Source organism: Entelurus aequoreus, linkage group LG14 (genome assembly GCF_033978785.1).
Source record: "Entelurus aequoreus isolate RoL-2023_Sb linkage group LG14, RoL_Eaeq_v1.1, whole genome shotgun sequence".
In the NCBI taxonomy this organism is placed as follows: domain Eukaryota; kingdom Metazoa; phylum Chordata; class Actinopteri; order Syngnathiformes; family Syngnathidae; genus Entelurus; species Entelurus aequoreus.
This window is the reverse complement of record NC_084744.1, coordinates 46,570,075-46,642,163: the sequence shown is the minus strand read 5'-3', so window position 1 is coordinate 46,642,163 and position 72,089 is coordinate 46,570,075. Positions and strand designations below refer to the sequence as shown.

Below are 72,089 nucleotides of genomic sequence, written 5' to 3'. Positions count from 1 at the left end.
TACTGTTAATATCTGCTTACTTTCTTTTTTAACATGTTATATCTACACTTCTGTTAAAATGTAATAATCACTTATTCTTCTGTTGTTTGATACTTTACATTAGTTTTGGATGATACCACAAATTTGGGTATCAATCCGATACCAAGTAGTTACAGGATCATATTCAAAGTCCTCATGTGTCCAGGGACATACTTCCTGAGTTTATAAACATACAATACATTTTTTTAAAACGAATGAAGAATTTGTGATGCCAAAAAATATCGACATAGTCATAGTAGTATCGACTAGATACGCTCCTGTACTTGGTATCATTACAGTGGATGTCAGGTGTAGATCCATCAATGGCGTTTGTTTACATTTTGACGCCGGTGAGCTACGGTGTGTAGTGAAGCATGTTTAGCTATTCCTCCTCCTGCAGGGATGATACTTTATTTGTTGCCATGGAGACGAGGATTAGTGATTTAGAAGTAGCTAAAACACTGCAGACTGGGGCTGGAATTTAGCCGCTAGCTAGCTAGCCATGTCTTAAAGCACCTCTTCCTGAGGGCGTTTCAGTGTTATAACTTCACCTTTATAGTTAGTTTTTAAGCCAAAATGCGTCCGTTCTCCCTTTTCTGTCTACACACTCTGTCTGCTTGTAAGTACTCCGTGATTGTGCGCTGCCGAACATGCTCCTCTGCTCGTAAACCAGCAATGACACGACGTGACGACGACGAGGGTGCGGGGGGGTGGCTGGACCAGTACTTTTCAGAGGCGGTATAGTACCGAATATGATTCATTAGTATCGCGGTACTATACTAATACCGGTATATAACACCCTAGTCTCCATCCATACACAGTGTGTAGCCGCTCCCCTTAGCTAATAACAATCACCTCTGTTAATAAACTACATTTGTTTGTGCTTTAATTATCATTATCAAGTAGGCTAAACATGTTACACACCGAGAGCACACCACCTAAACCAGCCGCTAAGCTACCTTGAATCAACACCAAGAAATAAGTGCTTTTTTGGGCTCTGGGAATCACTAATAAGACGGAGTTCTTTGAACGCAGATTTCTGTCCGGGACATATGGTACAATACAATCAGCAAGATAGGATGGAGCTAGACCGCCTAGTATTTTATACGTAAGTAATATAACCTTAAAGTGGCATCTTAAGTGCACAGGAAGCCAGTGCAGGTGAGCCAGTATAAATGATAAATGGGTTATACTTGTATAGCGCTTTTCTACCTTCAAGGTACTCAAAGCGCTTTGACAGTATTTCCACATTCACCCATTCACACACTGTGATGGCGGGAGCTGCCATGCAAGGCGCTAACCAGCAGCCATCAGGAGCAAGGGTGAAGTGTCTTGCCCAAGGACACAACGGACGTGACTAGGATGGTAGAAGGTGGGGATTGAACCCCAGTAACCAGCAAACCTCCGATTGCTGGCACGGCCACTCTTCCAACTTCGCCACGCCGTCCCTACCCGTATAGGTATATATATATATATGTATATCAGTGGCGAGCCATGCGTTTCCCATCTAGGCCTTCAATGATGTCCTACTTAGTCCGACTTCAATAAATACCTCTCAAAATACCGTCATTTATGTCTTCACATGACCACAGAAACCCGCTCGCGCACGTCTGGGCATTGAATCAACTCAATTTGTCACTTGTTAACAAAAAGGGCTATTTTTTGACGCATTTAAAAATCAATAGTACAAAATAATAGTAAAAAAAACATATTGAATGTGAAAATATATATTTGAACTGTTAGTTGGTTGATTTGAGTGGAAGTGGCAGGCAAACTGTTATATCTGCCACCGAATCAACGTTTTGCTCTGCTACTTTGTTGGTTAAAAAAGTGAGTACCGCTGATTTCTCCGCTGGCCGGGTATGGCTCCGGTGCCACTTTCTGCTTTCATAAATCACAACTCGTGATTGGATACCTGGGAGTGACGAGTGAGTATCCAATCACAGTCACGTTCAACGTAAGGCTACTGTCAACAACTCCTGATCTGATCGGCTATCGCAACTGTCTGTTACCTGAAACTTGATTGATTGAAACTTTTATTAGTAGATTGCACAGTACAGTACATATTCCGTACAATTGACCACTAAATAGTAACACCCAAATAAGTTTTTCAACTTGTTGTTTAAGTCGGGGTCCACGTTAATCAATTCATGGTAAAAGGGACTGAATGTCCTCCGCTCGTTAAACTGCACAGCCGCCGCTAATGTTGAGTCAGATGGCCTCCGGCAGAATTCATACAGCGCTGGCAACAAGCTCGCTGAATTCTGATTGGATAAAAGCTCTAACTTAAAAACAGCAACACTGTAGCCCAATATGACATGAAGAGAATATGATGAATACTTTTATATATTTACGAAAAGTAAATTAAAAATAAAATGAACTTTTAGTAATTAATGATTTATGTTAGGCCAGCAGAGAAGGCCTTGCTGGCCCTGACAGCACACCACTCATGTATATAGGTACAGTATATAGAGGTATGTACAGTATAGGCGTAATACAGTCGTGGTCAAAAGTTTACATACACTTGTAAAGAACATAATGTCATGGCTGTCTTGAGTTCTACAACTCTTATTTTTGTGTGATAGAGTGATTGGAGCACAAACTTGTTGGTCACAAAAAACATTCATGAAGTTTGGTTCTTTTATGAATTTATTATGGGTCTACTGAAAATGTGACCAAATCTGCTGGGTCAAAAGTATACATACAGCAATGTTAATATTTGCTTACATGTCCCTTGGCAAGTTTCACTGCAATAAGGCGCTTTTGGTAGCCATCCACAAGCTTCTGGTTTACTTTTTGACCACTCCTCTTGACAAAATTGGTGCAGTTCAGCTAAATTTCTTGGTTTTCTGACATGGAATTGTTTCTTCAGCATTGTCCACACATTTAAGTCAGGACTTTGGGAAGGCCATTCTAAAACCTTAAATGTAGCCTGATTTAGCCATTCCTTCACCTCTTTTGACGTGTGTTTTGGGTTCATTGTCCTGTTGGAACACCCAACTGCGCCCAAGACCCAACCTCCGGGCTGATGATTTTAGGTTGTCCTGAAGAATTTGGAGGTAAACCTCCTTTTTCATTGTCCCATTTACCCTCTGTAAAGCACCAGTTCCATTGGCAGCAAAACAGGCCCAGAGCATAATACTACCACCACCATGCTTGACGGTAGGACTGGTGTTCTTGGGATTAAAGGCCTCACCTTTTCTCCTCCAAACATTGCAGGGTATTGTGGCCAAACAGCTCAATTTTTGTTTCATCTGACCACAGAACTTTCCTCCAGAACGTCTTATCTTTGTCCATGTGATGTCAGATGAAACAAAAATGTAGCTTTTAATGCTAGACACCGGGAGACCCGAAAATAATACTGTACAGTAATCGAGACGTGTAGTACTTGATACTTTTTTCTGTGGAAAACTGACTTTTGGATGGTCTCTGATTGCTGAAAAGAGTTCTCATCGTGCATGGTTTGGATGTTTGTGTCTTCCTAGTGCAAAGAAGGCGGCTTCCCTCATGACCTTTGGTTGAGTGTGAGTGCGGAAAACGTGTCCGTGTACAAGAGAGGAGAGCCCAAGCCCCTGGAGACCTTCCCTTATGAGCACATCATATTCTTTGGAGCGCCCCAGCCCTGCACCTACAAGATCACTGTGGACGAGAGGGAGATGTTCTTTGAAACACCGCAGGTGAGCCGCTCGTCTTTTACCGTGTCGACCATAGACATCTTATAAGTAGACGCAGCATTCGCTGCTGTGACGCGAGAAATTCGGCCGCCATCTTGAAGTGGTGATGAGGAGCCGGCGAGCAGCCTAAACTGACAGTTGACAGGTAGAAAACAAAGATGGTGTTCAGCGTTTTCCTGCTCAAATGAGCGGACTGTTGAAAATAGGAATCGGGGGATTACTTTTCACAAGTAAGATTTAACATTAACGTACTATTGGTTGTATTTTGTGAAAAGAATATTACCACAGAGTTGAGAAGGAGCAAAGATCTTCAATAGTACTGAAATCGTAGCCGCTAGCAAACAAGAGTATGACCATAATAGAATTGCTTGTCAATGAAATTAAAGAAATTAAAAACTTTCAGCCCCAACTAAAACAAAATTCACCAGCCGCCACTGATTATGATGCATTCTCATTTTAGGAAAAGTATAAGACAATACTTTCTTAACAGTATAATTGTAACCAGGAATAAGTCTTCAAGTAACAATATTCAAATACTAACATTGTTGGGTAAAACAGAATTTGGTTTTATTCTGAATCCAGTGAAACAGATTGGTGGTTTTAGCTGATATAAAGACTTTCAGGTGTTTATATATGTTTATGTTGAAGTATTTGCTAGACGCTTTTATCCAAAGCGACATACATAAAAAATACATATAAAACAATCACTGTAAACATGATCATTTAAGGGAAGAATGTAATACAACATATCAATAGAAAGTGTCACGACAGAATAAACTCAGTCTATAAGTCCCTAAGATATATAGATATCTAATGTGTTCATACATTGTTTATTTAGGATATACGCATGTTTATATAACCTAATCATATTGTTTCTTCAATTTTAAAAATAGCTGACCGTTTTTATCCCCCTTCTCTGGGATTATATTCCCAGTTTTGATCTCGGGCGTCTGGTCACTTATAGCATATAAGAATATTCTATTACTGTTAGGCAAACTATGAATAATAAAACACGCCAAAACATGTGTCCTTTATCATAGCTACACGTATGACAAAAAAGCGTGTGAAAATCAGTGGTATTCAGTAGGGATGTCCGATAATGGCTTTTTGCCGATATCCGATATTCCGATATTGTCCAACTCTTAATTACCGATACCGATATCACCCGATACCGCTAAATATACAGTCGTGGAATTAACACATTATTATGCCTAATTTGGACAACCAGGTATGGTGAAGATAAGGTCCTTTTTTTTTTTTAATTAATAAAATAAAATAAGATAAATAAATTAAAAACATTTTCTTGAATAAAAAAAGAAAGTAAAACAATATAAAAACAGTTACATAGAAACTAGTAATTAATGAAAATGAGTAAAATTAACTGTTAAAGGTTAGTACTATTAGTGGACCAGCAGCACGCACAATCATGTGTGCTTACGGACTGTATCCCTTGCAGACTGTATTGATATATATTGATATATAATGTAGGAACCAGAATATTAATAACAGAAAGAAACAACCCTTTTGTGTAAATGGGGGAGGGAGGTTTTTTGGGTTGGTGTACTAATTGTAAGTGTATCTTGTGTTTTTTATGTTGATTTAGTAAAAATAAAAAAACGATACCGATAATTAAAAAAACAATACCGATAATTTCCGATATTACATTTTAAAGCATTTATCGGCCGATTAAATCGGCAGGCTGATATTATCGGACATCTCTAGTATTCAGTGAGGTAAGATGAATTAAATGCGCTGACAGTTCACTGCTCCTGCCAAATGAATTGCACTGAGTGGAGCAGATCACCACTCCAAGATGGCGGCCCCGCGTCTCGTCAGCGCCAGTAGGCAGTAGTGCTCGATGCTGCGTACCCTTAGAACAGACCTGGGCATTGTGCGGCCCGCGGGCCGCATCCGGCCCTTTGTACGTCCCTGTCCGGCCCGCGTGAGGCCAATTATAAATTACAAAATAAATTTAAAAAAGCATCTACTTCGAGTGTGCAATACAACGGTGCTGCTTTTGTTTTGAAAAGCGTTATTTGTATTACTTCCGTGTGGACGTATGCTCGTGCGCGCAGCGGCAATCTCAAATTACAAAATAAATTTAAAACAACATATTTGTCGTGCGTGCAATACAACTGTGCTGCTTTTATTTTGAAAAGTGTTATATGTGCGTATGTCCTGTGAGGGAAGGCGCACAGCGACAAGTGATGCCCGGTTATCCCCGAGACGCTAAAAAGAGAAAAGTTGATGACGAATGGCGTGTTTTCCACAAGACATGGACTGCCAAGTAAAGGTAAAGCCGCGTGCTTATTTGTGGTACACACGTTGCTGTGTTTAAAGAATATAGTGTAACCACCTGCTGAAGTAGATGTTGTCTTCTTGAGTTGCGTTAATGAGTGAGGAGACGTGCGTGTGGAAGGAACGAGATATGTTGAGCTGTGTTAGTATAGTATGCTCAATAAAAGTTTAAAAGGAGCGTCAGACTTGATGTGCACTTCTTCTGGACGTTACAATTGGTGGCAGAAGTAAAACTTTGCGCATACTGCACTGTTTGTGTGCTACGTCATCGGGAGGTACGTGCCACGTGAGGAGCTCGCCGCAAAGAGAGAGAGAGAGAGAGAGAGAGAGAGAGAGAGAGCGTTTACAGGTGCAGCCACGCTGCTTGCCACGGGGGGAATTCCGCCCTCAATGAAGACTCCCAGGTTTGATGGCAAGGCGAACTGGGAGGCATTTCATCCCACTTCTGACATCAATTGTAGCGTCCAGAAGAAGTGCACACCAAGTCTGATGCACTTTTTAAACTTTTATTGAGCAAGCTATACTAACACAGCTCAACTTATCTCGTTCTTTCCAAAAGGAAAACCAATCCTCACTCCTCATTTCCGCGACAGCAACGCTTCCTCCTTCTTCGCCAATCACCTTACAGGCGTGCTACGTTCACAACGTTTTCTTATCTGGTTAAATAAAGGTTCTACAACAAAGAGGATGCAGGATAAAGTGACAGAAATTACAATGTTTGTATTGTAATATACATCAGGAAGTGTTGTGTAAGAAAGTGTTAAAAATAAAACCATCAAAAGAAATCTGCTTTTGTATAAAGATAAGTTAGGTTAAATGAAAATATTATTATTATTATTATCTATCTTACGGTACCGTATTTCCTTGAATTGGCGCCGGGAATATAGTATTCGCCTGCCTAGAATTACAGCCGGGTCAAACTCGTTTCGCAAAATAATTAGCGCATGCTTGGCACTTCCGCCGGGTCAAATATGAGTCATTAAATGACTCCCGCCTCCAGGTGGTAGAGGGCGCTAGTGATCCTTCTTGCGACTACCAGTACTGCAGGAGACCGGTGCTGCAGAAGAAGACAACAAGCAGCAAGCATGCAGCAATTGTTTGCTTGCACTTTTAACATGGAGGATTACATATCTAAAATAAAACCGTTTTCTAAACTGGACTTTCAATCGAAGCAGGAGGTAATAATTAGAGGAATATCTCCAGAGACTTTTAAAATTGAAGAAAGATGAGAAAGACTGCCTTTGATCAGAAGCAGCTGCACATGGACCCATCTACAAGTAAAGGTAAGATCATAATAACGTTTTTTTTATTAAATGTGTTTTTAATGATAAGGTATGCGCCGGAGTGAGAAGAGGTTTTAAAATAATTAGAGCATGCTTGCTCATTCCGCATGGTTTAGGTAACCGCAGGAGTGAGAAGAGGTTTTAAATTAATTAGCGCCCCTGCGGCTATTCAAGGAAATACGGTATATCAAAAATAATTGATTATTATTTGGTTCTACGCGTCCGTGTGCAGGTTGGAGAGATCACCAAGATCATGAAAGCCTACATCAACATGATCGTGAAGAAGCGATGCAGCGTGAAGTCGGTGTCCAGCTATGGGAGCAACTGGATAAGGTGATTGTCAGCGCAGAGAACAAACATTCTTTCTGCCATCATAGTGATAACCATCTTCTTTTATGAGTTAAAAAAGCACCATTTTCACATCAGTAAGCATCCATCCATCCATGTTCTACCGCTTGTAAGGCCAAGTCAATTCAGCTCATGTTTTAGTGTCTTTTTTTTTTTTTTAACGAATGTTTCCCAAATAAGAGATTTGCTCAGGTTAATGTGTATGTAACTGTAAACAAGCTTGCCTTACTAAGCTATGTCGGACTAATATTTTGGCTCTTTTGTGCAGATGTGGCCTTTAAAGAGAAGTCATGAGTTAGTATCCAAAAAGAAAGTGCAGCTAACATGATTTGTGTTACAAAGTGATGCTGTCAATAACCACTGCACACTAATCACAGACGTTAGTGTTTCTAGAAAGAACAAAAGTAGCTTCCACCTTTTGTGTATTATTAAGTGTATATATGCCATGTTGCCGGATTTGAGGGTGGGGGTATTTATTTATTTGCAGAAGTTCATTTTGCTGCCGTTTAGGTTGATTTGTGCACATAATTCACAAAAAGCTACTCAATTGTGTGCCTTGTAGTCAAGCAATCGTCCACAATAAAAAAAAAAAATTGTGAGGTCTGTTGCCCCCCAAACCAAACCATATCAAATCTCGCACGCCATGTCAGATCATTTTTCAAACATATCGGTCTTAGTAGCGTATTTTCCGAACTATAAGCCGCACCGGTTTACAAGCCTACTAAATTTTAGAAGAAAATTCATAAAATTCCGGACTATAAGCCGCATGTGCATACCGGTACGTTGTGAAATGAGATATTTACATAAAAAGATTGTGTAAATATTTATTGACATACCCTAATTGTTTTCAAACGGTGCCTGTAAAACGGCTGATTAAGCAAAACAGAAAAGTCACTGATGTCTTTATTCATCTTTTATGAGATGAATGAGATGTTCTCCTTTTTTAATAATGTTCAAGATGTTTGAAAGGATTCTTCTTCCTTGTACTATGTAAACACTTTGAGTTTGAACAGTTTAAGTCAATCGATTTTTTTTTTTGTGCTTAATCCATCCCATAATTTAGCCGCGAGTGAAGAAAAATCCATAGATTAGCCGCACCTGTGCATAAGCCGCAGGGTTCAAAGCTTGGGGAAAAAGTGGCGGCTTATAGTCCGAAAATACGGTATTGACCTCACCTGGCTTCCATTATGGCATTTGCGTGGATCTGGTCAGCTGCCGGCGGCCACACCAGACTCTTGATTGCCATTGACCATGACTGTATCGCCAGATTTCTGATTGTTTTCAAGTCAAGGAAAGAAAATCATCAGAAAATGTTTTCTATCGAAATTTAAAGATGCTTTAATAAATTATTGTATTTCAAAAGCTGATTTGTGTGTTTCTAATTGCTGTTTCACTTATTCACATACCCTAATTGTTTCCAAACAGGTATGTCAGTCTTTTCCATCTTACAGACTTATCCAAAGTTGATTTATTTCAGTTTTTACCTAAAAAAAAATGTTTTTAAATCCTGCACAAAAAAAACGCATACAGACAATCTGAAAACTTGTTTTTTTAATTGTTTGCAGATTTTTTTAAATACTAAAAGCAGTGATCATAACAGTGACCTAGGATTACTACAAAACCCAAAACCAGGGAAGTTGGCACGTTGTGTAAATGGTAAATAAAAACAGAATACAATGATTTGCAAATACTTTTCAACTTATATTCAATTGAATAGACTGCAAAGACAAGATATTTAATGTTCCAACTGAGAAACTTCTTTTTTTTTTTCAAATAATCGTTAACTTAGATTTTAGTGGCAGCAATACATTGCAAAAAAGTTGTCACGGGCATTTTTACCACTGTGTTACATGGCCTTTCCTTTTAACAACACTCAGTAAACGTTTGGGAACTGAGGAGACCAATTTGTGAAGCTTTTCAGGTGGAATTCTTTGCCATTCTTGCTTGATGTACAGCTTAAGTTGTTCAACAGTCCGGGGTCTCCGTTGTGGTATTTTAGGCTTCATAATGCACCACACATTTTGAATGGGAAACAGGTCTGGACTACAGGCAGGCCAGTCTAGTACCCGCACTCTTTTAATGAAGCCACGCTGTTGTAACATGTGGCTTGGCATTGTCTTGCTGAAATAAGCAGGGGCGTCCATGATAACGTTGCTTGGATGGCAGCATATGTTGCTCCAAAACCTGTATGTACCTTTCAGCATTAATGGTGCCTTCACAGATGTGTAAGTTACCCATGCCTTGGGCACTAATACACCCCCATACCATCACACATGCTGGCTTTTCAACTTTGCGCCTATGACAATTCGGATGGTTCTTTTCCTCTTTGGTCCAGAAGACACGACGTCCACAGTCTCCAAAAACAATTTGAAATGTGGACTCGTCAGACCACAGAACACTTTTCCACTTTGCATCAGTCCATCTTAGATGAGCTAGGGCCCAGCGAAGCCAGCGGAGTTTCTGGGTGTTGTTGATAAATGGCTTTCGCTTTGCATAGTAGAGTTTTAACTAGCACTTACAGATTTTGCGATGAACTGTAGTTACTGACAGTGGTTTTCTGAAATGTTCTTGAACCCATGTGGTGATATCCTTTACACACTGATGTTGGTTTTTGATGTAGTACTGCCTGAGGGATCGAAGGTCACGCACGGCCTTGCCACTTACGTGCAGTGATTTCTCCAGATTCTCTGAACCTTTTGATGATATTACAGACCTTAGATGGTGAAATCCCTAAATTCCTTGCAATAGCTGGTTGAGAAATGTTGTTCCTAAACAATTTGCTCAGGCATTTGTTGACAAAGTGGTGACCCTCGCCCCATCCTTGTTTGTGAATGACTGAGCATTTCATGGAAGCTGCTTTTATACCCAATCACAGCACCCACCTGTTCCCAATTAGCCTGTTCACCTGTGGGATGTTCTAAATAAGTGTTTGATGAGCATTCCTCAACTTTCTCAGTCTTTTTTGCCACTTGTGCCATTTTTTTGCAACATGTTGCAGGCATCATATAACAAATGAGCTAATATTTGCAAAAAATAACAAAGTTTACCAGTTGGAACATTAAGTATCTTGTCTTTGCAGTCTATTCAATTGAATATAGGTTGAAAAGGATTTGCAAATCATTGTATTCTGTATTTATTTACCATTTACACAACGTGCCAACTTCACTGCTTTTGGGTTTTGTAAATAAACATTGACTCAAACTCCGTTTGGCACCCGGGCTTCACTTAGTGGTACTGAGGAACACCAGACAATTGTAAAACAAAAATGGGTGATGTGTCAATAAGAAATCAGTACAATTGAATGAACCCAAAATTTGCTGTCAGAGAACTTTAATGAAAATTTTCTTTGATGTACTGATGTTTAACTCAATTTATACGCCACAAGCCAATTACTTGCGAGTACAAGCCACACAGTATTGAGTGGTAGTTTAGTACGGGGACTTATAGGTGGCCCCAGTCAAGATGAGTCACGGTTGCTAAAAAAAACATTCCTTTTGAATAAAATGTTGTGCTTTATGTTCACTCCCACATTTCGCTTTGTGACGTGCAAATTTATAAGTGGATCCAGGGTCCAGCCTGACCTGGTGCTTGACCTGCAGCCCCCCTCCTCATCCATGCTGGACACTGGAAATGAAAGCTGCAGGTCTCCTATAACACGTCACAGATGACGTCACACTAACATCACGTGACACCTCTGAGGAAGGCTGCAGAAGCAAGATAGCCGAAACTTGTCAGGTACAAAACTTTACCTTACTAGCCTATATAAATCAACTATTTATAAATACACATTAGTAGGCTAAATGAACCTCTTTAACATAGGTCTCCTCACATTACAGGTGACACGCAGACCGTGGTCGAGGAAAACCCTACAGAGTGTGCATAATGGGGCCAACATTAGAAGATTAATCCTTAAAGGGGAACTGCACTTTTTGGGGGGAAATTTGCCACAATCATTATGATAGACATGACGACAGATGTTATTTTTACTTTGTGTATTCTAAATATTACATACATTTCATCAAAAGTATGCTTACAATGAAGCCTATGGAAGCCGTTCATTCTGCCTATAGAGCCCCTAAAAAACATCCAAACACCTCCTTTAGGGTTTTATATACATTATGTAAGTATATATGTAATGTAGCAACATTCATAATAACATGTAATATATACATGATGTAAGTATATATGTCATGTAGTAACATTCATAACATGTAATATATACATGATGTAAGTATATATGTAATGTAGTAACATTCATAACATGTAATATATACATGATGTAAGTATATATGTCATGTAGTAACATTCATAACATGTAATATATACATGATGTAAGTATATATGTCATGTAGTAACATTCATAACATGTAATATATACATGATGTAAGTATATATGTCATGTAGTAACATTCATAATAACATGTAATATATACATGATGTAAGTATATATGTAATGTAGCAACATTCATAATAACATGTAATATATACATGATGTAAGTATATATGTCATGTAGTAACATTCATAACATGTAATATATACATGATGTAAGTATATATGTCATGTAGTAACATTCATAACATGTAATATATACATGATGTAAGTATATATGTCATGTAGTAACCTTCATAATAACATGTAATATATACATGATGTAAGTATATATGTAATGTAGCAACATTCATAATAACATGTAATATATACATGATGTAAGTATATATGTCATGTAGTAACATTCATAACATGTAATATATACATGATGTAAGTATATATGTCATGTAGTAACATTCATAATAACATGTAATATATACATGATGTAAGTATATATGTCATGTAGTAACATTCATAACATGTAATATATACATGATGTAAGTATATATGTAATGTAGCAACATTCATAATAACATGTAATATATACATGATGTAAGTATATATGTCATGTAGTAACATTCATAACATGTAATATATACATGATGTAAGTATATATGTCATGTAGTAACATTCATAACATGTAATATATACATGATGTAAGTATATATGTCATGTAGTAACATTCATAACATGTAATATATACATAATGTAAGTATATATGTCATGTAGTAACATTCATAACATGTAATATATACATGATGTAAGTATATATGTAATGTAGTAACATTCATAATATGTAATATATACATGATGTAAGTATATATGTCATGTAGTAACATTCATAATAACATGTAATATATACATGATGTAAGTATATATGTAATGTAGTAACATTCATAATATGTAATATATACATGATGTAAGTATATATGTAATGTAGTAACATTCATAATATGTAATATATACATGATGTAAGTATATATGTGAAGTGAAGTGAAGTGAAGTGAATTATATTTATATAGCGCTTTTCTCTAGTGACTCAAAGCGCTTTACATAGTGAAAACCCAATATCTAAGTTACATTTAAACCAGTGTGGGTGGCACTGAGAGCAGGTGGGTAAAGTGTCTTGCCCAAGGACACAACGGCAGTGACTAGGATGGCGGAAGCGGGAATCGAACCTGCAACCCTCAGGTTGATGGCACGGCCACTCTACCAACCGAGCTATACCGCCCCATATGTAATGTAGTAACATTCATAACATGTAATATATACATGATGTAAGTATATATGTCATGTAGTAACATTCATAATAACATGTAATATATACATGATGTAAGTATATATGTCATGTAGTAACATTCATAATAACATGTAATATATACATGATGTAAGTATATATGTAATGTAGTAACATTCATAATATGTAATATATACATGATGTAAGTATATATGTCATGTAGTAACATTCATAATAACATGTAATATATACATGATGTAAGTATATATGTCATGTAGTAACATTCATAATATGTAATATATACATGATGTAAGTATATATGTCATGTAGTAACATTCATAACATGTAATATATACATGATGTAAGTATATATGTCATGTAGTAACATTCATAACATGTAATATATACATGATGTAAGTATATATGTCATGTAGTAACATTCATAACATGTAATATATACATGATGTAAGTATATATGTCATGTAGTAACATTCATAATATGTAATATATACATGATGTAAGTATATATGTAATGTAGTAACATTCATAACATGTAATATATACATGATGTAAGTATATATGTCATGTAGCAACATTCATAATAACATGTAATATATACATGATGTAAGTATATATGTCATGTAGTAACATTCATAACATGTAATATATACATGATGTAAGTATATATGTAATGTAGTAACATTCATAACATGTAATATATACATGATGTAAGTATATATGTCATGTAGTAACATTCATAATAACATGTAATATATACATGATGTAAGTATATATGTAATGTAGTAACATTCATAACATGTAATATATACATGATGTAAGTATATATGTAATGTAGTAACATTCATAACATGTAATATATACATGATGTAAGTATATATGTCATGTATTAACATTCATAATAACATGTAATATATACATGATGTAAGTATATATGTCATGTAGTAACATTCATAATAACATGTAATATATACATGATGTAAGTATATATGTCATGTAGTAACATTCATAATAACATGTAATATATACATGATGTAAGTATATATGTCATGTAGTAACATTCATAACATGTAATATATACATGATGTAAGTATATATGTAATGTAGTAACATTCATAACATGTAATATATACATGATGTAAGTATATATGTAATGTAGTAACATTCATAATAACATGTAATATATACATGATGTAAGTATATATGTAATGTAGTAACATTCATAACATGTAATACATACATGATGTAAGTATATATGTCATGTAGTAACATTCATAATAACATGTAATATATACATGATGTAAGTATATATGTCATGTAGTAACATTCATAACATGTAATATATACATGATGCAAGTATATATGTCATGTAGTAACATTCATAATAACATGTAATATATACATGATGTAAGTATATATGTAATGTAGTAACAATCATAACATGTAATATATACATGATGTAAGTATATATGTAATGTAGTAACATTCATAATATGTAATATATACATGATGTAAGTATATATGTCATGTAGTAACATTCATAATAACATGTAATATATACATGATGTAAGTTTGTATGTAATGTATTAACATTCATAATATGTAATATATACATGATGTAAGTATATATGTAATGTAGTAACATTCATAATAACATGTAATATATACATGATGTAAGTATATATGTCATGTAGTAACATTCATAATAACATGTAATATATACATGATGTAAGTATATATGTAATGTAGTAACATTCATAATATGTAATATATACATGATGTAAGTATATATGTAATGTAGTAACATTCATAATATGTAATATATACATGATGTAAGTATATATGTCATGTAGTAACATTCATAATAACATGTAATATATACATGATGTAAGTATATATGTCATGTAGTAACATTCATAATAACATGTAATATATACATGATGTAAGTTTGTATGTAATGTATTAACATTCATAATATGTAATATATACATGATGTAAGTATATATGTCATGTAGTAACATTCATAATAACATGTAATATATACATGATGTAAGTATATATGTCATGTAGTAACATTCATAATATGTAATATATACATGATGTAAGTATATATGTCATGTAGTAACATTCATAATAACATGTAATATATACATGATGTAAGTATATATGTCATGTAGTAACATTCATAATAACATGTAATATATACATGATGTAAGTTTGTATGTAATGTATTAACATTCATAATATGTAATATATACATGATGTAAGTATATATGTCATGTATTAACATTCATAATAACATGTAGGGCTGCAACAACTCATCGATTAAATCGATTAAAATTGATTAGAAAAATAGTTGGCGAATAATTTAGTCATCGATTTGTTGGATCTATGCTATGTGCATGCGCAGAGGCATTTTATTTAAAAAATTTTGTAATTTTTTTCAAATATTATTTCTTTTTTTTTCAAACCTTTATTTATAAACTGCAACATGTACAAACAGCTGAGAAACAATAATCAAAATAAGTATGGTGCCAGTATGCAGGTTTTTTTTCCAATAAAATACTGGAAAGGATAGAAATTTAGTTTGTCTCTTTTATCCGATTATTAATCGATTAATCAAAGTAATAATCAACAGATTAATCGATTATCAAATTAATCGTTAGTTGTAGCCCTAATAACATGTCATATATACATGATATAAGTATATACACTACCGTTCAAAAGTTTGGGGTCACATTGAAATGTCCTTATTTTTGAGAGAAAAGCACTTTAAACTAGTCTTAACTTTAAAGAAGTACACTCTATACATTGCTAATGTGGTAAATGACTATCCTAGCTGCAAATGTCTGGTTTTTGGTGCAATATCTACATAGGTGTATAGAGGCCCATTTCCAGCAACTATCACTCCAGTGTTCTAATGGTACAATGTGTTTGCTCATTGGCTCAGAAGGCTAATTGATGATTAGAAAACCCTTGTGCAATCATGTTCACACATCTGAAAACAGTTTAGCTCGTTACAGAAGCTACAAAACTGACCTTCCTTTGAGCAGATTGAGTTTCTGGAGCATCACATTTGTGGGGTCAATTAAACGCTCAAAATGGCCAGAAAAAGAGAACTTTCCTCTGAAACTCGACAGTCTATTCTTGTTCTTAGAAATGAAGGCTATTGCACAAAATTGTTTGGGTGACCCCAAACTTTTGAACGGTAGTGTATGTAGTATCTAGTAACATTCATAATAACATGTAATATATACATGATGTAAGTATATATGTCATGTAGTAACATGCACATTTATAATAACATTCAATATGGTCCGTGTACCTTCCGTTCATTCTCTTTCCAATTTTTAAATAAATAGATAGATAGTATGCAAATCAAAAAACAAAATTAGGGCCGTTTTTCGATTTTTATTATATATGGCAGATTTTGAAACAAACAAAAAAGGGTTGATTTTCTTTAAAATATTGCCATAAAATAGGATTTTGTGCTGTTTTCCTTTTATGGATTTTTTTGTTTTCCAGATAAACACAAAAATTTAATATATGTTCATCCAAAATGCAAAAATGCGTGTTTATCTGTGTGATGACAAATTGAACCGGAAGCCGTATTTTAACTTTTCCTTTGCGCTTAGCGTGTTTTTAGCATAACGGTAACATCTTTGTTCAGCGGGAGTCCTTTTGTCGTTTTAAAAAAGTGTCATTAAATAAGTTATCCAACTTTTGTTTCAGAAATGAAAATAGAAAACATGGCCGGAAATAAATTGCATTTAAGAATTCGAAATAGGATGAACAGAAGGTACACGGAACAAATTTAATTTTTTGATCATTTTAAGCATACACGGCGCATTAATTTAAAAAACCAATCACTACGTTCGCTTTTTTTTTTCAACTCCATTGCTGATTATTACTCACTGCAGACTTTATTAAGGGGGTCAACAAACACAACAAAACATCACTTACTGTACAATGTCTGCCGTCATTAGGATAGCGATTGCTAGGATGTTTATGTATTCCCATTTAGATGAAAAATATCTCATAATCCTCACAAAGAAAAGGGGAGTGGAACTAAAAGTATTTTTATGTATATAAAGGTTTATTTGAAATAGGGTCAAATACAGAAACATAGATATCTGAAACAGTTATCCAATGTGTGCATCATAGTGTTTGTAGCCAAAGCTAATTTACAACACTTGTCCCCAACAACAACAACAACACAGATCTATCATCATTAAAATAGAAAAATAAAAATAATGAGGCAAAGAGGAGTCGATAATAATGATAATAGTACAATTACAGACAAAGTGCAATCTAGATAAAAGCCAATGATAATAACACAGACAAAGTGCAAACTAGATAAGAACCAATTAGTGAAAATGAGTAAAAACTAAACATGGGAACACAATTGTTGCTCAACTAGCTACAATTGTGTTTGTTTTTTGAAAGTGACAAGTGCAGGTAAACATTTCAAAGTGTCAGGTCGAAAGTTCCATAGTTTTGTGTCATTCTCAGCATTTCCAGGTCTAAATTGGCTGTCAAAGTGTATTAACTTGTCGGAATACGTCCTCAGCCTTCTTCTATGCAGGTCTACAATAAAGTTTGAGGAACAAGGAAGCAGCTGATCAGTCGATTATGTCAACATTGGCACACAAGCTCGTGATCATGGCGCTGCTATAAATAGTTTGTCTGTGTTAGCACTTATAATAACAATATCACTAATACTTGGTTATTATTCAAGTCACAAAATGTAAATGGAGTATTGTTGGCGCTTTTTGGATGTTTTTTTTAATGGGTTTTGTGGGCGGAATAGAGGACTTTCCAATTGTTTCGCTGTAAGCAGACTTGTATTTACTTTAATTATGAGGTAGAAGTTAGTTTAGTCTTTATATGAAGGGACAATGCACAGAGACATTAAGCTCAAAGACAGATATGTTCTGTACCAGATTATAGCTAAATAGCTCATTTCCATCTGCAGTCCCTGGCTACCTAAATTAAAGGCATACAAAAATCATGCAATAAAATTATGACAATAAAATCATACATAAGTATTAAGAAAAAAGTCATAAAATGCCCTTTCATGGACACATACTTAATATACAATACAACCACACCTCATTTACATCATCACACAAAGACAATACATGCTCTTGTTCACATCTGTCATCATTTGTACAAACAACCTTGATTTTAACAGACACACCTCACATTTTACAACAAAAATGCTCTCATGGATAAATATAATACACATTAAGTTGACATGTCAAACAAGGTGCCCACCTTAGTGACCGTGTGAGCAGCTTTGATTGCTCCAAAGCCACTTTTTAACTTCAATTGTGAATGAAGAGTAATCTGTTATTAAAAAATACATCATGTCTTTCATAATGATTGGGAATGATGAGCACAATTCCAAAAAAAATGCAGTTCCCCTCTAAAATGGGCCTATGCAGAACGAAATTTCCCACTGATAACAACGATCGTGTTTTTCCGAAAGTTATTACACGTCTACCACTAAAGCGGGCCTGAAACTTGGGTTTCCCTCCCCCAAATTAGACTGCTGCTACTGAGAGCCCTGCTGGCGTTTTGCTATCCAAAATGGCCCGAATTACAAGAAAAACGGACTAAGAGACTGGAAACATCTTTCTGCCCAAGTTGAGAAGCACAAATCCATGCAAATATATCTACACTACAGTTCAAAAGTTTGGGGTCACCCAAACAATTTTGTGGAATAGCCTTCATTTCTAAGAACAAGAATAGACTGTCGAGTTTCAGATGAAAGTTCTCTTTTTCTGGCCATTTTGAGCATTTAATTGACCCCACAAATGTGATGCTCCAGAAACTCAATCTGCTCAAAGGAAGGTCAGTTTTGTAGCTTCTGTAACGAGCTAAACTGTTTTCAGATGTGTGAAAATGATTGCACAAGGGTTTTCTAATCATCAATTAGCCTTCTGAGCCAATGAGCAAACACATTGTACCATTAGAACACTGGAGTGATAGTTGCTGGAAATGGGCCTCTATACACCTATGTAGATATTGCACCATAAACCAGACATTTGCAGCTAAAATAGTCATTTACCACATTAGCAATGTATAGAGTGTATTTCTTTAAAGTTAATTCTAGTTTAAAGTTATCTTCATTGAAAAGTACAGTGCTTTTCCTTCAAAAATAAGGACATTTCAATGTGACCCCAAACTTTTGAACGGTAGTGTATATCTAGCATAGTCTAGGAGCGATGGTAAGTCCACACCACAATAGATGCGTAATGCAGCCTTGTTTTGGAGACCGGTGGTGGAGCGCATTGTAAATGTAACTCTTTCATTCATGGCGCCCAAGATAGCTTTTTCTCCTATGTGTATTCGTTAAATCTCTAATGAAGCTCACCAAGTTGCTGTCAATTTTCCGATTAGATGGAATTTACAATGTGATTGACTGAAGAAGAACGTAGAACAGTCTCAGCAAAAGCCGATGCAGCTTTAATTCTCTCCGGAGCCATGGTCCCAGTATCTCACTGGCTCCAGAACTTCTGCTTACACCTAAATACTAAAAAAAAACTGTATACATGTTTGTCAGGTTCAAACACCGATGACATTTATTAAACAGACAAGAAGCAAGGAATTAAACAGAGACAGGATTCAATTTGGCTCAATGAGGAGAAACGCGTAGACCTGTACCCTTGCACAGTGTCGTCCCACGCTCTGACAAGAGGATTGCACGCCTTCTCTTTTATTTGGACTTTCCCTGATTACATGGCAACAGCTGTTTCTAAAGGTATGGGGGTCGTAAACAGCCGTCGCCCTTGGTCACAAAACAGTTCAAAGAAAAGATGCCTAGAGGGGGGTCGGGTCCTGCTTGCTCTCCGCTTTGTAGATCTCGGATCAAGACAAGATCTTCCTGTGGATTACAATAGATCAAAGAAACCGACCCCTTCCTGTCGCTTCCCATCGTACACAGTGGAGTTTTACAAGCCTTCTGCTTGGTAAGATCAAAGACAGCTTTTGTCCTCTCGCCGGGAACTCATGGTAACACAAAGTTTCGTGATAACTTAGATACAATTATTCTGACAATGTTCTTCTTGCGTCAGCCAGCAGGGGGTGAAAATCCATCTGTTCTGGTCAATAGGGAGCATTTACAGGTAAAACCGGTTCGGGCATCTGGTCAGGATGCCACCCGGACGCCTCCCTGGGGAGGTGTTCAGGGCACGTCAGACCTGTAGGAAGCCACAGAGAAGACCCAGGACACGTTGGGAAGACTATGTCCCCAGGCTGGCCTTGGAACGCCTCTGGATCCCCCGGGAGGAGCTGGACGAAGTGGCTGGGGAGAGGGAAGTCTGAGCCTCTCTGCTTAGGCTGCTGCCCCCGCGACCCGACCTCGGATAAGCGGAAGCAAATGGATGGATGGATTGTTTATTTTATTCGTTTTTGTACTTATTTTGATTATTATTTCTTGATTGTTTGTAAATGTTGCAGTTTATAAATAAAGGTTTATCAAATAAAATTAATTTAAAAAAATGTCAATAAAAAAATATTAAAGGCTTTTGACGATACGCGGATGTAGCGCTTTGATGACGTCACGTCGGCGCTCGATGACGTCACCCCGCCCTCCTGCCTGAAACGGCATCAACAGATGAGTTGACTCAATGATTATTTTATTCCGTCTCTGCTCCACTTCGACAATGTTTGCCTTCCTCGGTGTCCTTCTTTTCTTCTCCCTCCGCCTGGTCGTCACCGAGGCGCAGACTTCGACGCCTTCTGCCGCTCCGAGTGAGTTTTTTGGAGATAGTTTTTGCGTGGTTTGTTGCCGTGTTTTGTGTGCGTCACGTGACATGCTAAACGCCTTTTTATTTTTCAAATCTGTGTGCTAGCATGTTAGCTTCCTTCAAAGTTCCAGCGTTAATAACGACTGTTTTTAGAAATAAAACATGTTTATAAGACGTGTCACGAGTTTCACGTACTATAAAGAACGTACAACAAAAGTGGGCTTTGTACTTATCGCAAGGAATGATGCAAAGTAAGTCGTGTTAAAGCACTTGTGGAAACTCATTTTTAAAATAGGAGGGTTTTACTTTTTGACAGCTTCTTTTAAACTGCGTAAAAGTTCCATATTTGTGTGGAATATTATGTTCAGCCCAGCCCCAATTATCCTCCCATGACTCTTTTAGTAATCATATGACCCAGTTACAAACTGCTGGACAAAAACCTACCTAACTAACTGAACTCTTTGTGATAAATCAGTTGCATCTTGTGCCGCCAAGTCCAACACCAGCTGTGAAGAATGTCTGCAGAATGTCAATGTAAGTCTCCCAATATACCGTACTGTACACAGCAACAATTGTTTATTATTGTGTATATTAGGAAAATATGTTTGTGGTGGTGGGTTTTGTCTAATTGGATATTTTATGATATTTTCTTTATTGTGGATGGCTACCAAAAGTGCCTTATTGCAGTGAAACTTGCCAAGGGACATGTAACCAAATATTAACATTGCTGTATGTATACTTTTGACCCAGCAGATTTCGTCACATTTTCAGTAGACCCATAATAAATTCATAAAAGAACCAAACTTCATGAATGTTTTTTGTGACCAACAAGTATGTACTCCAATCACTGTATCACAAAAAAATAAGAGTTGTAGAAATTACTGGAAACTCAAGACAGCCATGACATTATGTTCCTTACAAGTGTATGTAAACATTTGACCAAATATATATATATACATTTTTCATTTATTTATTTATTTTAATTTTTTTTTTTTTAACTTTTATAATAAAACCTTTCAAAACAGGTTACAGGTTACAAAAGCTCCACTTCGATGCTGACATGTGACATAAGCGCAAAGATGGCCTAAAAAATATATTTTTTTATTTGATTTTTAAATGTATTTTTTATACCTTTTAAAAAATATATATATATATATATTTGAATCAGAATAAATAAGATTCGAATTTAAATCTTTTTTTTTTTCAACATCAGCGTGCATATACAAACATATATATATATATATATATATATATATATATATATATATATATATATATATATATATATATATATATATATATATATATATATATATATATATATATATATATATATATATTAGGGCTGCAACAACTAATCGATTAAAATCGATTATAAAAATAGTTGCCGATTAATTTAGTCCTCGATTCGTTGGATCTATGCTATGCGCATGCGCAGAGGCTTTTTTTTTTTTTAAATTTAAAAAAAGTATTTTTATTTATTTTTTTAAATAAACCTTTATTTATAAACTGCAACATGTACAAACAGCTGAGAAACAATAATCAAAATAACTATGGTGCCAGTATGCTGGGTTTTTTCAATAAAATACTGGAAAGGACAGAAATGTAATTTGTCTCTTTTATCCGATTATTAATCGATTAATCGAAGTAATAATCAACAGATTAATCAAATATCAAATTAATCGTTAGTTGCAGCCCTAATATATATATATATATATATATATATATATATATATATATATATATATATATATATATATATATATGCAGTTGTAAAGGCATGCTACTAACACATACCCCCAATGTGTTGGAATGTATAGGAAATATGGTATTATTTATATTGAGTCATTTGAGTAATCTATTCTAATGTGTGTGTGTGTATATATATATATATATATATATGTCTGTGTGTATATATATATGTCTGTGTGTATATATATATATATGTGTGTGTGTGTATATGTATATATATATATGTGTATATATATATGTATGTATGTGTGTGTATATATATATATATGTATAATATATATATATGTATAATATATATATATATATATACACATACATATATACATACACATACATATATACATACACACATATACACATACATACACACATATATATACATATATTTATATACATACATACATATATATATATATATATTATGTATGTATGTATATAAATATATGTATATATATGTGTGTGTATATATGTATGTATGTATGTATATAAATATATGTATATATATGTGTGTGTATATATGTGTTTATGTATGTGTATATATGTGTTTATGTATATATGTATGTGTATGTATATATACAGGTATATATATATATCCTTTCCATCCTTACACTTTCCATCATTGTAACTGAGCTACTGTGTTGAACAATTTCCCTTGTGGATCATTAAAGTTTGTCTAAGTCTAATATTATTGTCATGTTTACATTAAGCATTTTTATTCCGGTTGGGCTTTCAATCCGATTAAATATGTCCATGTGCACATAGCTATTGCGAGATACTGTAATACGTGTGGATTTTTTAAAATATCTTGAATGTGTGTTTTTTTGTTGCAGTGTTTGTGGTGTTTACCAACCAAGCAATGTGTGGACTACCCAGTGAAGAGCGTGCTGCCTCCAAGCAGTGTGTGTCCACTCAAGGAAGCACGATGGGGTTTATGTTGGGGTAAGTACAGTAATGTCAAATATACGTTTATACATGAAATAATGTACTTTTACATGTGTTAACCCGTAGCATTATTTTTAGCCTCAAAAAACTAAGATTTAAACATCCACCGTTTCCAAAGTCCACATTTTTTGTGACTTTAGAAGCATCCCCCCCCCCCAAGAATTAGAACACACCTCCAAGTCCGCCAGAGAGATGTCCACACAATGTTGCAGAGACATGTCTGCCGAGACAGCAGGGCTATTCAACTGGTAGCCCGGGAAGGACACCAAAGTCCAGTTCAAAACTTGGTAGACACATTTTTTGGCAGCAAATTCCTACAAAGACGAGTGTTCCTGTTTTCTAAAGGAACCTGGACCATTGTAAACACATTGGCAGATTCTTGTATTGACATTTTAAACTTGCTAGCAAACAGAGAACACTGGGGGCGTTCCTCAGGGCACCCATTTCGGTCCTCTCATTTTTTGCAGTAACAAATTGTTTCCGTAATGTGATTTTTGTAACTAAGATATTGCTGTAATTTATTTCAGATGCAGTCAGTAGTCATTTGTTCAACTTTTTTAGTAGTGTTCCTTAAGGTTCCACTTGATGTACTCTTTTTAAAACATTATTTAATTTTTTTAAAAATATTTTAATCATATGAATTGTTTTAAGTAGACTGTCGATTTTACAGAAAAAACTTTACATTTCCAAAATTTTACCGTAAAATTGTGTTGTTGTTTTTTTACAACATTTTCCGGTAAATGGAAAAACAGTACCACTGTTTTTTGGGGGGTTTCACGGAAAAAACTGGTAGCTTAGTTGCCAGAATTTTTGTGTTAAATCTACATTGGTTTTTACAACATTATATTGTTAATGGAAAAACAGTACAAGTTATTTTCTTATTCTGGCAACTTAGCTGCCAGTTTTTCTACCGTAAAAACAAATATACCGTCTTTCCATTTACATTAATACACCGTTAAAAACAAAGATTTTACAGTAAAAATGTGGCAGCTCAGTCAACAGAATTTTAACGCAAAAAAATAGTAGTTTTCTTCAATTTACAGTAATATGCTGTAAAGAACACCGTAAAATGTGTGTGGCAATCATTGGTACTTTAACTTTAAATGTATTGTCATTTTTATTAATGTGACGGATAGTTTGCTATAAAACCAAGCAAATATTTAAGTATTTAATTTTATTTATTTTTTGGAAAGTTTGCTAATATACTGTAATATTTGTTGCAATAATGGATACTATTAAAGTTTAAAAGGCATGCAATTTCAAGCAGTACACATATTTTTTCTGTCAAAATGAAAAAAATTATTACATTTAGTGAGAAAATATTAAGTACTTTATTGACACATCATTTCCAGGTGTTTGCGGGCCAGATAAAATGATGTTGTGGGCCAGATCTGGTCCCCAGGCCTTGAGTTTGACACCTCTGCTTTAGAGATATACGGATATGGTGTGGAGATGGTGTCAACATTTACATTTCTGGGCAACAAACTAAATAATGCACTAAAAACTGGCCTGTGAAATACACTTTACTATCTTTTTAACACATTTTTACTACCTTTTTAATACATTTTACTGTCTTTTTTTCTACCGTAAAAACAAATGTATCGTCTTTCTATTTACAGTAATAGACCGTTAAAAACAAGATTTTACAGTAAAAATATGGCAGATCAGTCAACAGAATTTTTACGCAAAAAAATTGTAGTTTTCTTCAATTTACAGTAGTATGCTGTAAAGAACACCGAACACCGTAAAAATATTGTCATTTTTATTAATGGGATGGATAGTTTGCTATAAAATCATAAGTCAAGCAGATATTTAAGTACCGGTATTTATTTTTATTTATACAAACATTTTTTGGAAAGTTAGCTGATATACTGTAATATTTGTTGCAATAATGGATACTATTAAAGTTTAAAAGGCATGCAATTTCAAGCAGTACATATATTTTTTCTGTCAAAATGAAAACAAATTTTTTTTTACATTTAGTGAGAAAATATTAAGTACTTTATTGACACATCATTTCCAGGTGTTTGCAGGCCAGATAAAATGATGTCGCGGGACAGATCTGGCCCCCAGGCCTTGAGTTTGACACCTCTGCTTTAGAGATATACTGGGGTGGTGTGGAGATGGTGTCAACATTTACATTTCTGGGCAACAAACTAAATCATGCACTAAAAACTGGCCTGTGAAATACAATTTACTATCTTTTTAACACATTTTTACTACCTTTTTAATACATTTTACTGTCTTTTTTTCTACCGTAAAAACAAATGTACCATCTTTCCATTTACAGTAATAGACCGTTAAAAACAAAGATTTTACAGTAAAAATGTAGCAGCTCGGTCAACCGAATTTTTACGCAAAAAAATGGTAGTTTTCTTCAATTTACAGTAATATGCTGTAAAGAACACCGTAAAATGTATTGTCATTTTTATTAATGTGATGGATAGTTTGCTATAAAACCATAAGTTAAGCAGATATTTAAGTATTTATTTTTATTTAGACAAACATTTTTTTGGAAAGTTTGCTAATATACTGTAATATTTGTTGCAATAATGGATACTATTAAAGTTTAAAAGGCATGCAATTTCAAGCAGTACATATATTTTTTCTGTCAAAATGAAAACAATTTTTTTTTACATTTAGTGAGAAAATATTAAGTACTTTATTGACACATCATTTCCAGGTGTTTGCGGGCCAGATAAAATGATATCGCGGGCCAGATCTGGCCCCCAGGCCTTGAGTTTGACACCTCTGCTTTAGAGATATATGGGGATGGTGTGGAGATGGTGTCAACATTTACATTTCTGGGCAACAAACTAAATCATGCACTAAAAACTCGCCTGTGAAATACACTTTACTATCTTTTTAACACATTTTTACTACCTTTTTAACACATTTTACTGTCTTTTTCATCATTTGAGCTTGTGAGTTCAGTTCAAAAACTTGTAAGGCATTCACGTTTTTGCAGCAAATTCTTCAAAAACACTAACATGCCATCATATATTAATTATCTTTATTACTTTTACATCTTCTGAATAAATTATACTTCTTAACTCTTAAGGTTGATCAACCAAGTCACACTGAAGGGTTTACACACTTTTGATTCAGTTTCCTTTGGCTTGTAGTCAACTTCCAGATTTTGATCATCACACTGTCAGTGATTGCTGGTGTCCTCCTCATCGCCTTGTTGGCGTGCTGCATGTGCTGCTGCTGCAGGCGTCGAAGAACCAGGTGAGCGTGGAGTCACATGACTGTCGGCGTGGGGGGTGGGAGGGGGGCAGAGCAGGGAACACAATAGCTGATTATTGTTCCAGGCTGATACGGATGTCTCCAAAGTCCTACAGCAATTTCACTGCGGCTTCGCTTGCCTTGCAGTTTTTGTTTATTTTCACGTTCTCCACACATAAACAAGTATTTTTATTATGTTTTAGAAACGACGACGACGATGATGATGATATTAGAGAAGCGCAACAAACCCATGCAAGGAACTCCCGTCAAAAAGAAAGGTAACCATATTAGTGTTACCAGTCCCTTTTAATGATATATATACACTATATTGCCAGAAGTATTTGGCCACCCATCCAAATGATGAGAATTAGGTGTCCGAATCACTTGGTGTATAAAATCAAGCACTTAGGCATGGAGACTGTTTCTACAAACATTTGTGAAAGAATGGGCCGCTCTCAGGAGCTCAGTGATTTCCAACGTGGAACTGTCATAGGATGCCACCTGTGCAACAAATCCAGTCATGAAATTTCCTTGCTCCTAAATATTCCAAAGTCAACTTTCGGCTTTATTGTAAGAAAATGGAAGAGTTTGGGAACGACATCAACTCAGCCACCAAGTGGTAAACTGACAGAGAGGGGTCAGCGGATGCTGAAGCGCGTAGTGCAAAGAGGTCGCCGACTTTCTGCACAGTCAGTTGATACAGAGCTCCAAACTTCATGTGACGATTCCAATTAGCCCACGTACAGTACGCAGAGAGCTTCACGGAATGGGTTTCCATGGCCGAGCAGCTGCATCTAAGCCGTACATCACCAAGTCCAATGCAAAGCGTGGGATGCAGTGGTGTAAAGCACGTCGCCACTGGACTCTAGAGCAGTGGAGACGCCTTCTCTGGAGTGATGAATCACGCTTTTCCATCTGGCAATCTGATGGACGAGTCTGGGTTTGGAGGTTGCCAAGAGAACGCTACATTTCGGACTGCATTGTGCCGAGTGTGAAATTTGGTGGAGGAGGAATTATGGTGTGGGGTTGTTTTCAGGAGTTGGGCTTGGCCCCTTAGTTCCAGTGAAAGGAACTTTGAATGATCCAGGATACCAAAACATTTTGGACAATTCCATGCTCCCAACCTTGTTTGGAGCGGGCCCCTTCCTCTTCCAACATGACAGTGCACAAAGCAAAGTGCATAAAGACATGGATGACAGAGTCTGGTGTGGATGAACTTGACTGGCTTGCACAGAGTCCTGACCTGAACCCGAGAGAACACCTTTGGGATGATTTAGAACGGAGACTGAGAGCCAGGCCTTCTCGACCAACATCAGTGTGTGACCTCACCAATGCGCTTTTGGAAGAATGGTGGAAAATTCCTATAAACACACTCCGCAACCTTGTGGACAGCCTTCCCAGAAGAGCTGAAGCTGTAATAGCTGCAAAAGGTGGACCGACATCATATTGAACCCTATGGGTTAGGAATGGGATGGCACTTAAAGTTCATATGTGAGTCAAGGCAGGTGGCCAAATACTTTTGGCAATTTAGTGTATCTTTTAGAAGCACACATGCAAGAGTTTGACCTGTTTTTCACACTTTTTGCTTATTCAGAAGAATGGAAATGCAGCTGAGGCATGATAAGATAAGGCAGAAATATGGTGAGGCACTATTTTACAGTATTTTTACGTCATTATAAATGTAACAATATACTTAGAAAAAAATGCAAGGATAACAGAAACAAAGAGCCCTGGGCTGCCATCTACTGGTGTGAACTCGCTACTACCTGCATATGAATACATTGAATTTTACCTTTTTTCCCCCCTCTACAGGTCTTACAAAGGATAATCCCTACTCACGCATTGATGACAAGAAATAAGTACTGTGATTTTTCAAAAAGTGGCCATTTACACAACTGCAGAAAGTAGCATGCATCTATTTATTTGAGGGCAGGCGTTTGATCAAGTGGATGACTGCAAATTGAATTGTGTCTACAATAATGGAGGCCACTTTTTGAGAATGTACTGTCATAGCTCTGATTGGTCCAAATGTTGCCATAATACCAAGTACATTCCTGTGTACATGTAAGCTAAATTGTGAGCTTTAAATTCTATTTTACAGTGTTTGCCAAAAACGTCAGTAAGATGTTACTTGACTGTTTGCAGTATTTGCGCTCCTACAATGTTATATATTTTACATTCATTGATTGCATTAAAGTATTGCTAACTGGTACTTTACCACACTCCACATCAAATGCAATATTTCCACCTTGCTCATGTTTACGCAGCCTTTTACTAACGAGGTCGTTTGCTGCACGTCAGTATGACAGTACACAAATGTAGCGTGTTTTGCAAAATGATTGCAATTCCGCAACTAACTGTTTTTAAATGTTTGAAACATTGAAATTGTTTACAATGTTGGTCCAACGCATTTTGTAATTGCTCATGTTAAAAAATTAAATGATCCAAAAATGTGATATGCTTTTTTAAATTTTTGCATGATGGTTTGTTTCAATAACAGTAGGATCTTTGACTATATTTGGTGCAGATACAGCAGTATGCCCTTGAAACTTGACTCATGTTACCATTTTAACTGGTATTGTTAAGTCTTTTAAAAACAGCTAGGTAAAATGGCCTGTAGAACAATTTATACAGTCATGGTCAAAAGTTTACATACACTTGTAAACTGCATGTCTTTGGAAGTGGGAGGAAGCCGGAGTACCGAAGGGAACCCACGCAGTCACGTGGAGAACTTGCAAACTCCACACAGAAAGACCCACAATACACAAAACAGATACACATAAATGTCAAGAACCCAACCACAAACCGAGCCGTCATAGCTTTGTAGACTGTTATAATTCTTGAAAGTCTTTAAAAGTAATAAGTAGTTCACAAAGTCTGGGTATTAGACATCGGGGAAGATGTCGTGGTCTCTGCTCCACTCAGACTTGTCGATCTTGTACGGATCCTTGCATCCGATTAATGCAGTTTGCTCCTTATAATGACGAAGGGACTTCTTATCTAATGACTCACAGTATTTCCATCGTTTCACAGCCGGTGCAATGTTATTTTCCACTGAATAGTTCGGAAATATTACGTGTAGCACTGTCGTGAACCATGACGCTTGCTCTTCAAAATGGATTCTGGCATGTACTTCCGAGAGACAACTAAAAAAAACTTCTTCTTTGGGTTGCTTGTGACTTCACATCCGTTTTGGTTCCTCGCGGCTTAAATTCACACGATGGTCAAGCAGTTGAGCGTAGCATTAAAACAAGTGAGAGTGAGTGTAGAGTTTGAGCAGAAAATGTCGTATTGCTGTTCTGTTCTTGGGTGTTCCGGTTGTTCAAATAGAGAAATAGGAAAGAGCTGTCATAGAGTCCTCAAATAATTGGTTCATAAAGGTAATAAAGTCAGGGGAAAAAACGAAAGTGCGTTGAAGGAAATGGCTCTTAAAAATCGTAGCTGCTTGTGCATCGTTCTAACATGAATAGTAGAGTGAAGACACAATGAAACCCTCAGGTGGTCTCGACCCCTATTTGAGAAACATTGAGCTACGAAATTTCAGGAAGAAGTTTTCTGTAATGCAAAAACATCTTTGGATGAGAGTTTAGTCCTTGCCACCTTGGTCTTTGCATGATTTTCTCTGACATCTGCCTATCCCCATATTTTCTTAGAGATGTTTGTTGTGAAATTCTGTTTTAGACAAGTGGCGCCTAGCTGCTAGCTAGCTAGCTAGCCATGTCTTAATGCACCTCTTCCCGAGGGCGTTTCAGTGTTATAACTTCACCTTTATCATTAGTTTTTTAAGCCAAAATGCGTTTGTTCTCCCTTTTCTGTCTACACACTGTTTCTGCTTGTAAGTACTCTGTGATTATGCGCTGCCGAACATGCTCCAATGCTCGTAAAACCAACAATGACACCACGTGACGACGACGGGGGTGCGGTGGGGTCGGGGACTGGTACTTTTTAGAGGCGGTATAGTACCGAATATGATTCATTAATATCGCGGTACTAAACTAATACCGGTATACCGTACAACCTTACCATGTACGAGCCAGTCTGCCCCACAACAAGAGGATAGAGAAAAAGTAGATTGACTACAGCATCAGACTACAATGCACTTTGGCTCAATTCATGCCATATATAGTTAATCAGCTGACGTCACACTTGGGAAAACCGTCTCCAAATTTAAAACAGCTTGTTTACCGGAGATATAAAGGAAGGCAATATTGTTTTATAAATATCTTTGCTATGCCTCCACGGTTTGATTTCAAATTTCCGCCTTTGCTTTATTTTTGCCAGCATGTTCCGGTTCTTGGTAGGTCACTTTCCATATGCTTCCTAAAGTCCATGAACTGTTTTTCACTGGTCGGTTAAACTCTATGCTGTCTCCCACCTACGGAATCCAGGAACTTAGGATGGTAACAGCAAAGAAAGACCACCCATGCACTGCTTGAAGACAGCAAGTCTTTCTCGGACCATCTGGTGCAGACATCTTCCCAAGTACAGTAGAAGCCGTCATACCAATTTGTGAACACAATTCAGGACTTTTTATACTCCCCTCCCAATCCAATCCACTTTATTTATATAGCACATTTACACAACAAGAATGTTTCCAAAGTGCTGCACAGCCATGTTAAAAACAATATTATGCTACACCAATGACTGAATAAAAACAAAGAATAAATGAATAGAAAACCAATACAGAGACAATATAAAAAATAAATATGATTAAAAACTATTTTTAAAGGGTAAAACCAATTAAAACAGTAAAATAGACATCAAAATGTATCAAAAACACACAGGACAACAGAGGACAGAAGACCACACAACTCACGTAGTGTTAAAAGCCAAAGAATAAAAGTGGGTCTTAAGATGAGACTTAAAACACTCCACTGTGGAAGCAGTTTGAACATGGAGGGGCAGAGTGTTCCAGAGTTTACCCCGTCTCTATTCTCAATTGTTGTCATTTGGCATTCATTTGGTCTTATGGTTCTAAGGACCTTAGCCAGCGATTCACCAATGAGCTTAACTGATATGAAGTAGCGGTCAAAGTACAGGTGACGTCCTGTGGCAACAGTGTCAACCACGCATACAACTCCTGCTGCCCCACTTCACACTACAAATTAATCCTTCCCTTGATATAAAGTACTTCAAAGTCCAACATCGGACCGCCTGGTAAAGCCTGCTTGAAATTGCCTGACATGACAGTAAATGGTATTATTTGCTCATCGATGAAGACTTTTCCTCCTATTTATTTTTATTTTTGACTTGATGGCCCAAAACGTGCTATTTCTATGAAGCCAGATTAAACCTCCTGACAGTAGCACATGTAATCTATAATGGGGAGAACCCCCCACAAATATATACACACTATCGAACCTATCATCCATTTATCTACAAACCCAAAAAAACTGAAGTTGGCACGTTGTGTAAATGGTCAATAAAAACAGAATGAAATGATTTGCAAATCCTTTTCAATTTATATTCAATTGAATAGACTGCAAAGACAAGATACTTAATGTTCCAACTTGAAAACTTTTGTTATTTTTTGCAAATATTAGCTCGTTTGGAATTTGATGCCTGCAACATGTTTCAAAAAAGCTGGCACAAGTGGCAAAAAAGACTGAAAAAGTTGAGGAAGGCTCATCAAACACTTATTTGGAACATCCCACAGGTGAACAGGCTAATTGGGAACAGGTGGGTGCCATGATTGGGTATAAAAGCAGCTTCCATGAAATGCTCAGTCATTCACAAACAAGAATGAGGCGAGGGTCACCACTTTGTCAACAAATGCGTGAGTAAATTGTCAAACAGTTTAAGAACAATATTTCTCAACGAGCTATTGCAAGGAATTTAGGGATTTCCCCATCTATGGTCCGTAATATCATCAAAAGGTTCGGAGAATCTGGAGAAATCACTGCATGTAAGCGATGATATTGCGGACCTTCGATCCCCCAGGTGGTACTGCATCAAAAAGCGACATCGGTGTGTAAAGGATATCACCACATGGGCTCAGGAACACTTCAGAAAACCACTGTCAGTAACTACAATTCGTCGCTACATCTGTAAGTGCAAGTTAAAACTCTACTGTGCAAAGCGAAAGCCATTTATCAACAACACCCAGAAAAATGTAATGGTGGTTCTTTGGTCGAAATGTTGCATAGATTTTGTTTTACAGACCATCTTGAAGCCGCCTTCTGACCGTCTCTTCAGGATGCGCCGTTTTGCGGGCGGTCTTATTTACGTGTCTACACTCCAACAGAGTATTCTTGCCATCTTTGTTGTCGTTTTTAGTGTTTCCATAGCGAGTTTACTGACATAAGTGCTACTTTGTATTACAAATGGCAACAGCAGAGAATGCATGTCCATGTACTAGTGTTGTCCCGATACCAATATTTTGGTACCGGTACCAAAATGTATTTCGATACTTTTCTAATTAAAGGGGACCACAAGTTCGCATTATTGGCTTTATTTTAACAAAAAAATCTTAGGGTACATTAAACACATGTTTCTTATTGCCAGAGGTGGGACCAAGTCATTGCTTTGCAAGTCACAAGTAAGTCTCAAGTCTTTGCCCTCAAGTCTCGAGTCAAGTCCCGAGTCAAGACAGGCAAGTCCCGAGTCAAGTCCAAAGTCAAGACTGGAAAGTCTCAAGTCAAGTCACAAGTCCTGCATTTTGAGTTTCGAGTCCTTTCAAGTCCTTTTGACCACAGACTAATATTTTTACACAGATTGTGTATGCTTTTAAACCGCTGTATTTATTTATTAAAACAAGTGCATTTGAAATAGCAGGAAAGAAAATAGTACTGACATTGCAATTCATAATAGCACTATTAACCAGTCATTTTAATAGTTTAAACAATTTTAAACATTTAACTCATTCCTTTACAGAATAAACCAATTTGCAAAAACAAGTGCAACTGTACTTATTTGTACAAAAGTGTTAACATTGTATTTCCATGGCATATTGCATTGTAACTAGTTCCACAGCAGTTTCTATTCTGTTCTTACCTTATCTCATTGATCTCATCTCATACTGTATGTGTGTTGATGTGTGCGTACACATGAAAAACATAACAAATACATGAACATAACAATGAACAGAGTTGTACTTTTTAGATGTCAGGGCCCTATGCAATATGTACACATATTCTTAATATGGTATATATTTTAACTGACCTTTATTTGACTATGTTTGTCTTTTTGTAGGTGGCTAAAATACGCGGTGCTGCTGACCGCCGTCTAACGTTATGTTACTGTGTGTGATACATTGACTAACGTAACGTTATGTATAGGTACCTCATGCAACCCTGCTTAAAAAATCACTTGACAAAAAGTATGAATAAGGTAGCAAACTGCAGTGGACGCAACATATTGCCGTGTTTGAAATGACGTTATAACCATAAACATCTTATATGTAGACGCAATATTGGTTGCTGTGACGCGAGCAATTTGCATCTTGAAGTGGTGATGAGGAGCCGGCGAGCAGCCTAAACTGACAGTTGACAGGTAGAAAACAAAGATGCCGGGCTGGTGTTCAGCGTTTTCCTGCTCAAATGAGCGGACTGTTGAAAATAGGAATCGGGGGATTACTTTTCACAAGTAAGATTTAACATTAATGTACTATTGGTTGTATTTTATGAAAATAACATTACCACAGAGTTGAGAAGGAGCAACGATCTTCAATATTTGTACGTGAAAATCACAAATAAATCTTCTGGGGGAGGATGACGCCCCTACAGGGGTTTGGTTTACAAACTTTCTGCCCCACCTAAAACAAAATTCACCAGCCGCCATTGATTATAATGCATTCTCATTTTAGGCAAAATATAAGACAATACTTTCTTAACAGTATAATTGTAACCAGGAATAAGTCTTCAAGTAACAATATTCAAATACTAACATTGTTGGGTAAAACAGAATTTGGTTTTATTCTGAATCCAGTGAAAGAGATTGGTGGTTTTAGCTGATATAAAGACTTTCAGGTGTTTATATATGTTTAAGTATTTGGCAGACGCTTTTATCCAAAGCGACATACATAAAAAATACATATATAACAATCACTGTAAACATGATCATTTAAGGGAAGAATGTAATACAAAATATCAATACAAAGTGTCACGACAGAATAAACTCTCTGCTGCTGCAGCAACAGAGATACGGTCTATAAGATATATAGATATCTAATGTATTCATACATTGTTTATGTAGCATGTATATATAACGTAATCATATTGTTTCTTCAATTTAAAAATAGCTGACCGTTTTTTCCCCCCTTCTCTGGGATTATATTCCCAGTTTTAATCTCGGACGTCTGGTCACTTATAGCGTATAAGAATATTCTATTACTGTTAAGCAAACTATGAATAATAAAACATGTGTCCGTTATCATAGCTACACGTATGACAAAAAAGCGCGTGAAAATGAGTGGTATTCAGTGAGGTAAAATGAATTAAATGCGTTGACAGTTCATTGCTCCTGCCAAATGAATTGCACTGAGTGGAGCGGATCACCACTCCAAGATGGCGGCCCCGCGTCTCGTCTGCGCCAGTAGGCAGTAGCGCTCGATGCTGTGTACCCTTATAAGATGTCTAAGGTTATAACGTTAGCAGTGAGTTTACAGCCTCACTGATTTAACTACACAGCAAATAAAAGTCATGTTACTTAGCCAATAAACGTTATCTTACATTCAAAACTTACCCTTCTTTGTGCAACTTCAAATCGAGCAAGACACTTCACCCTTTCTCCTGATGGGTGATTGATTGAAACTTTTATTAGTAGATTGCACAGTACAGTACATATTCCGTACAATTGACCACTAAAACTAAGTTTTTCAACTTGTTTAAGTCGGGGTCCACGTTAATTAATTCATGGGTGGATGTGGAAATAGTGTCAAAGCGCTTTGAGTACCTTGAAGGTAGAAAAGCGCTATACAAGTATAACCCATTTACCATTTAAGCAGGACAAAAAGGTCTGTTTAAGTTAAAGTTAAAGTACCAATGATTGTCACACACACACTAGGTGTGGCGAAATTATTCTCTGCATTTGACCCATCACCCTTGATCACCCCCTGGGAGGTGAGGGGAGCAGTGAGCAGCAGTGGTGGCTGCGCCCGGGAATCATTTTTGGTGATTTAACCCCCAATTCCAACCCTTAATGTTGAGTGCCAAGCAGGGAGGTAATGGGTCCCATTTTTATAGTCTTTGGTATGACTCGGCCGGGGTTTGAACTCACAACCTACCGATCTCAGGGCGGACACTCCAACCCAGGGGTCGGGAACCTTTTTGGCTGAGAGCCATGGAAGTCAAATATTTTAAAATGTATTTCCGTGAGAGCCATATAATATTTTTTAACACTGAATACAACTAAGTGTGTTTTTAGGGTATAATAAGTCTCTTATTCTTTTTAATGACATTGTTATTCTGAAGCTAGCCAATAAGAAATAAAATACTTCTTACCATTAATGTGACTTCTTGAACAGGTGTGGTAGGAAACGGATGGATGGATTAAAATGCATGAGAATGTTTTATATTTTGTACGTTATTTTTAACACTTTGATTACCAGCTGAATTATTTATTACTTATCGTGTTAAGCAATGTCAGCTAAGATTTATCTGAGAGCCAGATCTGGCTCGAGAGCAGTGGTTCTTAACCTTGTTGGAGGTACCGAACCCCACCAGTTTCATATGCGCATTCACCGAACCCTTCTTTAGTGAAAACCAAAACGTTGTTTCTTTTCAAATTCAAGACAAAGTTATGTGTTTTTGGTAACACTTTAGTATGGGGAAAATATTCTAAGTAACAAAGACTTAATTTAGAGTTTTTTGGACACTAGGAGAACATATGTCTTGATGATACCAAGGCCTGGATGGCCCTAAACTTCTTAAATTTCAATGAAAAGAAGACAGAAGTAATAGTGTTTGGACCTAGTGGTACCTGTGAGCTCCCCCCTGTTGACTTTGGCCCCTTGGCTTTGCACGTTAAGCCCATGATCACCAACCTGGGCTTTCGTATTGACAGTGATTTTAAATTGGACCGTCAGATTGGCACAATGTAAGCCAGCTTTTTTTTTATTTACGTCAGCTGGCCAAGGTTAAAAACCTTCTTTCTAGGCAACAGTTAGAGACAGTAATCCATGCCTTTATCACATCTCGGCTGGATTACTGTAACTCTTTGTATTTTGGATTTAGTCAGTCCTCCCTCTCACGTCTGCAGCTGGTCCAAAATGCAGCTGCTCGACTTTTAACAAACACAAGAAAAAGAGAGCACATTACTCCTGTTTTAGCCTCCCTTCACTGGCTGCCTGTGTCTTTTAGAGTCCATTTTAAAATGATCTTACTCGTTTTTAAATCATTACGTGGTCTTGCCCCACCGTACCTCTCTGAGCTGCTCCATCTCTATGCCCCCACCCGGTCCCTCAGGTCAGCTGATCAGCTGATCCTGGAGGTACCCAAAACAAAGCGCAAGCTCAGAGGGGACAGAGCCTTCTCTGTTGCGGGTCCCAAACTCTGGAACGATCTCCCTCTCCATGTGAGACAGGCCCCTTCTTTGGCTATTTTTAAGACCCTTCTTAAAGGCCTACTGAAATGAAATGTTCGTATTTAAACGGGGATAGCAGGTCCATTCTATGTGTCGTACTTGATCATTTCGCGATATTGCCATATTTTTGCTGAAAGGATTTAGCAGAGAACATCGACGATAAAGTTCGCAACTTTTGGTCGCTGATAAAAAAGCCTTGCCTGTAGCGTGACGTCACAGGTTGTGGAGCTCCTCACATCTGCACATTGTTTACAATCACGGCCACCACCAGCGAGAGCGATTCGGACCGAGAAAGCGACGATTACCCCATTAATTTGAGCGAGGATGAAAGATTCGTGGATGAGGAAAGTGAGAGTAAAGGATTAGAGGGCAGTGGAAGCGATTCAGATAGGGAAGATGCTGTGAGAGGCGGGTGGGACCTGATATTCAGCTGGGAATGACTAAAACAGTAAATAAACACAAGACATATATATACTCTATTAGCCACAACACAACCAGGCTTATATTTAATATGACACAAATTAATCCGCATAACAAACACCTCCCCCCTCCCGTCCATACAACCCACCAATACAAATCAAACACCCGCACAACACACTCAATCCCACAGCCCAAAGTACCGTTCACCTCCGTAAAGTTCATACAGCACATATATTTCCCCAAAGTTACGTACGTGACATGCACATAGCGGCACGCACGTACGGGTAAGCGATCAAATGTTTGGAAGCCAAAGCTGCGTACTCACGGTAGCGCGTCTGCTATCCAACTCAAAGTCCTCCTGGTTGTGTTGCTGCAGCCGGCCGCTAATACACCGCTTCCCACCTACAAATTTCTTCTTTGCTGTCTTCATTGTTCATTAAACAAATTGCAAAAGATTCACCAACACAGATGTCCAGAATACTGTGGAATTTTGCGATGAAAACAGACGACTTACTAGCTGGCCACAATGGTGTCCCAATATGTCCGCACAATCCGTGACGTCACGCGCAAACGTCATCATACCGAGACGTTTTCAGTAGAATATTTCGCGGGAAATTTAAAATTGCACTTTACTAATTTAACCCGGCCGTTTTGGCATGTGTTGCAATGTTAAGATTTCATCATTGATATATAAACCATCAGACTGCGTGGTCGGTAGTAGTGGGTTTCAGTAGGCCTTTAAGACCTATTTTTATTCACTGGCTTTTAACCCAGCATGAGACTTTAAACTGTTTTTAGCTTTTAACTTTTTGAACTGTTTTTAACTTTTAAACTGTTTTTTATCTAACAAACTGTTCTTAGGGTAATTTATATTTGCTTTTAAATGTGTATTTTTATTTCTGTTTTAAATGTTATTTTTTAGTCTGTCCTTTGCCTCTATTTCTTTGTGGTGTACAGCCCTTTGTTTTTCAACGGTGCTTGTTTTTAAAGGGCTTTATAAATAAAGTTGGTATGGTATGGTATATTCTAAGTAACAAAGACTTAATTTAGAGTTATTTGGTTAGGGTTAGAGGGTTAATTAATAAGTACTTAATAATGACTAGTTAAGAGCCAATATGTTACTAATTTGCATGTTAATAAGCAACTAATTAATGGTGAATATGTTCCCCATACTAAAGTGTTACCATGTTTTATTACTGGTGCACAAAATGAACCGTGCATGAACATCACCTTGTTCAAAGAACAAAACCAACACAGCGCATAAACTCGACATGCTGCTCTTGTTTATGTTTTTTACACAACTGCAAATCAGTCAAATGTTGCCGTATCCGTAATACGCCGATAGGGAGAAGTTTTTATTTACACGATGAGTCGGGTGTGTCTTGACCTCCGCCGAACCCCTGAGCCCGACTCACCGAACCCCTAGGGTTCGATCGAACCCAGGTTAAGAACCACTGCTCTAGAGCCATAGGTTCCCTACCCCTGCTCTAACCACTAGGCCACTGAAATGGTGAAAGAATGTGTGAATGTGGAAATAGTGTCAAAGCGCTTTGAGTACCTTGAGGGTAGAAAAGCGCTATACAAGTATAACCCATTTACCATTTAAGCAGGACAAAAAGGTCTGTTTAAGACAGGGGTGCCCATTACGTAGATCGCGAGCTACCGGTTGATCGCGGAGGGTGTGTCAGTCAATCGCCAGCCAGGCATTAAAAAAAATAGTCCTAAAAATGAGCGATCATAAATCTTCACAATGACGTCACTTTCGTCACTTGATTGACATTCACGGCACCCGAGGGTCTTCTGAGATGACGCTGGCTGCTGCCAGCTCATTATTAAGAAAAAATTACCGACAGGAAGGCGAGAAACACTTTTTATTTCAACAGACTCTGGCGCCGTACCTGTCGTCCAAACTCCAAAGACCGACCGCACAGTTGCACAATAAAAGCGCTGCTCTATCCTGCCTGCGCTAACAAAATAAGAGTCTCAGAAAGCTGGCGTGCACAAGCTAGCAAGCTACGGAGTTTGCCGCCAATGTATTTCTTGTAAAGTGTATACAAAGGAGTACGGAAGCTGGACAAATAAGATGCCAAAAACCAACCACTTTCATGTGGTATTGGACAGAAAGGAGGACTTTTTTTCTCCTCCATTTGAAAATGCGGACGTTATCAGTACCACTGTCTGATTCCTATCAAAGCAAGTCATCAGAATCAGGTAATACACCAACTTATATTCTTGTCTTCATGAAAGAAAGGAATCTATATGTGTTAAACATGCTTGCATTATCTTTAAACACCTTTAACTTGTTAACAATATTAACTTTATGTGTTAAACATGCTTGTATTATCTTTAAACACCTTTAACTTGTAAACAATATTAACTATATGTGTTAAACACGCTTGTATTATCATTAAACACCTTAAACTTGTTAACAATATTAACTATTTGTGTTAAACATGCTTGTATTATCTTTAAACACCTTTAACTTATTAACAATATTAACTATATTTTAAACATTATTTATTTATTTAACATGCTTTTATTATCTTTAAAAATCTTTAACTTGTTAACAATATTAACTATATGTGCTAAACATTCTTGTATTATCATTAAACACCTTTAACTTGGTAACAATATTAACTATATGTATTAAACATGCTTGTATTATCATTAAACACCTTTAATTTATTAACAATATTAACTATATGTGTTAAACATGCTTGCATTATCATTAAACACCTTTAACTTGTTAACAAAAACATATCTTTCATAAATAAGAAATTATAAATTATATATATGAATGAGGTAGATCCCCACGACTTGATCAATTGAAAAGTAGCTCTCCTGCAGAAAAAGTGTGGGCACCCCTGGTTTAAAATATTCACATTCATTCTGTTAAGAGAGTATATTTAAAATAATATGTTTATTTTATTCTGTTGAAATTGTTATTTTGCACTAAATCCATCATTGAACAATTTATTTCAAAACATGCATCTATAACTTCAGGTATCATATTACGGACCCGAATTCAATCAATGGCTCCCAGCTGTCTCGTGGACGCGCAAAGGGGCTGTCGTGGACGCGCAAATTACCCCTTCGCGCGTTCCCGGGTCAGAGGCCCGCCCAGAAGAGTGGATCACGTGACCCCTTTTGCTCGAATTACAGTTTAAATTTCAGTGCGCGCGCCTGCACCCGCACGAAAGAGTCGGAAGGGACGGTTTGCCGCGGCTGGTTAGCAGTCGGTCTCCTCTTCGTTACTGACACATTGTAACCGCTAAAAAAACATAAACAAGAGCAGCATGTCGGACGAAAAGCCAAAGGTTAGTACTTTTTCCCGCGCCGGGTGAATAAAGACGGGGAGTCCCGCGCTAAAACGGCTAGGCCGCTAAGTTAGCTCGATGGCTAGCGCCGCTTCCAGGTTTAGAATGGCGCATTTGTGCGCGAAAAATGGAGCTAAAACAAAGGTGGTGAAAATGTGCCGGTTTTCTTCCGCACATTAGTCACGTCGGTTTAGACAACGTGCCATGTCGAGTGGATGCTGGAAAATAATCGCCTGCCTTTTTTGTCTGGTGGGAAGTTCTGTGGCTTTCTTTTTTGCGCCATTGTGGCTTTCTGCGCCACTTTGGTCGTAGGCTAGCATGCTAGGCTAACGTACAATGGTTAGCATAGCAGGCCAAAACACACACACAACCTCCCCCTTTTTTAATGCATTTGTTTGGTGTAAGTGTATATTGTTCAGGAGAAGACTTGAAGGAAGTGTTGAGGATAATAGAGGTTGAGTTGCTTCAGCTAAAATTAAAAATGGTTTGATAATAAGTTTTCTAAAAAGGGACAGGCGGTAGAAAATGGATGGATGGAAGTTGTCATTAAATGATAAGAAAACAAAATGTATGTTAAGTTGTCAATAAGGGGACAAGCGGTAGGAAATGGATGGATGGAAGTTGTCATTAAATGATAAGAAAACAAAATGTATGTTAAGTTGTCAAAAAAGGGACAAGCGGTAGAAAAATGGATGGATGGAAGTTGTCATTAAATGATAAGAAAACAAAATGTATGTTGTCAAAAAAGGTACAAGAGGTACGAAAAGGATGGATGGAAGTAGGCATTAAATGATAAAACAAAATGTATGTTGTCAAAAAAGGGACAAGCGGTAGGAAATGGATGGATGTATGTTGTCAAAAAAGGGACAAGCGGTAGGAAATGGATGGATGGAAGTTGTCATTAAATGATAAGAAAACAAAATGTATGTTAAGTTGTCAAAAAAAGGGACAAGCGGTAGAAAATGGATGGATGGAAGTTGTCAAATGATAAGAAAACAAAATGTATGTTAAGTTGTCAAAAAAGGGACAAGCGGTAGGAAATGGATGGATGGAAGTTGTCATTAAAAGATAAGAAAACTAAATGTATGTTAAGTTGTCAAAAAAGGGACAAGCGGTAGAAAATGGATGGATGGAAGTTGTCATTAAAAGATAAGAAAACTAAATGTATGTTAAGTTGTCAAAAAAGGGACAAGCGGTAGAAAATGGATGGATGGAAGTTGTCATTAAATGATAAGAAAACAAAATGTATGTTAAGTTGTCAAAAAAGGGACAAGCGGTAGAAAATGGATGGATGGAAGTTGTCATTAAATGATAAGAAAACAAAATGTATGTTGTCAAAAAAGGGACAAGCGGTAGGAAATGGATGGATGGAAGTTGTCAATAAATGATAAGAAAACAAAATGTATGTTAAGTTGTCAAAAAAGGGACAAGCGGTAGGAAATGGATGGATGGAAGTTGTCAATAAATGATAAGAAAACAAAATGTATGTTAAGTTGTCAAAAAAGGGACAAGCGGTAGGAAATGGATGGATGGAAGTTGTCATTAAATGATAAGAAAACAAAATGTATGTTTTAAGTAGTCCAAAGAGGGACAAGCGGTAGCAAATGGATGGATGGAAGTTGTTATTAAATGATAAGAAAACAAAATGTATTTTGTCAAAAAAGGGACAAGCGGTAGAAAATGGATGGATGGATGGATGGATGGAAGTTGTCAATAAATGATAAGAAAACAAAATGTATGTTAAGTTGTCAAAAAAGGGACAAGCGGTAGGAAATGGATGGATGGAAGTTGTCAATAAATGATAAGAAAACAAAATGTATGTTAAGTAGTCCAAAAAGGGACAAGCGGTAGCAAATGGATGGATGGAAGTTGTTATTAAATGATAAGAAAACAAAATGTATGTTGTCAAAAAAGGGACAAGCGGTAGAAAATGGATGGATGGAAGTTGTCAGTAAATGATAAGAAAACAAAATGTATGTTGTCCAAAAAGGGACAAGCAGTAGCAAATGGATGGATGGAAGTTGTCATTAAATGATAAGAAAACAAAGTGTATGTTGTCAAAAAAGGGACAAGCGGTAGAAAATGGATGGATGGAAGTTGTCAGTAAATGATAAGAAAACAAAATGTATGTTGTCAAAAAGGGGACAAGCGGTAGAAAATGGATGGATGGAAGTTGTCATTAAATGGTAAGAAAACAAAATGTATGTTGTCAAAAAAGGGACAAGCGGTAGAAAATGGATGGATGGAAGTTGTCATTAAATGGTAAGAAAACTAAATGTATGTTAAGTTGTCAAAAAAGGGACAAGTGGTAGAAAATGGATGGATGGAAGTTGTCATTAAATGATAAAACAAAATGTATGTTTTAAGTAGTACAAAAAGGGACAAGCGGTAGCAAATGGATGGATGGAAGGTTTCATTAAATGATAAGAAAACAAAATGTATGTTGTCAAAAAAGGGACAAGTGGTAGAAAATGGATGGATGGAAGTTATCATTAAATGATAAGAAAACAAAATCAGAATCGTTTTATTGCCATTGTTTGAGAACGGGTTCACAAACTAGGAATTTTTCTTGGTGCAAACGTGCGACATAAAACACATAGAACACATATTTGGTAATAAAAAGAGCTGTGACTGAGCTATCAGATAGACTTAGAAGGGATTCAAGGAATTCAAGGAGCTGCTGTTAGGAGTTATTGTTCATTTGCCTGATGGCCGAGGGGGAAAAACTGTTCAGGTGGCGGGAGGTGTGGGTCTGGATGGAGCGTAGTCTCCTGCCTGAGGGGAGAGGGGAGAATAGTGTGTGTCCAGGGTGAGAAGAGTCAGCTGTGATCCGACCCACACACCTCCTGGTCCTGGAGGAGAACAAGTCCTGGAGGGATGGGAGCTTGCAGCCAATCGCCTTCTCAGCAGCACGTACGATGCGCTGCAGTCTATTCTTATCCTGGACTGGACTGTGTGTATGTTAAGTTGTCTAAAAAGGGACAAGCGGTAGAAAATGGAAGGATGGAAGTTGTCATTAAATGATAAGAAAACAAAATGTATGTTTTAAGTAGTCCAAAAAGGGACAAGCGGTAGAAAATGGATGGATGGAAGTTATCATTAAATGATAAGAAAACAAAATGTATGTTAAGTTGTCAAAAAAGGGACAAGTGGTAGAAAATGGATGGATGGAAGTTGTCATTAAGTGATAAGAAAACAATGTCTGTTGTCAAAAAAGGGACAAGCGGTAGGAAATGGATGGATGGAAGTTGTCATTAAATGATAAGAAAACAAAATGTATGTTAGGTTGTCTAAAAAGGGACAAGCGGTAGGAAATGGATAGATGGAAGTTGTCATTAAATAATAAGAAAACAAAATGTATTTTGTCAAAAAAGGGACAAGCGGTAGAAGATTGATGGATGGAGGTTGTCATTTAAATGATAAGAACAAAATGTATGTTAAGTTGTCAAAGGGACAAGCGGTAGAAAATGGAAGGATGGAAGTTGTCATTAAATGATAAGAAAACAAAATGTATGTTTTAAGTAGTCCAAAAAGGGACAAGCGGTAGGAAATGGATGGATGGAAGTTATCATTAAATGATAAGAAAACAAAATGTATGTTAAGTTGTCAAGAAAGGGACGAGTGGTAGAAATGGATGGATGGAAGTTGTCATTAAATGATAAGAAAACAATGTATGTTGTCAAAAAAGGGACAAGCGGTAGGAAATGGATGGATGGAAGTTGTCATTAAATGATAAGAAAACAAAATGTATGTGAAGTTGTCAAAAAAGGGACAAGCGGTAGAAAATGGATGGATGGAAGTTGAAATTAAATGATAAGAAAACAAAGTGTATGTTGTCCAAAAAGGGACAAGCGGTAGAAAATGGATGGATGGAAGTTGTCATTAAATGATAAGAAAACAAAATGTATGTGAAGTTGTCAAAAAAGGGACAAGCGGTAGAAAATGGATGGATGGAAGTTGAAATTAAATGATAAGAAAACAAAGTGTATGTTGTCCAAAAAGGGACAAGCGGTAGAAAATGGATGGATGGAAGTTGTCATTAAATGATAAGAAAACAAAATGTATGTTAAGTTGTCAAAAAAGGGACAAGCGGTAGGAAATGGATGGATGGAAGTTGTCATTAAATGATAAGAAAACAAAATGTATGGTGTTTAGTGGTGCAAGGACAAATTGTGAAGCAAAATTTAAATTAAATTGAGTATGAAACTAAATTTTTGAATAATAATTGATCATAAATTATGTTGCAAACTGCATATTGAATATATAAAGGGAACAATATCCAATTCCATTGCTATTCTTTATAAAGTAAGACACATGCTGAATAAATGTCTGCATATGTTATATTCTTTTATTTTTCCATATATAACATATGTTGAAGTTTGGGGAAATGTTTATAAAACAAACAGACTCAATAAATAAACTTCAAAAAAGGGTAATTAGAATAATACACAGTGTGCCACTATGAACCTACCAACATTATTCATAAGTTCTAATGTGTTAACATTTTCAGATATTGTGTTTTTAAAAACAATGGAAATTATGTTTCGAGTAAAGAACAACAGCCTTCCAGCTTGTATTCGTAGGTTATTTCAATTAAGAGGAGAAAACTATAATTTATGGGGATATTGATTTTTGAAATATGTAAAGTAAGAATGAATATAAAAGACAAATGTATTTCAGTTTTAGGAGTTAAATGGTGGAACAAGCTCAGTGATGAGTTGAAGACATGTAGTTCTTTGTTAAGGTTTAAGAAAGCCTTGAAAGATGAAATAATGAAACATTTTAAAATATAGCAACGATTACTTTCATCTCATTGTTGTTTTTTTTTAACTTTGATGTTCCAGGCAATGTAATTTTCTGTGAATGTATAGGATAGGCAAATAAAAGCCTTTGCTTCAGCCTATTCCTTTTTCGGTCTTTCTTTTTCTTTTTGTGTGTGTATGTGTATGATTGTTAATATGTATAATCTGTGCTGTGTTACTGTTATTGTAGTTGATGACCTTTGTGTGCAGGAAGGAGTAAAAACGGAGAACGACCACATTAATCTGAAGGTAGCAGGTCAAGATGGCTCAGTGGTACAGTTCAAAATCAAAAGGCATACTGCACTCCACAAACTCATGAAGGCATACTGTGAACGACAGGTAAGCCCATTGACTGGTTTTTGCTATAAAATGTCCAATTGTGGTGTCACGCAATTTTCTGTCTCCTTTACAGGGACTGTCGATTCGCCAAATAAGATTTCGGTTTGATGGGCAGCCCATAAATGAGGGGGACACACCTGCACAGGTTAGTGATGCACAGCACTGAACACTTCCTTATATTGCTAGAGTTTCATGGGTATTAAAAAGAATGTAATTTTTCCTATCATTCACAATCCTTATGTGAGGCAAGAACACAAGTTTGTCTTTTTTTATGCATTCCAACTCGTAAATAAGTCTGCTAACAATGAAGCCTTTGGGAGGCATTCTATTCCGCATATGAAGCGCTCTATAACATCAAAACACCTCCATCAAGATTTTTCATACATGCTGTTAGTAGAGGTGGGGGAAATAATTGATTTTTAGATGCATCGCAATTCGGGCATGGGCGATTATAAAATCGATTAAGCGTCAATATTCGATTTATTTATAGTAAATAAAGTAATGCAGACAGTTCTAAAATGTGTCTGACTGCAGAGAGCCGCCTCACCAAGAGATCTGACCAGCTCTTTTATTATTGGGCACTCATGGTCTAGTTTTGCACACATTTTCATTAATTTAATAGATGTGGTATTTAATTTACTGTTTTTATTCCAAATAAATTATTTTCTTAAATTTGCAAATGATAAACGCTTATTTAGTGAAATGAAATGTAAAACTGCATCAATATACATTAATTAAAGATGCAAAAATAATCGAATTGTAGCTCCTGAATCGTAATCGAATCGTGAGGTAACCAAAGATTCCCACCTCTAGCTGTTAGTGTATGTGTAGTGTAGTAAAACAAAGACATTCTTAAAGACCTACTGAAACCCACTACTACCGACCACGCAGTCTGATAGTTTATATATCAATGATGAAATCTTAACATTGCAACACATGCCAATACGGCCGGGTTAACTTATAAAGTGCAATTTTAAATTTCCCGGGAAATATCCGGCTGAAAACGTCTCTGTATGATGACGTTTGCGCGTGACGTCACGGATTGTGCGGAAGTATTGGCACACCATTGTGTCCCAATACAAACAGCGTCTGTTTTCATCGCAAAATTCCACAGTATTCTGGACATCTGTGTTGGTGAATCTTTTGCAATTTGTTTAATGAACAATGAAGACAGCAAAGAAGAAAGCTGTAGGTGGGATCGGTGTATTAGCGGCTGGCTACAGCAACACAACCAGGAGGACTTTGAGTTGGATAGCAGACGCGCTAGCCGCCGACCGCACCGATGATGAAGTCCTCCGTCGATCGCTGGAACGCAGATGAGCACAAGTGGTGATGAGCAGATGAGGGCTGGCGTAGGTGGAGAGCTAATGTTTTTAGCATAGCTCTGTCGAGGTCCCGTAGCTAAGTTAGCTTCAATGGCGTCGTTAGCAACAGCATAGCTAGGCTTCGCCAGGCGGGACAGCATTAACCATGTGGTTACACGTCCAGGGTTTAGTTCGGTGTCACCTGATAGTAGAAGTAATAGTAGTATTGTTGATCTTCTGTCTATCCTTCCAGTCAGGGGCTTATTTCTTCTGTTTCTATCAGCAGTTAAGCACGATGCTATCACGTTAGCTCTGTAGCTAAAGTGTTTCGCCGACGTACTGTCGTGGAGATAAAAGTCACTGTGAATGTCCATTTCGCGTTCTCGACTCTCATTTTCAAGAGGATATAGTATCCGAGGTGGTTTAAAATACAAATCCGTGATCCACAATAGAAAAAGGAGAAAGTGTGGAATCCAATGAGCCCTTGTACCTAAGTTACGGTCAGAGCGAAAAAAGATAGATCCTGCATTGCACGCTGGTCCTTCACTCTCACGTTCCTCATCCACGAATCTTTCATCCTCGCTCAAATTAATGGGGTAATCGTTGCTTTCTCGGTCCGAATCGCTCTCGTTGCTGCTGGGAATGATTGTAAACAATGTGCAGACGTGAGGTGCTCCACAACCTGTGACATCATGCTACTTCCGGTACAGGCAAGGCTTTTTTTTATCAGCGACCAAAAGTTGTGAACTTTATCGTCGATGTTCTCTACTAAATCCTTTCAGCAAAAATATGGCAATATCGTGAAATTATCAAGTATGACACATAGAATGGACCTGCTATCCCTGTTTAAATAAGAATATTTCATGTTTTCCTTCAACACTGACTACTCATCCCGGCAGACTTGAGAGACTATAAACAAAACATTTACTGTACAATGCCTGCTCTCACTGAGTTTGAGTTTGAGTTTATTTCGAACATGCAAGCATACAACATGATACATCACAATTTCCAGTTTCTTTTCAACATGTTCGAAAAGGAGTAGGAAGAAGCAGAGCCTATTTAATCCTACCCCTTTTCTTTACATAACAGTTGCAAAACTTTTTGTTCACTTCCTGTTCACAATTTTTTCACAATAAACTCCATAAGTAATCACAATAAAAATAAATAAATAAATAATAGTAAGAATTTAATAATAATTGGTGAAGTAAGTCATATTTCATATGATGAGATAAGTAAGATTACTTTAAGAATGAATGAATGGATGGATGAAATAAATTGAGAATGTTTGTCATGGTTCTTCTTTGTACTTTGTAAACACTTTAAGTTTGAAGAGTTTCTTGAAGTGTATCATATTAGTACATTGTTTGATTGCTTTGCTTAATCCATTCCATAATTTAATTCCACATACTGATATACTGAAGGTCTTAAGTGTTGTACGTGCAAACAAATGTTTTAAATTATGTTTTTCTCTAAGATTATATTTCTCCTCTTTTTGAGAAGAATTGTTGTATATTCTTGGGTAGCAGGTTATAGTTTGCTTTGTGCATAATTTTAGCTGTTTGCAAATTCACTATGTCGTCGAATTTCAGTATTTTTGATTCAATAAATAAAGGGTTTGTATGTTCTCTATATCCAACATTATGTATTATTCTAACTGATCTTTTTTGTAACACCGTTAATGAATGAAGTGTACTTTTATAATTATTTCCCCATATTTCTACACAGTAGCTCAGATATGGTAACACTATTGAGCAGTATAGACTATGAAGTGATTTTTTGTCTAGAACATGTTTTGCTTTATTCATTATTGACGTGTTTCTTGCTACTTTATGTTGTATATTTTTTACGTGAGATTTCCAGTTCAATTTATCATCAATCATTATACCTAGAAATTTGGTTTCATTTACTCTTTCAATTTCTATTCCGTCTATTTGTATTTGTGTTTGACTTTCTCTTCTACTATTACCAAATAGCATTATTTTAGTTTTACTAAGATTCAACGATAGTCTGTTTTTGTCAAACCATCTTTTTAATTTGTTAATTTCTTCTGTTATTATTTGTATTATCTCCTGTGTGTTCTCTCCTGAACAAAACGCTGTTGTATCATCCGCAAATAATACTAACTTTAAATCTTTTGTAACTTTACAAATGTCATTTATATAGAGATTGAATAATTTAGGTCCTAGTATTGATCCCTGAGGTACACCACAGGATATATTTAGCGTTGTAGACGTGTGTTCGCCTAGCTTCACATATTGTTTCCTGTTCGTTAGATAACTTCTTATCCAGTTTAAGACTAACCCTCTGATGCCATATCGTTCTAGTTTTTGATTAAAATATTGTGATTAATTGTGTGAAATGCTTTAGTTAGATCCATAAAAACCGCTGCCGCACATTTTTTACTATCTATTGCATTGGTAATTTCTTCTGTAATTTCAATTAAAGCCATTGAAGTTGAAACATTAGCTCTGTATCCATATTGGTTCTCTTCGAGTATTCTATTTTTATTCATGAAACTTTCTAATCTGTTATTGAACAGTTTTTCAATGATTTTAGAAAATTGTGGAAGTAGAGAAACAGGTCTATAATTTGTAAATTGATGTTTGTCTCCAGTCTTATAAATTGGTGCAACTTTAGCTATTTTCATTTTGTTTGGAAATGTACCTGTTTGAAATGATAGGTTACTAATAGACATTAATGGTCCTGAGATCTCTTCAATAACCTTTTTTATCGTTTCCATATCAATTCCGTTACAATCAGTTGAAGTCTTAGATTTACATTTTTTCACGATTGTAACTATTTCCTCCTGTGTCACATTACTGAGGAACATGGAGTTGGGATTTCGCTCTATGGTATCATTATAGTCCTCAATTGGAACTGGGTCTGGAATCCTTTCTTCCAATTTTGGTCCAATATTTACAAAATAATTATTGAAGCTTTCAACTACTTCCTTTATATTGTCATTTTTTTTATTTTCATCTAAGAAGTATTGAGGGTAGTCCCTCTTAGTTCCATTTTTAATAATGCTATTGAGGATGCCCCATGTTGCTCTCATATTATTTTTGTTCCTGTCCAATAATTCACTGTAATATTCTTTTCTACATGATCGTAGTATGTCTTTTAACTTGTTTTTATACTTTTTGTACTTAATTTCTGCCTCTATAGTTCTTTGTGCTATACATTTTCTATATAGTGTATTCTTCTTCTTACAAGCATTTTTTAATCCTTTTGTCATCCATGGTTGATTATTCTTTCTCTGCTTGTTACTGTGTTGTATCCATGTACAATGTTTGTCATAAAGTATTATGAACTTGTTTAAGAAATGTTCATCAACCTCTTTTTCATTATACACATTGTCCCAATCTTGCTTTTGTAGCTCAATTTTGAAGGCAGTCATCCTCTTCTCTGTGCATAGTCTTCGAAATGTCCTTTTGTCTTCCATGTTCTTCTTGTAGTTTCCATCATATATTGTAAAAACTGGCAGATGATCACTAACGTCGCTTATAAGTAGACCACTTGTAGTGTTATTATTAAAATCATTGGTAAAAATATTATCAATAAGCGTGGCACATTGTCCTGTGATTCTGCTTGGCTTTGTGATTTTAGGATATAGACTGATGCTGTACATTGTATCAATAGACTTTTGCTTGTTGGGGTTCAATAAGTCAATATTAAAGTCACCACATAAGAACATTATTCTTTGACCATTGTCCATGTAAGTTGCCTTGATCCATTCTTCAAATGTTTCTATACTTGACTTAGGTGATCTATATATACAACTGATGAATATGTTTTTGCTTTTTTCCTGACATGTTTCAATGGTTATACATTCTAAGATATTATCCATGGCAAATGACATGTTTTTTACCACTTTGTAGTTCAGGTTCTTCATCACGTACACAGCTACTCCTCCATTTTTGTTGGTTCTGTTGATGTAGTTTAGTTCATATCCCTCCAGATCAAAATCTATTCCTTTTTTATCATCAATCCATGTTTCTGTGACAGCAATCACTTTGAAGGGTTCGTTGATGTGTTCCAAAAAGTTCTTAATGTTGTTGTAATTTGCATACAAGCTTCTACTATTAAAATGAATAATTGACAATTTGTTATCACATTCAGTGTTGCTATTATATTGATCATCTGTATAATAAAAACAACTATTATTGATGTGGGAGAAAAAATTTGTATCTGGATCTATATCATTTTCCAAATCCTGGTTTTTGTGATTTTTTTAGTTCCATATTTTCTTGTTCAACAAACTTTGATGTTGTTTCAATAATCTCTAAGTGTAGGTGGATGCAATCCTGAATCTAGGTCCTCTTGTTTAGTCGTCCCTTGGAACATAGTAGTGCCGATGCTGAATTTAGGTGCTTGTTTTCTGTCAGAGTCCATTATCATCGTTGTTGTGGTAGCTGTGTAAACTTTAAAAATTGTCCAGGTCCTTGATGTCATGGACAACAATTACTCTTGCTTCTGGACTTCCATTCAGCTTGATGTAGATTTTACAGTTGGCGCTCCAAGTTCCCTGGATTTTTCCCTGCCTTGTCAAGTCGCGTGCTTTCTTGGCGATTCCAGCATTACGTTTTGTGAGATGCTCATTCATGTACACATTTGTTCCCTTCAGCTTCTTTCCCTGTCTCAGCAATGCCATTTTAGATTTTCTGTTTACGGGTTTCACGAGCACGACTGGAGTGGCGTTGTTGTTTCTTCCGTTCAGTGGGATGCATGTTTCGATGGTATTAATGTCAATTTCAATTTCTTTTGATTGCAGAAAGTTGACCACTTGCTGTTCTGCTGAGACCATATCCATTTAATCTGGTTCACCTTCATTATTCACAGCTTTCGCATAGGATCTTGGTTTAATTCGGTGCCCTGTCACAATGATATCATTCATTCGTTTATCCTGATCCATTTCATCTATGATGTTCCTCAGCATGTTGTTGTCTTCTTGAAGGATCTCCATTTGTTTGCTCATTTCAGTGGCTTCTTTATTTCTGGAGTTGTTCTCTTTTTTCATTTCTTTAATTTCTTCTTTCATTTCTTTCATATCCTCTTTCCATCAATTCTTCCAATTTTTCTATCATTTCTTCTTTAAATTCCTGGAGTATTTTTTGTAGTATCCCTTCTTGAATCCCATCATGTCCTGTGCCCAGCTTCAAATCAGTCTTTCCAGTCAATCCTTTAACTTTTGGCATCGCGGCAGTCACTGACGTCAGCGCCTCTGTCTTAAAGGCCTACTGAAATGAATTTTTTTTATTTAAACGGGGATAGCAGATCTATTCTATGTGTCATACTTGATCATTTCGCGATATTGCCATATTTTTGCTGAAAGGATTTAGTATAGAACGACGATAAAGATTGCAACTTTTGGTATCTGATAAAAAAAAAAAAGGCTTGCACCTACCGGAAGTAGCGTGACGTAGTCAGTTGAACATATACGCAAAGTTCCCTATTGTTTACAATGATGGCCGCATGAAGTGAGAGAGATTCGGACCGAGAAAGCGACAATTTCCCCATTAATTTGAGCGAGGATGAAAGATTTGTGGATGAGTAAAGTGCAAGTGAAGGACTAGTGGGGAGTTGAAGCTATTCAGATAGGGAAGATGCTGTGAGAGCCGGGGGTGACCTGATATTCAGCTGGGAATGACTACAACAGTAAATAAACACAAGACATATATATACTCTATTAGCCACAACACAACCAGGCTTATATTTAATATGCCACAAATTAATCCTGCATAAAAACACCTGCGTGTTTGTTATGCTAGCTCCTAGCTCCTCTGCTAGCTCCTAGCTCCATAGAACACGCCAATACAATTCAAACACCTGATCAACACACACAATCACTCAGCCCAAAAGACCGTTTACCTAACCCAAGGTTCATAAAGCGTATATATTTTTAAAAAGTTACGTACGTGACGCGCACATACGGTCAAGTTATCGAATGTTTAGCAGCCAAGGCTGCATACTCACGGTACCTGATATTCAGCTGGGAATGACTACAACAGTAAATAAACACAAGACATATATATACTCTATTAGCCACAACACAACCAGGCTTATATTTAATATGCCACAAATGAATCCTGCATAATAACACCTGCGTGTTTGTTATGCTAGCTCCTAGCTCCTCTGCTAGCTCCTAGCTCCATAGAACACGCCAATACAATTCAAACACATGATCAACACACACAATCACTCAGCCCAAAAGACCGTTTACCTAACCCAAGGTTCATAAAGCGTATATATTTTTAAAAAGTTACGTACGTGACGCGCACATACGGTCAAGTTATCGAATGTTTAGCAGCCAAGGCTGCATACTCACGGTACCTGATATTCAGCTGGGAATGACTACAACAGTAAATAAACACAAGACATATATATACTCTATTAGCCACAACACAACCAGGCTTATATTTAATATGCCACAAATTAATCCTGCATAATAACACCTGCGTGTTTGTTATGCTAGCTCCTAGCTCCTCTGCTAGCTCCTAGCTCCATAGAACACGCCAATACAATTCAAACACATGATCAACACACACAATCACTCAGCCCAAAAGACCGTTCACCTAACCCAAGGTTCATAAAGCTTATATATTTTAAAAAAGTTACGTACATACGCAAAAAAAAGCCAAAGCTGCATACTCACAGTAGCACGTCTGCGTCTTTGTCATCCAAATCAAAGTAATCCTGGTAAGAGTCTGTGTTGTCCCAGTTCTCTACAGGCGTCTGTGTATCCAAGTCAAATGTCCTCCTGGTTAGAGTCTCTGTTATCCGAGTTCTTCCATCTTGACTGCATCTTCCGGGAATGTAAACAAAGAAGCGCCGGCTGTGTACTGTTGTGGCTGACTACGTTCGAAAAATACGTCCATTTCGCACCGACAACTTTCTTCTTTGCTTGCTCAGCTTCCTTCTTCATAATGCAATGAACATGATTGAAACAGATTCACGAACACAGATGTCCAGAATACTGTGGAATTATGAAATGAAAACAGAGCTTTTTCGTATTGGCTTCAATGTGGAAGGCATACCCGTGTTCGCCGGTCTACGTCACGCGCATACGTCATCCTCAGAGGCGTTTCGAACCGGAAGTTTAGCGGCAAATTTAAAATGTCACTTTGTAAGTTAACCCGGCCGTATTGGCATGTGTTATAATGTTAAGATTTCATCATTGATATATAAACTATCAGACTGCGTGGTCGGTAGTAGTGGCTTTCAGTAGGCCTTTAAGGGCAGTTACTTCTTTAGCGACTTGCGGCGCTTTTAACTTGTTTTTCCAACAATTTCGTACCTTGCGCCGTTCAGAGATCAATTTGAGGTGTCAGCCTGTCAACTTATATCACTCTGCGACGTCGGGATCACTTTAAAACAGCTGTAAACTCGCCGTAACTTTTGGTTGCTAGGCAACCGCTTTGAACTGCGGGAGGCGCCTTTGGCTTGAGGCTAACGGCTCTTCCACTCGCCTTATTTCAGCGTATCAGTGCCTCTCAACTGACCAAAATCAGATCGAAGATGCCAGGTGACTCTCCTGTGGCTGTGATTGCAAATCAGTGGTCAAAATCTTCAGACTTAACAAAAACTCCGGTAGCAGAAGCGGAGCTTTTTTTCTTTGCGTCCTTTCTCATTGACAGGAAGTGACGCCTCCTGGCATGCAGACTGATTCATATATTCCTGTTTGGATGAAGAATCAATCATAGTCCTCATGAAGGGTTAAAAAAAAAAAAAAGTGCGTGCAAAACCAGTCTTTTCTATCTGCCTTGCCATCTTCGGGTCTGAGTTGGCAGGCAAAGTTGACCAACTTTCTACTATCCAGGTGAGAGGCATGATTTATAATCTAGGATTACATTTCACCATCTAACGCAGACCTGGGCATTCTGCGGGCCGCATCCGGCCCTTTGTGCGTCCCTGTCCGGCCCGCGTGAGGCCAATTATAAATTACAAAATAAATTTAAAAAAGTATCTATGTCGAGTGTGCAATACAACGGTGCTGCTTTTGTTTTGAAAATCGTTATTTGTATTACTTCCGTGTGGACGTATGCGTGTGCGTGATTGTGAGTGAATGTAAACAGCTGCAATTACAAAATAAAGTTGAAAAAACATCTATGTCCTGCGCGCAATACAACTGTGCTGCTTTTATTTTGAAAAGTATTATTTATGGGCGTGTGTCCGTGTGTAACCTGCGAGTGAAGGTGCACATGCAGCGACAAGTGATGCACGGTTTACACCCGAGACGCTAAAAAGAGAAAAGTTGATGAGGAATGCCGTGTTTTCAACAACACATGAACTGCAAAGCAACGTCCCCTCACCTAAGGTGCGTGCCTGCGCAATTGCGCACTGCTCAAGCGTCCGCTGCGCGCAGCAAGTATATGCCGCGCACCAAATCAAATCCCATCTGAATTCTAAACAAAATAAACATATTTATTCTATGGAATTTTGCAATGCAACTTTGAGTGACAGTGACAACAAGCGGCCCTAATGGTGTTCGTCAACACCGTTCAATTATTGTAACGTCTATCGAGATGCTTCGAGGACAGGAATTATATCGATCACTTTATTGAGCAAAACTGTTTATATTCGGACATAACCACACCAAAAACATGAGTAAAACAATTCTATCTCGAAAAACTAGTAATTTTCTGCCGTACAAACCAGGCCAAAACCAACTTGTCATCTGTCACCAACACGCATAGCACTAAACCACTGGTGCGTTTATGGCCACACAAAAAGTCGGACAACTCAAACACCCCACAAAGTTACACTATGACTCCTCAGTCATACGTGTGCTTATTTTACTGTCATTTATTATTAATGTTAATTTATTTATATTAGTCATGGAATGCTGTTACACACACTATGTTGAAGTATTACTATTATTATTAATTATTATTATTATTTATCTTACGGTATATATCAAAAATAATATTGAGCAAAATTTTATTAAAATATTGTCGATGTGGCCCTCCAGCAGTGCACGGGTAGCTCATGCGGCCCCAGGTAAAAATTAATTGCCCACCCCTGATCTAACGGGTGACTCATTAGCTCACCGGCTCAATATGTCAATATAGCAGCATGAGCTAGTTACCTCTCCGTGATCAATACACCGCTAAAAGTAGGTCCTTAACGTTAGCGCTTATGATAACAAATATCTCTAATACTTGGTTAATATTCAGGTCATGAAATGTAAATGTAGTATTGTTTGTGCTTTTTGGGTGTTTTTAGTGGGTTTTATGGGTGCAATAGAGCAGTGGTCCCCAACCTTTTTTGGCTGCGGACCGGTCAACGCTTGAAAATTTGTCCTACGGACCGGGTGGGGGGGGGGGGGGGGGGGGGTGTATTTTATTTTATTTTGATTTTGATTTTTTTTCCCATAAAGAAATACAATCATGTGTGCTTACGGACTGTATCCCTGCATACTGTATTGATCTATATTGATATATAATGTATATATTGTGTTTTTTATGTTGATTTAATAAAAATAAATAAATTTAATTTCTTGTGCAGTCCGGACCAATCGGTCCGGCCGCGGCCCAGTGGTTGGGGACCACTGCAATAGAGGATCTCCATTCGACTCCATTGTTAGCTGACTTTTATTTATTAGTTTTAATGAGTTAGAATGCATTAAAAAGACATGTTCTTGTCTCATTAGGATTGGGAATGATGAGGAAATATCCCCCAAAAAGTACAGTTCCCCTTTAAGAGTCGGATTAACACGCACGTTTATGCGATTGGAAATAAAACACATTCTTCCCCACTTTTCAGATTACTTACTGTAGAACCTCAAAGTGGCAAGAAAATGTCACAGCGGATCACAGGTTTTAAATTCAAATTGAGATTTGATATAAATCATAAAACAAGTGTCCCTACTATTAGTATTCCACCTTTTTTTTTTTTTACATTAAATTTACAAGATAAGAAATCAAAGCTGTAGACAGGGGGTTAATGTTTGTGACTGCAATTAAACAAAATGATACAGAAGCTAAAATATATAAAGTGTAAAATAAGAATGTAACTGTTTGTAATAAACAAAGGAACAGTCTAGAACAGGGGTCTCGAACTTGTTGCTCTGGGGCCATTTGCTGCCCTTACTAAACTTCATATTTTAGACTTGGATAAACTATTGATTCACAAGGGAATTCACGTTGTCCCCTTAATTGAATTGATTTTGGTGGCCTGCTATATCGAAATAGAAGCGGCCACCTTTTAAAAATGAGGGTGTTTTTTTTTTACCTTAAGACAAATTAAAGTAATATAATTTATGAATGTATGTATAGTGTAACATTATATTTTTATGGCTGTTAAGTAAAGGAGACCCTGACAACAGTTTATATCTAGATCTTAGCTTTATTTTTCAACCAAAGTAAACAACTTATGCAGTGTATGCAACTGCGCCACAGCATAAACACCATTTCTGGTCCTTCAACAATTGCTATTTTATAGGATTCAAAGTATATGTATGCATATTTTCATATATTACAAATATTCTATCATTTGCAAACTATTGACTAGTAATGCACCATAAATTTGGCCACTAAAAAAAGGAGTGATCACAGAAACAGTGCTGCGAACGAACGTACACTGCACACGTGATTGTCTAGAGCAGAGGCAGCATAGCATGTCTGCGATGTGGACGTACTTTGTAATATCCCAGACATGCCTGCGAACAGCCATCTACAAAATGTGCAAATATGAAGAGGGCAGTGCAAAGCAAGAGTGACGTCAGTCTGGCTTGCTGCAGCTCTCGCTGTTTGTTGCGGACATCGAGCGACTGAAGTAAAACTAAACATGAGTACAGTTTCCAGTAACGCCAGAAAAAGATGCTAGATTTGTTGCTAGTCGTTTGTAACAAAGAAAAAGTCACTACAAGGATCAGTCTCTAGAAACTTAGACTTCCTTTTGTTGTCATTCAAATTTGAACTTTACAGTACAGATAAAAACGAAATGTCGTTGCATTAGCTCGTTGTAGTGCAGGATAAAAGAGCAATAAGAAGCAGATATAAATAAATAGATTACTGTACAGATAAATATATTGCACTTTTGCATATACATCCACATTTATGGACATATGTTATATTGTCTTTGTCAGCAAGTTAATCCATTGAAACATTCTCAACACAGTACATTGTACAAAAAGCAGGAACAATTGAAAAATTGATTAAAACGACAGAAGAAAAACATTTATACAAAATAGCAGGGATTTCTTTGGATTGTCACTGAAGGCATCAAAACTATGAATGAACATGTGTGGAGTTATGTACTTAACAAAAAAGGTGAAATAACTGAAAACATGTTTTATATTCTAGTTTCTTCAAAATAGCCACTCTTTGTTTTGATTACTGATTTGCACACTCTTGGCATTCTCTCGGTGAGCTTCAAGCACACCTGCGAAGTGAAAACCATATCAGGTGACTAAGCTCATCAAGAGAATGCCAAGAGTGTGCAAAGGGTGGCTGGATTTTGTGTGTTTTTCCATTTTCTCACCACATTTTAAGTAAACAGGTAAACGAACCTTGTCAACAGTGAGCACAAATTAATCATTCCATGAAGCATTAAATGTTCTATTTTCATCAGAAATGTTTCTCTTTGATTTGTTCATTGCTAGTTTACCGGGGGTTGACCACTAAATACAATACTTGCTTGGCAGCAACAGATGACGCTTGGGGGTGTTATCAACATTTCATGAGACAAAATATTGCAAGATCACAAACTCTCTAAAATAAAAACGGTTACCGTATTTTTCGGCTTATAAGTCGCTCCGGAGTATACGTCGCACCGGCCGAAAAATGCACAATAAAGAAGGAAAAAAACATATATACGTCGCATTTTTGGGGGCAATTTATTTGATGAAATCCAACACCAAGAATAGACATTTGAAAGGCAATTTAAAATAAATAAAGAATAGTGAACAATAGGCTGAATAAGTGTACGCCATATGACGTATAAATAACCAACTGAGAACGTGCCTGGTATGTTAACGCAACACATCATGACAAGAGTCATTCAAATAACTATAACACATAGAACATGCTATACATTTACCAAACAATCTGTCACTCCCGATCGCTATATCCGATGAAATATTCCTCCCTGGTGTCACCTCTGGTATGTCCTTTATTTCTGCTGCTCGATTGCTGTTCTTTGCTGCATATTTCACTACGTCCAGCTTGTAATCAGCAGTATATGATTTCCTTTTCGGTGCCATTTTTGTTCAGCCCTTCTCAGTTTTTATAAGTTACTGCCAATGTTGAAATGATCCATTTTAATAGCTACGGACATAGTAGCATGTAGCATCTTTTTTTTCACAATACACAGCCATCATGACCCACAATGCACTTGTGCCATGACCCGCCCCCGCATAATTTCTATTGGTTGACATGTGTGTGACGACCGCTGACGTGTGTGTGACGATTGCTGACATTTGCTTCGTCTCTTCCGTGAGTGAGATAAATAATATTATTTGATATTTTACGGTAATGTGTTAATAATTTCACACATAAGTCGCTCCGGAGTATAAGTCTCACCCAAACTAATAAAAAAAACTGCGATTTATAATCCGAAAAATACGGTACATTAAAATAGACTAACTAAATAAAATCAAATAAATTAAAATAAAATAGCCATTATTTAGTGACATTTTTAAAAAGCCAGGGAGGAGGTATTAAAGCCCCCTGTATTAAACCATATCCAATTATATTTACAATGCCCAAAGTATTTGAAAATACCGTCTAAACGTTACAAAATGCCACAAATTCAGTCTGCCATTTTGAATATTCCGCTCCAAATACCCTCGGCTATTCCCAGAGATTGACAATGTTATCAGATCAGTCATACTAGAAATACATGTACGTACGTATGTATGTATGTACAGTCGTGGTCGAAAGTTTACATACACTTGTAAAGAACATAATGTCATGGCTGTCTTTGAGTTTCCAATCATTTCTACAACTCTTTTTTTTTTTGTGATAGAGTGATTGGAGCACATACTTGTTGGTCACAAAAAAACATTCATGAAGTTTGGTTCTTTTATGAATTTATTATGGGTGTACTGAAAATGTGAGCAAATCTGCTGGGTCAAATTGCCTGCACAGTTGCTCTTGGGACCTTAAAGGCCTACTGAAATGATTTTTTTTTATTTAAACGGGGATAGCAGATCTATTCTATGTGTCATACTTGATCATTTCGCGATATTGCCATATTTTTGCTGAAAGGATTTAGTATAGAACGACGATAAAGATTGCAACTTTTGGTATCTGATAAAAAAAGGCTTGCCCCTACCGGAAGTAGCGTGACGTAGTCAATTGAACATATACGCAAAGTTCCCTATTGTTTACAATGATGGCCGCATGAAGTGAGAGAGATTCGGACCGAGAAAGCGACAATTTCCCCATTAATTTGAGCGAGGATGAAAGATTTGTGGATGAGTAAAGTGCAAGTGAAGGACTAGTGGGGAGTTGAAGCTATTCAGATAGGGAAGATGCTGTGAGAGCCGGGGGTGACCTGATATTCAGCTGGGAATGACTACAACAGTAAATAAACACAAGACATATATATACTCTATTAGCCACAACACAACCAGGCTTATATTTAATATGCCACAAATTAATCCTGCATAAAAACACCTATGTGTTTGTTATGCTAGCTCCTAGCTCCTCTGCTGGCTCCTAGCTTCATAGAACACGCCAATACAATTCAAACACCTGATCAACACACACAATCACTCAGCCCAAAAGACCGTTCACCTAACCCAAGGTTCATAAAGCTTATATATTTTTAAAAAGTTACGTACGTGACGCGCACATACGGTCAAGCTATCAAATGTTTAGCAGCCAAGGCTGCATACTCACTGTACCTGATATTCAGCTGGGAATGTGTGAATGTTGTCTGTCTATCTGTGTTGGCCCTGCGATGAGGTGGCGACTTGTCCAGGGTGTACCCCGCCTTCCGCCCGATTGTAGCTGAGATAGGCTCCAGCACCCCCCGCGACCCCGAAGGGAATAAGCGGTAGAAAATGGATGGATGACTACAACAGTAAATAAACACAAGACATATATATACTCTATTAGCCACAACACAACCAGGTTTATATTTAATATGCCACAAATTAATCCTGCATAAAAACACCTGCGTGTTTGTTATGCTAGCTCCTAGCTCCTATGCTAGCTCCTAGCTCCATAGAACACGCCAATACAATTCAAACACCTGATCAACACACACAATCACTCAGCCCAAAAGACCGTTCACCTAACCCAAGGTTCATAAAGCTCATATATGTTTAAAAAGTTACGTACGTGACGCGCACGTACGGTCAAGCTATCAAATGTTTAGCAGCCAAGGCTGCATACTCACGGTACCTGGTATTCAGCTGGGAATGACTAAAACAGTAAATAAACACAAGACATATATATACTCTATTATCCACAACACAACCAGGCTTATATTTAATATGACACAAATTAATCCTGCATAAAAACACCTACATCTTTGTTATGCTAACTCCTAGCTCCTATGCTAGCTCCTAGCTCCATAGAACACGCCAATACAATTCAAACACCTGATCAACACACACAATCACTCAGCCCAAAAGACCGTTCACCTAACCCAAGGTTCATAAAGCTTATATATTTTTAAAAAGTTACATACATACGCAAAAAAAAGTTGCGCACATACGGTCAAGCGATCAAATGTTTAGAAGCCAAAGCTGCATACTCACAGTAGCACGTCTGCGTCTTTGTCATCCAAATCAAAGTAATCCTGGTAAGAGTCTGTGTTGTCCCAGTTCTCTACAGGCGTCTGTGTATCGAAGTCAAAAGTCCTCCTGGTTAGAGTCTCTGTTATCCGAGTTCTTCCATCTTGACTGCATCTTTCGGGAATGTAAACAAAGAAGCGCCGGCTGTGTACTGTTGTTGCTGACTTCGTTCGAAAAATACGTCCATTTCGCACCGACAACTTTCTTCTTTGCTTGCTCAGCTTCTTTCTCCATAATGCAATGAACATGATTGCAACAGATTCACGAACACAGATGTCCAGAATACTGTGGAATTATGAAATGAAAACAGAGCTTTTTCGTATTGGCTTCAATGTGGAAGGCATACCCGTGTTCCCCGGGCTACGTCACGCGCATACGTCATCCTCAGAGGCGTTTCGAACCGGAAGTTTAGCGGCAAATTTAAAATGTCACTTTATAAGTTAACCCGGCCGTATTGGCATGTGTTATAATGTTAAGATTTCATCATTGATATATAAACTATCAGACTGCGTGGTCGGTAGTAGTGGCTTTCAGTAGGCCTTTAAGCTGCTTTGAAATGGACCCAAGTGACTTTCCTGACTTGTTCAAGTCAATGATTCGGTTTTTTAGATCTGTGCTAAGTTCTTTTGACTTTTCCATTGTCGCGTTTGTAACAGAGTCTGATGACTGCATCACGTGAGTCCTATTTAAATGGGCTCAGAGAAGTCAACAGATGTCGTCAATCATAATCACTCACATGAAGTTAAGAGGCCATGCCATGAAGCTCATTTGATTTGATTGTACATCACCAACATTGATAATGTATGTTGCTGTATGTATACTTTTGACCCAGCAGATTTGGTCACATTTTCAGTAGACTCATAATAAATTCATAAAAGAACCAAACTTCATGAATGTTTTTTGTGACCAACAAGTATGTGCTCCAATCACTCTATCACAAACAAGAGTTGTATAAATGATTGAAAACTCAAGACAGCCATGACATTATGTCCTTCACAAGTGTATGTAAACTTGACCACAACTATGTGTAATAATAGCTTCAATATAGTCAACTTTTTTTTTCACTCTACTGGTACTTTAAATGTTCTGGGTCACTCACATGTTCCAGCTGCTATTTGAATCTTTTTGTTCAAATGCACTTTGGCTGAACTGAATCGTTCCTTCTCTGTATTTTTGATGTACAAACTACTATCAGAATGTTTCTATCATCCACTCTATTAATGCACTTTCCTGCTCTGTGTTCTATCTTAACTGACGTGTCCTTGCCTTTGTGTTTTCCAGTTGGAAATGGAGGACGAGGACACTATTGACGTGTTTCAACAACAGACAGGAGGAGCATATTCTTAATTGGAGCGCCTTCTTTTGTTGGCGTGCATCCCCACCATTTTCTTTCTTCCCATGTTGTAATTGTTTCTTGTTTGGGGGGTTTTAACTGTTTTCCTTTCTATATTCTGCTGGGATCAATGTGGGGCTTTTCACAACATGCAACAATAGGTAGTTTTTACATTTTCGAGGGACTTGCTGTGCAAATCGGTGTGAGTTTGAACATGTTTGAAATTTTCAAAAAGGTAATTTGCGTCCACGTCAGGGAGAGTGTATCTCACACTACTTTCAGCCTGTGTAATATTCACCACACATCGACACATGCCAAGATACTTTATCATATTGACAGGTTGTAGTCAGTGGGAATTTACAGTATGTTATATTTGGGAATGTTCTTTGCTGTCTATAGATAGAAAGTACATCATCGCGTCATTTATTTTCTTGTCTTTTTTTTATTTTTTTATATTCCCGATTATTTGTGTTCATGCTTGCAGAGAAATATGAGTGTGAATGATGTAGCTTTGTTTCTGATGTTGCACTCAGAGCAGATGGAATGATAAAGTACAGTCATTTTGCTGGACCAAAAAAACAATACAAATGCTAAATAAAGTGTTCTTTTTATAAAAGTTTTGCTTTATGCCAAATGCTAGAGGTCATTGCTCTTTTATTAAAATACTTCATTACCGTGTAGATTACTTTAAGGATAATTGTAAAGAAAAAAAACTTTGTGACTTTATAGGTTTTTAATTTTTAACTCATTGCAGCCAAAGGTTGATTGGCAACGCTAAATTGGCGCTAGTGTGTGAATGTTGTCTGTGTTGGCCCTGCGATGAGGTGGTGACTTGTCCAGGGTGTACCCTGCCTTCTGCCCAGGTGCAGCTGGAATAGGCTCCAGTGACCCCTAAAGGGACAAGCGGCAGAAAATGGATGGATACAACAATAGCTGGGTACTTGAGTTGTCTTAAGAAAACAATACTTCAATAAATCCTTCTACATTTTGCAAAATAAGTTAAAAAAAAAAAAAAACATGCATTTTTTGTATTTACACAGTACAAAGCATTACATATCTTGGCAACTATTTTTTTAGAATTTTACAAACCTTTATAATATGAACATTTACATACAAACAATAATAGAACAAGTACCCAACAGCGCCAGATTAAGTAACTAAAATAGCATGCAATATATAGATATGTAACAAAGTGTAAAGTTCTGTAAAAAAAAATGCACAGCATCAAAGTTTTCACAGCTTTTTGGTTGGTAAAGGTAGAGCGTGTTTGAAAGTACAGTTCTAATTCTTTTTTAAAAGCACAAAAAAACAGGTCGGGTATTGAGAAACTTACATTTATGAATATAACATTTAGCCAATAGTATGAGGTTGCAAAGGTAAAATTCCTTTGGCAACCATTTTTATTTTGTGAGGTTTACACACGTGTCACGTCATGCTTCTTGACCTTTTTTTTTTTTAATTTAAAACCCCCCACTTGTAATACTCCTCACATCCAGTAGAGGCCGCCATTGCACCCAACAGTTTCTCACTTCTAAGCTACTGTATATATTGTTGAATTAAACCTCGCATATCTTGGCAACACTAAATTGGCCCTATTGTGTGAATGTTGTCTATCTCTGATGAGGTGGCGACTTGTCCAGGGTGTAGCCCGAATGCAGCTGGGATAGGCTCCAGCCACCCCGAAAAGGGGACAACAGTAGAAAATGGATGGATATCTTCCATATTTGAAAATATTATTGCAGCTATTTTTTTTGGCACCAAATTAAATCTGAGACATAGCCTTATTGGATGACTGTCATATTCTACTGGTGGGCCAAATAATCACTTGATTAAAGAACAGTGTTCTATTGTCCTACATTCAAACTCAGTGTGACTGTTCAAACTGTGTGACCAAAAATAGTAAAGATTCTTGTTAGATAAAACTACTGCCTTGTTTTGAATATCTGTATATAAAATGCCATTATTATGACAAACATATTTTTCTGAGGTGATACTACTGACTTAGTATATTCAGCAGCATTAATCACATATAGGTACAGTACATAATGTAATCATCTCATTTGGAAGAAGGCTTTTATTTTGAAACAAAAGTCTGTGTAAATGCTAAATAATACCAATGATCATTTTGGCGATAATACAGCATATCTCTCCACATCTGTATTGAACAGAGAGACTTTTAGTTTCCCAGCTCATTCACTGTAACTTATGTCATGTGACTCTGCTGACACTACACACTTTCTGCACTATATGTGGAACAGATGTCACATTGAGACCATCACCTTCTAGTATTTGGAATCATAACTCCAATAAACAGAATTGCTAATGTGAGGCAGTGCATTAATATTCATGCTGCACATGCTTTACTGGACATTAAGATTCAAAGCAGGTTTGCAGTTCAACATGATCATCGCAGTTTTACACCACATTATATAAGCCAGGAGTGGAAGTAACTAATTACATTTACTCAATGGAGTACTTGTTTTTTTCTTTTTAAACTGACTTTTACCTAAGTGTGTTTTACTTCAAACATGGTACTTAGTTGCATTGTAAGTCCCTGTGTTACTGAGTTTATAAAAACGTAAAACTCAACGGAGAGCTAACATAACTAAAGGAACTTTTATCCGAATATACATGCATGAATATTTTTTGCAACCTGTTTGGTAATGGTACAAAATACACTATATTGCCAAAAGTATTTGGCCACCTGCCTTGACTCACATGTGAACTTGAAGTGCCATCCCATTCCTATAATATGATGTGCGTCCACCTTTTGCAGCTATTACAGCTTCAACTCTTCTGGGAAGGCTGTCCACAAGGTTGCGGAGTGTGTTTATAGGAATTTTCCACCATTCTTCCAAAAGCGTATTGGTGAGGTCACACACTGATGTTGGTCGAGAAGGCCTGGCTCTCAGTCTCCGTTCTAATTCATCCCAAAGGTGTTCTATCGGGTTCAGGTCAGGACTCTGTGCAGGCCAGTCAAGTTCATCCACACCAGACTCTGTCATCCATGTCTTTATGAACCTTGCTTTGTGCACTGGTGAACAGTCATGTTGGAAGACGAAAAGGCCCGCTCCAAACTGTTCCCACAAGGTTGGGAGCATGGAATTGTCCAAAATGTTTTGGTATCCTGGAGCATTCAAAGTTCCTTTCACTGGAATTAAGGGGCCAAGCCCAACTCCTGAAAATCAACCCACACCACAATTCCTCCTGCACCAAATTTCACACTCGGCACGATGCAGTCCGAAATGTAGCGTTCTCCTGGCAACCTCCAAACCCAGACTGGTCCATCAGATTGCCAGATGGAAAAGCGTGATTCATCAGTCCAGAGAAGGCGTCTCCACTGCTCTAGAGTCCAGTGGCGACGTGCTTTACACCACTGCATCCCACGCTTTGCATTGGACTTGGTGATGTATGGCTTAGATGCAGCTGCTCGGCCATTAAACCCATTCCATGAAGCGCTCTGCGTACTGTACGTGGGCTAATTAGAAGGTCACACGAAGTTTGGAGCTCTGTAGCAACTGACTGTGCAGAAAGTCTTTGGACTATGTCGGGGGTCGGCAACCCGCGGCTCTGGAGCCGCATGCGGCTCTTTAGCGCCGCCCTAGTGGCTCTCTGGAGATTTTTCAAAAATGTATGAAGAATGGAAAAAGATGAGGGGAAAAAAATCAATTTTTTTGTTTCAGAATGTTTTCTGTAGGAGGACAAACATGACATAAACCTCGCTAATTGTTATAAATCACACTGTTTATATTAAACATGCTTCACTGATTCGAGTATTTGGCGAGCGCCGTTTTGTCCTACTAATTTTGGCGGTCCTTGAACTCGCCGTATAGTTTGTTTCCATGTATAACTTTCTCCGACTTTCTAGGACGTGTTTTATGCCACTTTTTCTATCTCATTTTGTCCACCACACTTTTAACGTTGGGCATGAGTGCACAAAGGTGAGTTTTGTTGATGTTATTGACTTGTGTGGAGTGCTAATCAGACATATTTGGTCACTGCGTGACTGCAAGCTAATCGATGCTAACATGCTATTTAGGCTAGCTATATGTACATATTGCATATGCCTCATTTGTAGCTATATTTGAGGTCATTTAGTTTCCTTTAAGTCCTCTTAATTACATTTATATCTCATGACACATGTAATATGGCTTTTAATTTTTTGCGGCTCCAGACAGATTTGTTTTTGTATTTTTGGTCCAATATGGCTCTTTCAACATTTTGGGTTGCCGACCCCTGGACTATGTGCTTTAGCATCCGCTGACCCCTCTCTGTCAGTTTACCTGGCCTACCACTTGGTGGCTGAGTTGCTGTTGTTCCCAAACTCTTCCATCTCACAACAAGGACGTGGGTTTTATGCTATCATAAAACATGGTGGACACAATAGAAATCGGGGGGGTGTCGGGTGTTGGGCGTGGGCGTTGTCCAAATGAAGTTAGCATGGAGGACGTAGCGATGGGATGAGGTCAGTCACTTCCTCGCTGTGTGCTGCCAACTAACCCTCGCATGTGACGCACTCCTCCGCTGAGTCGCTCCAGCTGCCTGAATGGAGGCAGTGTTGCGCTGCGGAGGACCTCTGTGAACCACTCGTCTCCGGAGTTGCAGCGCGGCGTGCTGAGGTCACCCTCGGCCGCCTGAGCCCGTGTCGCCCCCGCCCTCCTGCACAGATGTCACGGATGTCCATGTACGTCTCCGGAGGAAGAATGTCAGAAAAGAAGGAATTCAACTCTGCTTCTTCCCACTCCTTTTCGGCCGTGTTGAATTGTGCACGCCCAACCTAAGTCTGTGGTTTGGTTTGTTTACTCAACTGCAGAGAGTAACAGGGATATAACAGGAGTTAGAGTGTTAATTAGGGCTTTATTTGTACTTCATGAGGAGGTGTTTACTGCCTTTTCTCAAAACATTCAGCAGCACATTCTCTTTAAGCATCACCAGCTTTACAGATGCCACGTCAGTGCACGACGGTAATATCATCGAGCAAATTCCTGAAAGAATTGCGTGTGAATGCCCCAATGCTGGAATTGAACTGAAATCCTGGAATTTTTTTTTTAGAATTGTTGAAGTCGAGCACACAATTCCCAAACAGGCAGAATATTTTGAAGTTGGAACAGATTGAATCAGAGGAAAAATGTGGGGGTTGTGGAACTTTGAAGAATGTCCCATTGATTTCAATGGGAATTTCCCCAAAATTTGGGAATTTTGGGAAAAGCTGGAATTTTTTTGAAAATGGTAAAAAATAACTTGAATGGTCTGAATGGCTTGAAATGGTTGGTGTTGGAATTTTTCAAATCGGTTGAGAAATGTTGAAGTAGTAACATGTTAACTTGAGAAATGGTATTACGGAATTTCGGGAAAACCGGGAATTTTTTTAGTTCAAAAAACAACTTCGGTTTTTTTTTTTTAAAGTGGGTTGAAAAATGTGGGAGGAGGCCAGAAAAAATGGTGGAAATAGGGCTTTGGAAATCCAGGAATTCTGGAAAATCCTGGAATTTTTTTTAACTTGGAAAAAGACTGGTTTGAATTTCCAGGATGGTGTAATGTGTTGAAGGGGAAATAGTTTGAATCGGTTGAAAAATGTGGAAATGGTGGAAGTTTGAAAAATGGCCAATTCATTTTGAATGGGAAAAATGTCCCAAAAAACCTGGAATTCTGGGAAGTCTGTGAATTTTTGGAATGTGTCCAGGGAAAGCCCGCGAGGCTGAACAGTTTGAAGTTGGAACGGTTTGAATCGGGTGAAAAATGTGGAAGGTAGAGTGCGCCAAAATCTGGAGAAGAAGAAGTAGAGGAATAACTAGAGGCAATTCCTGAAAAAATTGCGTGTGAATGCTCCAATGCTGAAGTTAAACGGAAATCCTGGATATTTTTTTTTTTTTTAGAATTGTTAAAGTTGAGCACACAATTCCCAAACAGGCTGAATATTTTGAAGTTGGAGCAATTTGAATCAGATGAAAAATGTGGGAGTTGTAAAATGTCCCATTCATTTCAATGGGAATTTCCAAAAATGTAGGAATTTTTTTGAAAAGCTGGATTTTTTTTTAAATAGTCTGAATGGAATGGTTTGAATAGGTTAAACAATGTGGGAATTGTGCAACTTACAAAAATGTCCCATTAATTTCAATGGGAACTTCCTGGAATTTTGGGAAAGGCTGGATTTTTTTTTCAAATGATTTATAGCCTGAATGTCCTGAATGGGCTGAATTTGTTGGTGTTGGAAAAGTTCGAATCGGTCAAGAAATGTTGAATTAGTAACAGTTTTTGATTGAGAAATTCCTGGAATTTCGGGAAAACCGGGAATTTTTCTAGTTTCTTAACCAACTTGGTTTTTGTCCTGAATATGAGTGTTTTGGGTTGAAAAATGTGAAAGGAGTAGTCAAACTTAAGGGTGGAAATCCTGGAAATTTGTTGAATGTGGAAAAATTGTAGTTTGAATGTCCAGGATGAGTTGAATGTGTTGAAGGTGGAATGGTTTGAAGAATGTGGGAATTGAGGAAGTTTGAAAAATGGGCAATTCATTTTGAGTGGGGAAAATCTACAAAAAAAAGAATAACGGGAAATCTGGGATTTTTTTTTAGAATTGTTGAAATAGAGAACACAATTCCTGAACAGGCTGAATATTTTGAAGTTGGAACAGTTTGAATTAGATGAAAAATGTGGGAATTGTGGAACTTTGAAAAATGCCCCATTGATTTCAATGGGAATTTCTGAAAAAATGGGGAATTTTGGAAAAGGCGGGAACTTTTTTGAAAATGGTAAAAAACTTGAATGGTCTGAATGAGTTGAAATGGTTGGTGTAGAAATGTTAAAGTAGTAACATGTTGAATTGAGAAAAGGTATTACAGAATTCCTGGAATTTAGGGAAAAATGGGAATTTTTCCAGGTCAAAAAACGACTTTGTTTTTTGTCCTGATTAAGAAGAATGATTTTTTTTTTTTTTAACGGTGGAACGGTCGAAATGTGTTGAAAAATGTGGAAGGAGTCCTCGCCAGAAAAAAGGGTGGAAATATAGCTCTGGAAAATCAGGAATTCTGCAAAATCCTGGGGGGGTTTTTGAACTTGGAAAAAGGGAAGTTTGTATTTCCAGAATGGTGGAATATGTTGAAGGTGGAATGGTATGGATAGGTTGAAAAATTTGGAAATGGTGGAAGTTTGAAAAATGGCTAATTCATTTTGAATGGGAAAAATGTCCCGGAAAACCTGGATTTCTGGAAAATCCTGGATTTTTTTTGAACTTGTAAAAAGGGAAGTTTGTATTTCCAGAATGGTGGAATATGTTGAAGGTATACTGGTATGAATAGGTTGAAAAATTTAGAAATGGTGGAAGTTTGGCGTGGCGAAGTTGGTAGAGTGGCTGTGCCAGCAATCGGAGTGTTGCTGGTTACTGGGGTTCAATCCCCACCTTCTACCTTCCTAGTCACGTCCGTTGTGTCCTTGGGCAAGACACTTCACCCTTGCTCCTGATGGCTGCTGGTTAGCGCCTTGCATGGCAGCTCCCGCCATCAGTGTGTGAATGTGTGTGTGAATGGGTGAATGTGGAAATACTGTCAAAGCGCTTTGAGTACCTTGAAGGTAGAAAAGCGCTATACAAGTATAACCCATTTATCATTTATTTAAGTTTGAAAAATGGACGATTCATTTTGAGTGGGAAAAATGTTCCGGAAAACCTGGAATTCTGGAAATTTGGGAATTTTTGGAATTTGTCAAGGGAAATACCACGATTCCTCAATAGGCTGAACAGTTTGAAGTTGGAACGGTTTGAATCGGGTGAAAAATGTGGAAGGTAGAACGCGCCAACATCTGGAGATGAAGAAAGTTAATAAGTTGAATAATAATAATAAATACTTGAATTTTGGTGTAGAAAACCATATGTGTGAATGCTTTGGAGCATTCACACAATAGGAATAAGTTGAATAATAAATAGATGAATTTTAGTGTAGAAAACCATACATGTGAATGCTTTGGAGCATTCACACAATAGCAATAAGTTGAATAATAAATATGTGTGAATGCTTTGTAGCATTCACACAATAGGAATAAGTTGAATAATAAATAGATTAATTTTAGTGTAGAAAACTATATGTGTGAATGCTTTGGAGCAGTCACACAATAAGTTGAATTAATTGATGAATTTTGGTGTAGAAAACTATATGTGCGAATGCTTTGGAGCAGTCACACAACTAGCACGATACCTAAGGTGATATCAAAGTAAACACAGTACATGTACTTTATTTTTCAAAATATTTTTTCTTTGGTGAATCTAAATTACTTTTGGAACTTAGTTGACATGATGGTGTGGGTAGTTGTGTTGTTATTGTGTTTTCTACTTGATATTAGTTAGGTTAAGCAGCCTACACATAGAACAGAAAGGAAACAGATGTTCACAAAAGCT

General features: G+C 37.1%; 3 protein-coding genes across 5 annotated transcripts in view; all 3 read left to right on the top strand.

Moving 5' to 3' along the window:
* myo10l3 (myosin X, like 3) overlaps positions 1–8,988 on the top strand; it is a 216,170-nt gene extending 207,182 nt beyond the window's left edge. For all 3 annotated transcript variants that reach the window (XM_062070009.1, XM_062070011.1, XM_062070010.1), the window contains 2 exons: positions 3,504–3,695; positions 7,506–8,988. In XM_062070009.1, the coding sequence (XP_061925993.1) occupies positions 3,504–3,695; positions 7,506–7,610 (297 nt within the window). In that variant the 3' untranslated portion in view covers positions 7,611–8,988. The remainder of the gene's footprint in view (positions 1–3,503; positions 3,696–7,505) is intronic.
* An 11,842-nt stretch (positions 8,989–20,830) lies between these two features.
* Positions 20,831–29,369, top strand: pttg1ipb (PTTG1 interacting protein b). The gene is made up of 7 exons (XM_062070703.1): positions 20,831–21,003; positions 21,475–21,533; positions 23,582–23,690; positions 26,819–26,924; positions 27,125–27,199; positions 28,516–28,562; positions 28,734–29,369. The coding sequence occupies exons 1-7, from the start codon at positions 20,880–20,882 to the stop codon at positions 28,778–28,780; spliced, it is 567 nt and encodes a 188-aa protein (XP_061926687.1). The 5' UTR covers positions 20,831–20,879; the 3' UTR covers positions 28,781–29,369.
* Positions 29,370–41,021: 11,652 nt separating this feature from the next.
* On the top strand, positions 41,022–64,319 carry sumo3b (small ubiquitin like modifier 3b). Its single transcript, XM_062070008.1, has 4 exons — positions 41,022–41,179; positions 46,192–46,320; positions 46,394–46,465; positions 63,652–64,319. The coding sequence occupies exons 1-4, from the start codon at positions 41,159–41,161 to the stop codon at positions 63,715–63,717; spliced, it is 288 nt and encodes a 95-aa protein (XP_061925992.1). The 5' UTR covers positions 41,022–41,158; the 3' UTR covers positions 63,718–64,319.
* Positions 64,320–72,089: the final 7,770 nt, after the last annotated feature.

Excerpts from the sequence above, each read along its gene's own strand:
- pttg1ipb (XM_062070703.1), top strand. The coding sequence starts at position 20,880 with ATGATTATTTTATTCCGTCTCTGCTCCACTTCGACAATGTTTGCCTTC. Across the intron at positions 21,534-23,581 it reads AATGTCTGCAGAATGTCAAT|TGTTTGTGGTGTTTACCAAC; the intron begins GTAAGTCTCCCA and ends TTTTTGTTGCAG. Across the intron at positions 23,691-26,818 it reads ACGATGGGGTTTATGTTGGG|TCAACTTCCAGATTTTGATC; the intron begins GTAAGTACAGTA and ends TTTGGCTTGTAG.
- sumo3b (XM_062070008.1), top strand. The coding sequence starts at position 41,159 with ATGTCGGACGAAAAGCCAAAG. Across the intron at positions 46,321-46,393 it reads AGGCATACTGTGAACGACAG|GGACTGTCGATTCGCCAAAT; the intron begins GTAAGCCCATTG and ends TCTCCTTTACAG. Across the intron at positions 46,466-63,651 it reads AGGGGGACACACCTGCACAG|TTGGAAATGGAGGACGAGGA; the intron begins GTTAGTGATGCA and ends TGTGTTTTCCAG.